Source organism: Maylandia zebra, linkage group LG23 (genome assembly GCF_041146795.1).
Source record: "Maylandia zebra isolate NMK-2024a linkage group LG23, Mzebra_GT3a, whole genome shotgun sequence".
Lineage (NCBI taxonomy): Eukaryota > Metazoa > Chordata > Actinopteri > Cichliformes > Cichlidae > Maylandia > Maylandia zebra.
In genome coordinates this window covers 48,278,145-48,343,140 of record NC_135188.1, presented here as the reverse complement: position 1 = coordinate 48,343,140, position 64,996 = coordinate 48,278,145, and the positions used below count along the sequence as shown (strand labels likewise).

Here is a 64,996-nt window from a genome sequence, read left to right as displayed (position 1 = left end):
GGTGGCTGACTAAATACTTTTTTGCCCCACTGTATGTTTGCTGGGAGCAGTTCTGGTTGTACAGTCTGACAGCTGCAGGGAGGAAGGACCTGCAGAAACGCTCCTTCATGCATCGAGGATGCAGCAGTCTGTCACTGAAGCAGCTCTGCAGTTCAGCAGCATTTACATGCATGGGGTGGGAGACTCTGTCCATCAGAGAAGTTATTTTGGCCAGAGTCCTTCTGTCTCCCACCACCTGCACTGGGTCCAGGGTGCATCCCAGAACAGAGCTGGGCTTCCTGATGAGTTTATCCAACCTCTTCGTCTCAGCTGCTGATAAACTGCTGCTCCAACATACCACACTGTAAAAAATGACAGATGCCACCACAGAGTCATAGAAGGTCTTTAAAAGCGCTCCCTGGACTCCAAATGACCTCAGCCGCCTCAGCAGGTGGAGTCTGCTCTGACCCTTCCTGTAAAGAGCATCAGTGTTGTGGCTCCAGTCCAGTTTATTATTCAGGTGAACACCCAGGTACCTATAAGAGTCCACTATCTCAATGTCCACTCCCTGGATGTTCACCGCTGTCAGTGTGGTGGGTCTGCGTCTCCGGAAGTCCACCACCAACTCCTTGGTTTTCCCGGCGTTTATCAGCAGGTGGTTCTGCTGACACCAGTCTACAAAGTCCAGAGTCCACCGTCTGTACTCGGAGTCGTCCTCACCTGTGATGAGGCGACTATGGCAGAGTCGTCAGAGAACTTCTGTAGGTGGCAGCGTGGGGAGTTGATGGAGAAGTCTGCAGTGTAGAGGGTGAAGAGGAACGGTGCCAGCACAGTTCCCTGTGGGGAGGGAGAGGTGATGAGCTGTATGCCTCCTTGGTGTTGGCATACAATAAGTCCAATGTTTTATTGTCTCTGGTGTAGCAGGTAACATACTGGGTGAAGGTGGGGAGAGTGGAGGACAGGGAGATGTGATTAAATTATGTGTATAATGATGTTCTCATTTGGGCTGCAGGTACCTGTGATAACATTACACATCAACTATTTTTTTGATCAATGCATAACCAATATATATCAAAAAATAAACTGTTTTTTCACACATTTTCTGTATATGAATTTTACTTAAATCTTTCGTTTAAGAGGATGACGTGAATACATGAGAAAGAGATGGCATGTCATGAGAAATGTACCACTACACACCAAAGACAAGAAGGCAATCACTTAAACATCAACCAACATGCTCTGGTTGGACATATATGTATGCATTTGCATGTATGTATTTCTCTTTGTCAGTTTAACAGTTTCTGTTGTGCCCGTCACTGCTCCCTGTCTGTTTTCTTACCTGCTTCTTCCTGACCTTGTACTTTCTCCTCACGTTCCCTCTTTCCTCGCTCCCTTTGGACTGACAATCATACACAAATAGATTGTATGCAATGAGATGAAAAATTACATTAATATGAAAAAAATTCTGTTAAGATCACTAACAAAAAGTCCTCTCAGTGTACTTTCAACCAAAAGGCAAATAACCAAACCACATGAACATCTAATAAAAGATATAAACATTGATACACTGATCCAACATTATTCTTGATTGACGGATCATTTGATCTTACACTTTTACCTGATGTGGCTCCTTTTTTTGAAAAAACGTCCTTATATCCATTATGAACCTGGCTGTCTCTCTGTACACAAACACACACGCACACAACAGTTATAAGGTTAATGGGCATTCAGTCAGTTAGCATCCATTTCAAACAGGACAGTGGTAACAACAGCAGGCTGCGGACAATCTAAAGTTTTAGATTTTAAATAGGCTGTATACATTTCAATGGGAGCAACAGGACGGGTCAAATGTCGCTGAATTTACTACAGAGTAGGACGGATTGTAGGGCAGCAAACATCGTCGGAAAACACGTTTCCAACACTGCAGGTTACCTGGTGTAATGCTTTTCAGCTAAAAAGAAACATGGTCTGACTCCTACCTAACTGTAGAAAGAGTAACTGAAGGTTAAATGCAGCTAACATGCCCTGTTTTAAGCCAGGCACTTACACCTCTGCACCGCTGCGTCTCAGCCACCATCGCTCTGGCAGCCAGAGCGCTAGAGTCAGAGTAGGGGAGAGCTGGAACAAACCATTTTGGGAGGGGGGGTTATCTATACTTTTGTTGTTAAAATATTACGCCTCAAACAAGTACAGTACTGTATGCTTTTTATATTTTTAGTAGTGTGTCACACAAACAGCAAATATTCTCAAAAAAGTAAGAAATCTTTGGGGGTGCTTTGATTAATTTCGCACAATTACACTGTGCTATCAAGTTGCTTGACCATTACACAACTTAAATTTAGTCCCAACTTATCACATATGATTAGGTGGTGTATTTGTGAATCAATACAAGTTTGTGACATGTTCTTTTAAACGACTCAACCTAATAAATTAACAAGACACTGTGCTACATGGAGAAATATAGAAACCAGGTAACCAGGTACTGCTCAACAGTAGCCGGGGGTGGAGCTTAGCAAATGCGTCAGATGCGTTCTGTTCAAATGAATGTTGTCATAGCATTTATGGAAAAAACACATTTTGAAAAATGCTGGCAGAGCTGGTACATGCACTTTGGATTACAGAGGAGAAAAAGAGAGGAGAGGAAAGAAAAAGAGATTATTTTTTAAGGTAAGGACCGCTCGACAAGTGACATTTGCTAAAGTGGAATTATTAAGGGGACATGCAGTGTCCACGTTTATGTTAAACTTTTCTAAACACAGTGTGGAGGGACCTGTACATGTGTTGGTCTTCTAATGCTGGGCAGACACTGTGCGATTTTTTCAGCTCCTGCTCAAACTGTACGGTTGACTCGCAGGGGTCATAGGTCACGATGCAGGGTCTCACACTATACCGCCCGATGCTCTGATGCGACCTGAGTGCTCACACTGTGCCTCCATAAAATGAAGGTTATAACAGAAATTCTGTCGCTCGCTCTCTCTGTCTTTCACTCACACAGACACACCACCACCATCAACTTTGCTAAATTGCTAATGAAAAACATTGATCAGCTGTGATTGAGCAGCAGTGTAGATCCAACTATTTTCACGGTTGTTGTGGTCGTGATCATTTTGTGAGGCCACATCGAAAAGGCTCGGATGAGCTTTCCAAAGTTCTACAAGTTGTTCCTCCATCGCTTGTGTCCAGATCACACGCTGCACTGCTGTGCTGCTCCGTCTTTTTCGCTGACATTTGTGTTTGCGCGTGCGCAGTGTGACAAACTGCGGTGACACCCTCACGACGGTCGCGAGGGTCGCTCACGACCAAGCGATTGATGATCGGGAGCTGGTCGTGAGGGGTTAATCGCGTCTCGTTACCCCACGTATACTATACGATGCATGACGCACGATGAAGGCCAAAATCGGGCCGATCGCCAAAACGGTCGCACGACTCAAAAATCGGCTCAAAATGGGCCAAAAATCGCACAGTGTAAGCCCAGCATAAGGCAGCGGTCCCCAACCTTTTTTGCGCCACGGACCGGTTTATGCCCGACAATATTTTCACGGACTGGCTGTTCTAAGGCAGGGGTCCCCAACCCCCGGGCCTCGGACCGGTAGCGGTCCGTGAGTCGTTTGGTACCGGGCCGCGAGAGTTGAGGCTCAGGTGTGAAATGTCTGGTTTTCAGGGTTTTTATCGGTTTTAAGCGTTATTTTGTTATCGTTTTTATTGTTAACTCGGTTTTCCTGGGTCTTTTCACATGTGTTATGAATAAATCTTCTTTTTTTCGATACTGATACTAGTTTTATTTTGTTGTATTTATCTGAGACACTGGTCCGTGAAAATATTGTCGGGCATAAACCGGTCCGTGGTGCAAAAAAGGTTGGAGACCGCTGTTCAAAGGTACCTTCTTGCTGCATAAATGCTTTAAAGAGTAGAATTTGATATTCGCTGCATGCATGTACATGGGTGCTCACATTTTGTAATTTCTTTAGTGTGATATAACCAAGCAAGTACTATCTTACAGCCTGTTCTTAGACAAATCATGTTTGTGTTCATTTACCTGCCTACCGCTAGACTCTGAGTAACTGCTAAAATCTAAGAGGAATGAAAATGTTTGTATCTTAGGATCTGTTATCTTTTGTTTGGCTACAGAAACTATGTGTGTGTGTGTGTGTGTGTGTGTGTGTGTGTGTGTGTGTGTGTGTGTGTGTGTGCTTCTCTTTCCTAAAAAAAAAAGTGAGATTTGTGCCATAAATCAGGTCGATTATTTTAATTAGAATGTGTTTTGTTCAAATGAATGTAAAGTGGAAATGTTAAGGGGACATGCAGTGTCCACGTTAATGTTGAACTTTTCTAAACTCAGTGTGGAGGGGACCGGAGTGTTTTTGTGGCGTGGGTGTGGTGTGATCCTGTGCGCGTGCAGGAGTAGCTCGGAGTGACATAATCTGGTGCGCGTGCGAGAGGTGGCCCGGATTGAGTGGTGGCTGGGTGTGGCCCCCTCTCGTGCGCGTGTAGGAGGGGCTTGGAAGGGTGTAATCTTGTTGCGAGTGCAAGAGTTTGTCCAGTGTGACACTCTCTTGCGCACGTGCAGGAGTGTGAGGTTCAACGCTGGAACGTTGAGCCTCCTCCCCCCCACTTCCGGACCAGGTTATGGATCGTTCCTCAGTGGGTTTGTGAGAGGTGGCCCAGATTGAGTGGTGGCTGGTTGTGGCGTAATCTTGTGCATGTGCAAGAGGTGTGTAGGAGTAGCTCAGAGTGTGAGGTTCATCTGTAGAACGTTGAACCTCCTGAATCCCTCCTCCCGGACCAGGTTATGGACCTTTCCTAAGTGCACGTGTGAGAGGTGGCCCGGATTGAGTGGTGGCTGGGTGTGGCCCCCTCTCGCACACGTGCAGGAGGAGCTCGGAGTGGTGTAATCTGGTGCGCATGCAAGAGGTGGCCCGGATTGAGTGGTGGCTGGGTGTGGCCAACTCTCGTGTGCGTGCAGGAGGAGGTTGGAGTGTTCAATGTTCCAGCGTTGAACCTCCTGAATACCCCCTCCCGACCAGGTTATGGACCTTTCCTCAGTGCACGTGCGAGAGATGCCCCAGATTGAGTGGTGGCTGGGTGTGGCCAACTCTCGTGTGCGTGCAGGAGGAGCTCCGAGTGGTGTAATCTGGTGCGTGTTTGAGAGGTGGACTGGATTGCGTGGTTGCGTGGGCGTTGCGCACTCTTGCAGGAAGGGCACAGAGTGGGTAATCTTGTGCAGGAGTAGCTCAGAGTGACATAATCTGGTGCGCGTGCGAGAGGTGGCCCGGATTGAGTGGTGGCTGGGTGTGGCCCCCTCTCGTGCGCGTGTAGGAGGGGCTTGGAAGGGTGTAATCTTGTTGCGAGTGCAAGAGTTTGTCCAGTGTGATACTCTCTTGCGCACGTGCAGGAGTGTGAGGTTCAACGCTGGAACGTTGAGCCTCCTCCCCCCCACTTCCGGACCAGGTTATGGATTGTTCCTCAGTGGGTTTGTGAGATGAGCCCAGATTGAGTGGTGGCTGGTTGTGGCGCCATCTTGCAGGACGAGCTCCGAGTGGCGTAATCTTGTGCATGTGCAAGAGGTGTGCAGGAGTAGCTCAGAGTGTGAGGTTCATCTGTAGAACGTTGAACCTCCTGAATCCCTCCTCCCGGACCAGGTTATGGACCTTTCCTAAGTGCACGTGTGAGAGGTGGCCCGGATTGAGTGGTGGCTGGGTGTGGCCCCCTCTCGCACACGTGCAGGAGGAGCTCGGAGTGGTGTAATCTGGTGCGCATGCGAGAGGTGGCCCGGATTGAGTGGTGGCTGGGTGTGGCCAACTCTTGTGTGCGTGCAGGAGGAGGTTGGAGTGTTCAATGTTCCAGCGTTGAACCTCCTGAATACCCCCTCCCGACCAGGTTATGGACCTTTCCTCAGTGCACGTGCGAGAGATGCCCCAGATTGAGTGGTGGCTGGGTGTGGCCAACTCTCGTGTGTGTGCAGGAGGAGCTCCGAGTGGTGTAATCTGGTGCGTGTTTGAGAGGTGGACTGGATTGCGTGGTTGCGTGGGCGTTGCGCACTCTTGCAGGAAGGGCACAGAGTGGGTAATCTTGTGCAGGAGTAGCTCAGAGTGACATAATCTGGTGCGCGTGCGAGAGGTGGCCCGGATTGAGTGGTGGCTGGGTGTGGCCCCCTCTCGTGCGCGTGTAGGAGGGGCTTGGAAGGGTGTAATCTTGTTGCGAGTGCAAGAGGTTGTCCAGTGTGATACTCTCTTGCGCACGTGCAGGAGTGTGAGGTTCAACGCTGGAACGTTGAGCCTCCTCCCCCCCACTTCCGGACCAGGTTATGGATTTTTCCTTAGTGGGTTTGTGAGATGAGCCCAGATTGAGTGGTGGCTGGTTGTGGCGCCATCTTGCAGGACGAGCTCCGAGTGGCGTAATCTTGTGCATGTGCAAGAGGTGTGCAGGAGTAGCTCAGAGTGTGAGGTTCATCTGTAGAACGTTGAACCTCCTGAATCCCTCCTCCCGGACCAGGTTATGGACCTTTCCTAAGTGCATGTGTGAGAGGTGGCCCGGATTGAGTGGTGGCTGGGTGTGGCCCCCTCTCGCACACGTGCAGGAGGAGCTCGGAGTGGTGTAATCTGGTGCGCGTGCGAGAGGTGGCCCGGATTGAGTGGTGGCTGGGTGTGGCCAACTCTTGTGTGCGTGCAGGAGGAGGTTGGAGTGTTCAATGTTCCAGCGTTGAACCTCCTGAATACCCCCTCCCGACCAGGTTATGGACCTTTCCTCAGTGCACGTGCGAGAGATGCCCCAGATTGAGTAGTGGCTGGGTGTGGCCAACTCTCGTGTGCGTGCAGGAGGAGCTCCGAGTGGTGTAATCTGGTGCGTGTTTGAGAGGTGGACTGGATTGTGTGGTGGCGTGGGCGTTGCGCACTCTTGCAGGAAGGGCTCAGAGCGGGTAATCTTGTGCGCCCAGATTTTATGTGGGAGCAGCGCCCTTTCGCACATTAGCGAGAGGGCGCTGCTCCCACGCGTTTTTCCTGTCCCTGCAGGAGCAACAGGAACTGAAGGAGGAGCAGGAGCGGCTGGAGATGCGACAGGAGTAGCAGGACCTGCCGGACGAGCATGAGCAGCATTCTTCACCTGATGGAAGAGACAGGAGCAGCAGCCATCATTAATAAATGCAACATCATATCAAAATAATAAAATCAATCAGTGTCATTCATAAAGTTGAAGTTGTGTCACTTCAGTCTTCAGCACTTCCTCAAAACATGAAGAAATCCTTTCTCCTTACAAATATCTCTGCCTCACATGATTCTTTGATTAAAACTCATTGTTTAAGTTTATTGGTAAATATTGACACTGATACACACTGTGAATGTGTATGCCAGTGTTGGTGGTCATCTCAAGTTCACTGTACAGATAAATATATATATACGTATACATAAATATATGTAAATACGTATAAAGTATGCATTTTTAATGTGCCGTGCTCAGTTATGTTGCAGCGCTGACTCTACAATGTGGAAGGTCGTAAAAAATGAAGAAGAACCATTAAATCAGAAGATGTGTCCAAACTTTTGACTGGTAGTGTAAATAATTATATGATCAACAATGAGATGAGAGACTTTTTGTCATGGCTGGGGCAGCAGACGTGTGGTGGAGTTAAATGAGGACCCAAGATGCAGGAAACGGCTAGATGCAGGTGAGTGTTTGTTTACAAAGGGTGAAATATAAACAGAAACAAGGGTGGCGAGGACTGCACAAAGACACGAACCTAACCTGGGACAATCGGTGGCTGACTAAATACTTTTTTGCCCCACTGTATGTATATGTGTATTTCATGAGGGCATGTGTGTATTTCCAGGGTAATACTGTCATACTGTTTTTGTCCTCTTCATTGCTGAATGTTCACCTCCGTCTCTACACACATCCACACACACACTCGCTCTCCAGGTCAGAACCATGAAAGGCATCCGCAGCCTGCAGCAGTTTGGAAGCGCTCCCATATACTGACAGCAGAATTAGGTCAGAGCGTGAATGTGGCAACAGGGAGATGCAGATGTATGTGCACACGAGTCAATACAGCAGTGCAGTAACACAAAAACAAAAAACATGAAAGAGACTTGATCAAAACTCTTGGCCCTCGGGTTTTCTGTTACACAGAAAGGCAAGATTCTAATAAACATGAAACAGCTTTCTTTTGATTCAGAAATAAAGCAAACCTTCACAATAGTTTGTTTTCTCTGAACATGCCAATGCTTCTTTGGATTTCATCCCGTTTCTATCTGCATGCAGTTGCTGACTTCAGAGATGACGGGAGACACATTCAGACTAGTTAGATGGATGCTGTGTGCTGGCATTTGGACCGGCTCTTCATGATTTCATTTGGCTGAAGATGGAAAGGTTGAAAGTGTTCATTCAGAGGCCCGGCTCTCTCAGTCTGCACACACAGACTTCAGTCTTTGCAGTCGTGTTTCTCTGCTTTTAATGGTTTTACGCGCCTTATACAATATAAATCAGAATACTTTATTAATCCCGAAGGAAATTAGGGACCTTGAGGCAACTGACATTGTGACTTTGTGCTATATAAATAAAACTGAATTAAACTTAGAGCTGACCTTTAGTAACTATGTGTGGCTTTTTAAGGGCAGGTATGTATGTGTCCGAGCAGTAATCGCTGCATAATTGTAGTATTTCTTCAAGATTTGAAGGTACAATATCAGGATGCAGCCCTTGTGAGCCAAAGTAGATCTTTGGATCTTTACTTTGGAATTCTAAGAATATAACATTCCAGTTTCTGGAGAAGTTCCTGAAGAACATCACAGAAAGCTGGTTTCGTTGGACAGACCTTGCCTCGGGAGGCTGGATTAAAATAGGAGGCTTGCAGCAGAGATGAGGAGCAGTCCAACACTGATGAACACAAAACAAAACAGTGTAGCCCAGTGGTGAGACACGGTTCAAGCAGGAGCCTGATGATTATTTGGCAGCCTTTTGTCTGGGATTATAGATTAATGAACTAAATACACAGCTTATCTGATCATCTGTATTAACATTAAATCAATGCCTTACAGCTTATACTCTGAAACTGATGCTTACTTGGTGTTTGCTGCCTGGAACCTTTAAAAAGTACCCAGGATGCTTGGGGACTCTTTCGGTCCGAACACGCTTTAGAGGAAACACAGGTGGGTCACCACAGGCCTCCTGCTCGAACATTTCTGATTATCCCAAATGAAACTTTGTCAAAGCTTCAAAATATTGCTCTGAAATTTTAGCTTTATAAATCAAATATTTAAAACTGGTCCCCTGACCCAGTTCTAGGCCTTTGCTTCACACACTGAAGTCAAATTCAAATTCAAAATTCAAATTTTTATTTGTCACATACACAGTCATACACAGTACGATATGTAGTGAAATGCTTGGACAACTGCTCGTGACCTAAAGAAAACAAAAAAGGAAAAGGCTATGAATAAGATAGGAAATAAATATGCAAAATTAAAAAGGGTAAATTTAACTAGGAGGGAATAAAATATAAATTAAGGTTAAAAATGAAATAACTGTACAACACAAATTAGAATGAAGGGTAAATTTAACTGGGAAGAATAAGATAAAATATATAAATTAAAGTTGAAAATAAAATAACTGTACAACAAAATACACAATATAGAACTATATAAGAATGTATGAAGAAATATAAATAAATATATACACAATAACAGCAGCGTGATTTAAGTAATGAAGTGAAATGAAGTCTGATGTTTGACCATGAATATCTCAAAAACTCTTAAAGCCTGAAATTTTCACTTGCCTTTCTTACCATCAGAATTGATCCAGATCTGTAATTTGGGACCTACATGTCGAAAATATCTGAGTATTAGCTTGCTAATCTATTAAAAAGGGGCAATTTCTGGATGGTACATACTTGTATTTCACAATAAGGCAAAAATAAAGCAGTTCAGGAAGAGACAACCAGGAACTGGTTCTAACTGTGTTGGAAGATTTTGAGTTTCAACGATCCAGCGACGAACAGCAGACACCTCCTGGCTTAAATGCTGATCGTCTTAATGAGACCCAGGTGTCTCATCTCCCGAGGGCGTGGACCGAGGGCGTGAACCCGCAGTGAGCTCCGCCCCGGCGAGAGAGAAGAGGGGAGGGAGAGAGGAAGATAGAGAGAGAAACAGAGGGAGCGTGCTGTGGCACTTTAGATGCCAAGGACTGCTGTGTGACACATTTTGTACATTTGTCAAAAGTATTTGACACTGTAGCTCATAACCTGTTATATCACAGACCTTTCCCTACAGACCAAGCTATTCACTGGTTTTCAAATAATCTTTCTGATCGTAAGCAGTTTGTTACACTCCATGACTGTTCTTCTTAGTCAAACACTTGTTGTAATGACTAACTGCTCCTGACATGTTGGAGATGTTAGCTCTTTATACAGTAAAGTTACAGCGGGATACAAATAACATCAGGCTGATCCTGCCACGATTTGTTCCCTCGGTTCAAATCATGGACTAACAGGATCTCACAGCTGTTTATGTTTTTGAACCTATTTTGCACAGAGAGGCATTTTTTGACAAATGTATTGATGCAATGTTGAATATTATTACACAGGAAAAAAACAACTACAGTAAAATAATCCCACCGTGACGTCTCTGCCTTTGTAAATGGAGGGACAGTAACTGTGTGTAAAACCTGCAGACAGTCAGATTAACAGCATTTCGTCTCTATCATTCTGCAGTTCATCTCCTGTAAATAACGTGGCCACAGCGTGACGTGAAAAAAGGCACATACCTTTGACGTTGTGTGATGAACTCTGCATTCCTCGTCCGCAAAAAAGTAGTTTTAAAAATCTCCGTTCTCGGTGATTCGAAACGCTGTTTCCGTGTGGACGAAACAGCTGCGTTGTCAAAAACACCCGTGTAGGTGCGGACGCAGCGTAAAAGAGTTAGTGGTTTATTTTAATACTGCCTGTCATTTATTGCAGGTTACTTGTATTTGCTTAATTGTTTACTAAATGTTTGAGGTGTGAAATAAACCACAGTGGAGTTTGAAAACATGAAAACATATCGGTGGTTGGAGGATGGGTTTTTTGGTTTTGTTTTTGTTTTTTGTTTTGTTTTTGTTTTTTTGTTTTTTGTTTTTTGTTTTTCTTGGGGGGGGGGGGGGTTTAGGTGGTGGGGTGCGTGAACATTTTTCTTGTGAAACAAAGGGGGGGCCTAGCAAAAAAAGTTTGGGAACCACTGATTTATATGAACACTCCTGTTAGTCTCCAAAAACTGATTCTGTTCATCTGGATGTTTTCAGTGGGAGAAACGTTTCGTCATCATCAGGTGACGTCTTCAGTCTCAGCTGACTGCAGGTTCCAATCTTATAAACAGGACATTTGCATAATGACTGAAACCAGCCCACTGAAGCAACAATGGGCTGGGAGGTCAGTTCCTTCATCATTAATATGCAAATTCTCATGACCATTGATCAACAACCACTGATCAATAACCATGAGTCCCTAATTTCCCTCGGGATGAATAAAGTATTCTGATTCTGATTCTGATTCACAGAGAGTTGGGGAATGGCTGCAATCACAGCATTGTAAGATGGTGACAGATGTACCCTTAGGCCCCTCCTCCATTCAGAGATGGTCTTTCCCTTTTCACGTAAATGGCCTCCTTGACTCCGCCCTCAAACCAGCGTTCCTCCCTGTCCAGGATGTTACATCCTCATCATTGAAAGAGAGTCCACTGGCCTGTAGGTGTAGATAGACTGCAGAGTCCAGGCCTGACGAGGTGGCTCTGCTGTGTTGGTCCATCCTCTCAGCCAGAGCTTGTTTGGTTTCCTCGATGTATAAATCCTGGCACTCCTCCTGCACTTAACAGCGTACACTATGTTACTCTGTTTGTGTCGGGGACCCGATCCTTGGGCTGGACCAGTTTTTGGCGCAGCGTGTTTTGGGGTTTAAAAGCCACAGAGACCCGGTGTTTAGAGAAAATGTGTCTCAGCTGCTCCGATACTCCTGACACGTACGGGATCACTGCAGGTTTACACTTGGGCGGCGATTGTCCTTCTCTCCTGGATCGGCTGGAGCTTTCTTTAGGCGCCTTCCCAGCTTTGACAAAAGTCCAGCTGGGATAACCACATTTACTCAGGGCCTTCTTGTCAGTGGTTGTTGATCAATGGTCATGAGAATTTGCATAATTAAGATTAAGGAGCTGACCTCCCAGCCCATTGTCCCTTCAGTGGGCTGGTTTCAGTCATTATGCAAATGTCCTGTTTATAAGATTTGTGGAAACCTGCAGTCAGCTGAGACTGAAGACGTCACTTGCATGAGTGACGAAACGTTTCTCCCACAAAACGCTACGTAAAAATGAACAGAATGAACTTTTTGGAGATTTACTTTCCTGGATGATTGAGATGCATCAAGACTCCTGTTAGTCCTTTACAGATGCTGGACGCTGTTTATCATGGAGCACTGAGATTCATTCATATAAAGCGCCTTGAGGCGACTTTTGTTGTGATTTGGACAGAGGTTTGAAAGAGGAGTGAAAGAAGCATCTACGTCCACTGTGAGCGACCATCTTTGAACAGAGGCGGGGCTTACGACACCAACTCTCTGCCATCTATAATCCAGTTTTGAGATCCCTCCCCAGACGCCTTAACACCCACTCACATCCTGGAAAATCTGACCTCAGGAATTCGCATGATAAGGTGGGGCCAGGTTTCACAATGAGCTCACCTGAAACTCTGGCTGATTGGGACCCACACCCAGTTTCACACCTTGGCTCAGGCGATTAGAGGATCATCAGGGGTCCTTTTATGTTGTGTGTCTCACTGTGTTGTGTGTCCACATTCTTAGACTTAAGAGCTTAAAAGCTCCTCTCCTCCTCCCGTTCCTCTGCCCTCGTCCTGCTTCTTCTTTTGACTGGTCACTTTTGGATTGCAGATAGCTCTATAAGAAGCTGCATTCCGCTTGGCCTGTCGGTACCTGTCAGCTGCCTCTAAAGTCCCACAGGCTAACCAAGCCCGGTAGGACTCCTCCTTCAGCTTGGTGGCTCCCCTCAACTCAGGTGACCACCATTTGGTAAGGGGGTTACCACCACAACAGGCACCAGCTGACTTGCGGCCGCAGCTCCGTGCAGCAAATTCGGCAACGGTGCTGAACATGGTCCATTCGGCCTCAATGTCCCCAGTTTCCTTTGGAATGCTGTTGAAGCCCTGCCGGAGGTGTGAGTTGAAGATCTCGCGGACTGAGGCCTCTGCTAGACGTTTCCAGCACCCCCTCACTACGTGTTTAGGTGCACCAGGTCTGTCAGGTCCACCAGGTGGTGATCAGTTGACAGCTCAGCCCCTCTCTTTACCCGAGTGTCCAGAACAAATGGTCGCAGGTCTGGTGATACGATTACAAAATTGATCATCGACCTGCGGCCTAGAGTGTCCTGGTGCCACGTGCACTTATATTCACTCTTATGTTCGAACAAGGTGTTCGTTATGGCCAAACTGTGGTTTGCACAGAAGTCCAATAACAAAACACAGCTCGGGATCAGATCCGGGAGGCCGTTCCTCCCAATCATGCCCTTCCAGGTCTCACTGTCATTGCCCACGTGAGCGTTGAAGTCTCCCAGTAGGACAACAGAGTCCCCAGGAGGAGCACCCTCAAGTGCTCCACCCAGGGACTCCAAGAAGGCCGAGTACTCTGAACTGCCCCTCGGCGCATAAGCATAGACAACAGTCAGGACCCGTTCCCTGACCCGAAGGCGAAGGGAACAAACCCTCCACTGGGAGAAACCCCAACATACCAGCAGCAAGCCGAGCGGATACCAAGATACCCACCCCAGCCCGACGCCTCTCACCAGGGGCAACTCCAGATTGAGACAGAGTCCAGCTCCTCTTCAGGAGACTGGTTCCAGAGCCCAAGCCATGCGTTGAGATGAGCCCGACTATATCTAGCCGGTACCTCTCAACCTCACGCAGTAGCACAGGCTCCTTCCTCACCAGAGAGGTGACATTCCATGTCCCAATTGCCAGTCTTGGTAGCCAGGGATCGGTCTGCCAGGGCCTCTGCTCCTGGCCGCCGCCCGACTCACATTGCACCCGACCCCTACGGTGCCTCCTGTGGGTGGTGGGCATGCAGGGAGATGGGCTCCTGTCCCTTTTTCGGGCTGTGCCCAGCCGGGCTTCATGGACTAAGGCCTGGCCACCAAGAAAAAATGGATTCCACGTAAAAAAACAAAAATAGGACTCTAGGGTGGATGGTGGTTATTCAAACAAACAAAAAACAAAGCCAAGGTGAAAACTAGTTGACCCACCAAAGCCTATCTCTGGACAACAGGCAGAATAGTTGTTGCTGTGGTAACAACTAATGTGGATCAACACAAAGAATAAAGAAAGAATAAAAGCCTAACTGCTCTGTTGAGCAAAAGGAAATATATGAAATCCTGCGCTCACTCGCCTTTTTGTTCAAAACTAAAATTACAGACACTTGATCATGCATGTAGGTGTCAGTCACTAGCTCCTGGCTCTACCACTCAGTGTTAGCAGGCAAGGAGCTAGCAGCACTCTGCAGCCCACATCCTATAAATGTGTCAGCAGCCAATCGTCTTTCCAACCTTTCGGAAGAGTGAAGACTGAAGAAATACCAGCCTTCCTTTTTGGTAAATGGTAAATGGACTGGTTCTTATATGGCTGAGCACTCAAAGCACTTTACACAACTTGCCTCATTCATCCATTCAAACAAACACTTTTTTCAAAGTGTCTGGTCTAATTCATGACCTACAGCTTTGAAATAAGATTCTGGACTCATCGCTCACTGTGTGACAACAACAAAAGGCACCAGTCATCCTCCAACCGGTCTTCCTCCAACACCACAGTGTTTGGGATTTTCACATAGCAGTCTAAATCAGCCTTAGAAGACTTAATCTGGTGTTGGGTCTACATGCAGAGGTCTGCTCTCTTTCTCAGTGCTGGATAATTGTGTTGATCCCACAGGACCTGATCTGTGTTGGATCAAACATGTCACACTCAGAATCAGGAAACGTGCTGAACAGCATTTCTTCAAGTCCCCGTCATATGTCAAGTCAAGTCAAGTCAAGTTTATTTATAGAGCACATTTAAAAACAACCAAGGCTGACCAAAGTGCTGTACAGTAAATACAGATAAAAATACAATAGAACACAATTTCGTAATAACACCTCGCTGATAAAAAATAAAATAAAAATATATAAAACAAATAAATTAAACCTTTCTAAAAGCCAATGAAAAGAGGTGAGTTTTAAGAGCGGTTTTAAAAGTTTCTAGGCTTTTGGAGAGTCTGACGTGAGGAGGTAAACTGTTCCACAGTCTGGGTGCAGCCACAGCAAACGCCCTCTCTCCCTTTGTCTTTAATTTATACCTGGGAACATCTAAAAGCATCAGGTCGGCTGACCTCAAAGATCTCCTGGGGCGATAAGTACTAAGGAGTTCTGACAGGTAAGAAGGTGCAGTGCCATATGCATCTTGACAGGATTACAGGAAGCAACTACTTTTTTCAGTAGTGTATTATTGTAAAGCACATTTGGTTTCCCTCCTCGTCACATGTTCTCAACACTCTCTCAGCTATTTTTCACAGTCCATCTGCTCAACACTTAGTGTGGAGGAAACAGCTCATGATGGAATTTATTGTACTTAACTAAGAGCTTTGTTAGATGTTTGGATTTCTACTTTTCTACTTCAGTTTCTAATTCTGTACTTATTCATTCAAGTGTTTGAAACTGGATTAAAGAAATGAAATACTGCAGTGGTGTCGATATCCACTACTTAAACAATGTGAATGTATATAAGGATCAGTTCATCCAGGGTTGCTGTGGTTCAAACTGATGGCCAAAGGCTGCAAAGCTAAAGCTATGCACAGTTCTCTGTCATTGTTGTTCAAGCTCTGCACAAAAGCAGATGCCCTATACCCCAACACCATCACCTGGGCTACATGCAAATAATAATGAGTTTGTCCTCCGGTCACTCAGTTCAGGTTTTCCAGAGCACTGATATATTGATTGGGGTTGAATGCAGACTGACAGAGGTCAGCGCTCATTCACGGTGCATTGCTTTAATCCAACAGCGGCACTGCCAGTACATTTTGATGATCATGGCTGGGCCTCCTTAACCACGAATTGCTGCATAAGTGCAGGTCTGAGATGGCAAAAAGAACCTGCAGGAGAGGGAAAATATAGAAAAAATTAAATAGAAATTAATTTTGAAAAGATGCACTTTACTGATACAACCATGAAATCAAACCATTCTGCACCTCCCAACTGATCAACAATAACAAGCCTAATTCGGCTTTTTTATTTCATCGATTGATAAATGATTTATTTAACTGAACTGGTTTCAGCAGATAAGTATAATGAATTTGCATTTTTCTACCAAAACAAAGTTTCCAATATTAGATGTTATATCCTAGTAATTTATCGAGCACTGCCTCACATCCTGATGAAATCACAATTCTCGCCTGTCATTTCTAAAGTCTTGGATCTCTTTGCTTCACCTCATTCCCACCAAAGTATTCAAATCTGTATCTCACTGTCTCACAAACCATTTAGAAAATATTTAGAAAACAGCTCTCTACAGTCTTTTGTAATGACACCACCGGTGAAGAAAAAAAACTTGGACTCATTAAGACTCACAGTCCTTATGATAAGTATCAATCAGGGTTCAGAACCAATCAGAGCACAGAAAAAGCTCTTACTAACGTCATGACCTGAGGATCATCATGGGGTCAAAACTAATGATGCCATTAACTGTTGGATGTCTCCGAAACTTTTAGGACGGCAAAGAAGCAAGACACAAACAAACACAGTTCATCATACATTTCTCTGAAAGCCTTGGCACGATTAGTGACCCATCTCAAATTGACTCTGAGAAATTGATCCACACATTCGTATCAAGTAGGTGAGATTATTGCCACGCTCTATTTGCAAGGGTCTCCAAATCACAATACCACAACCAGAATCTTTACAGGTACATTTGACCACACTGAAGCACTGAATGTAATACAGAATAACCCTGAAAATTCTTCTTTTAGTTAGCAAAGCTCTCAGTGGTTTGGCCCCCAGTACACCTCGGACATGCTCGCTGTCTACAACCCAGTCAGACCCCTCAGCTCATCAGGTTCAGATCTGTTCCCAGAACCGGATCTCAGTCAGCGGAGGCTGCTTTCACTTATTGTGCTGCTGTTCTTTACAACAAGCTGCCTGCTGACCTGACATCAGTTACATCTGCATTCACACAGGCCTGCACTCAGTAGGTGTTATTGCTGTTTTCATTGGCTTCAGACAAACTTTTTTCTGTGTTAAACACATTGAGTTTTCATGTAATGAAATGTTCAATATGAATAAAATCTGCTCTGATAGCTGTCTTTAGTCTGTGGAGGTTTCTGGGTCCGCTGGTTCTTGTTCTCCTCTTCACAGACTCTCTGTGGGGTCCAAGTCAGGCAAGTTGACTAGACAGTCAAGCAAAGCATTCGGTACCAGTCGTGGCGCTGTGGGGAGGCTCTACGTAGGTCCTGCTGGAAAAGGAAATCAGCGTCTTCACAAAGCTAGTGAGCAGATAGAAGCATGAAGAGGCAGACACCAGCAGAGGGTCACTCCTCCTCCACACTCTAGATTTCTAAATGAAAAGTAAAATTTACTTTGATTTGAAAAGAGGACTTTGGACCAGCTCCTTTTCTCCATAAACTCAACCTCAATCTAGAGGATTAGTTCCTGCTTAGGTCAAAGGTTCCCTTAGACAGCGAGGTTGAAGGAACCTGAAGCTGCTCTTCAGATGTCCCGTGTGTTATGGAGGGGGTGGGACTCATTGTCCATGATTACCAGCAGTCTTGTCCACGTTCTATCACTGATCGCCTCCTCCAGGGTTTCGAGCTCTGTGCCAACAACAGACTGGGCCTTCCTGATGAGTTTGTCTGCGTCCTTTGCTTTGATGACTGCATAACAAAATCAGAGATAATGAGACAGGGGAAGGAAAGCTTACACAAGGCACGAGGACTATCAAAATAAGACAGGAAACACGACAAACAAAGAGACAGAAACCCAAACTCAAGACACACAAACTTGATGCAATAAGCACATGTTCAAGTTCAAGGAGACTGGAGGGAAACGCTAAAGGGAACCTTAAGCAACCTAAAGTCATCTAACATATTACGAGGTAACAACAATACGGGAATCAGAAAAAGTCATAAGCAGAAGGAAGCAAAGCTGCACCAATAGAAACTATAGATAAAAACAATAATGAGTTAACAAGATTCAAAACAGAACTCGTAGTCTTTGGCTACATTCACACTGCAGGCGAAAGCGCATCAAATCCGATTTTTTTGACCCTATGCGACCCATATCCGATCATGCTATGACAGTGTGAACGGCGCAAATCCGATATTTTCAAATCCGATCTGGGTCACTTTCGTATGTGGTACTGAATCCGATACATATCCGATGTTTTAGAAAGCGACTGCTGTTTGAACGGTCAGGTCGCATTAAATCCGTCTTTTACGTCACTGACACAAGACAGACGCCAATTATCAGTGCCAGAGAAGCGCCAGAGAAGACATCGCGAACGCTTCTCTGGCCATCCCGTGTAGATATCAGTGAAACTGTTGGGAAGACAACGTTGGAGAAACGTGAACATTTTATTTGTACTGTGTAATCTGCAGATTCTGACAGAAATCTGCAGCTATCCTTTGAAGCACCGCTCCTCTCTAAAACAGCAATAAGGATCATTATTAGGTTATTTACATTATTATGTAAACAACAAAATAACTTAAAGCAAAAATTGGGAAACATAAAGTCCGAAGTCTTTATATTAAGGGTCATCTATCAAACAATACTGTTTGCTCTGGGTCTAAACAGAGCGCGTTGTGTGTGAAGTCTTCTTTTGCGCATGCGGGCCACTTTGAGCGTTCACACTAGAGCGCGTTTGCTGTCGCATTTTATTTGTAGTGTGAACGAGCAGACAAAAAAAATCGGATTTGATCAAAAAATCGGAATTGAGCATTAAGACCTGCAGTGTGAACGTAGTCTTTGTGTGATCAGTACAACTAAAATCAAAACTGATACCAGTCTCTTTCCATTTATTGAAGGGAAAGTCAGAGGCTCACCCCAACAAACACAGAGTAACACAGCTTGTATAGTTGTTACAGTGATGCACCAACTGACAAACCTGCTGCAAAAACACATCATTAATTTGTGATTATATCTCTCCAGTGTGCTGTGAGCGCTTCTTATCCCACGAAAACTGAATATTTTTCAGAATATTAGAAGGCAGAGGAGCTAGCTTCCTGATGGATTCCTTAACATTTCCCGATGTGATGTGACACATCTGATTAGGGTTATTATTATAACATTATTATAACAGGTTATTATTACATTCACAGTAAATGTTTCTTTAAAACCTTTAATAAGAAGCGTTGAGAACTATCTACATGCTGGCAATGTGACTGCTGTCCTAGAAATGTACATGTGTACTTTATAAGGAGTCTTTATAATGCAGGACTGTCGCAAGCTCAGTGAATCAGATGTAATTATTCTCTTAATAAATGACTGTTTTTATGTCATATTATGAGGTAACGCAGTGATTGTTTATCCCCTCGCCTGCCTCTGAGGTCTCTCTCTGGGATCAGTCATAAGACTCCAGTTTTGCTTATTTCGTGTTTTGTATAACATAACAGACGCTGGAACAGATAAACAGATAAACAGGATGGCAGAGGACGTCAGTAGGCAGCGCACACGCCGTCAAATTATATTTCTATTTCAAGGTCTTCCCACTCATTAAGAGCCAAGAATTCATCATCAAATCTCTTTGTGTTGCTGTGTCCTTGTGCGCAGTTCAGTAAATACAGACACGGTGTTAGCACCAAAGCAGCGCCGCCTGTCATATCATCAGTAAAAGCACGGTGTGTGGAGGGCTGAACTATTGCTTTCCCACATTACGAGCTAGAGCTAGATATTATCATTAATTATGGTTGTCTACACCATCATAAAACACTAAATGAACTGAATGAAAAGACGGAATAAATGTCTCCAACAGATGTGTGCAATCAAAAGGACGCATTTGTAACAAACATATAAGCATAAAACATTTCTGATGCTCCCCACACAGCAGGTTATCATCTCATTCCAGTTCCTTTAAAAACACGCTCCACACGGTCCATTTCAGGGCAAAAATAACGTGTTGCCTTTCATGTTTAACACATCAAAAGTTTCAATTTATTCTTCCTGAACAAGTTCTGTTAACCAAAGCCAATCTCTGTGTTTGAGAGGGAGGGGGGCTCTTCTGAACTCTCACACTGTGCAAGAGATGTTGTGCAAATTCAAAAACGCCCACTGCCATCTCCACTCTCTCTCATGCACAATCACTTACGGTTGCTTCAAGTGAAATACACATTTTCCGTGTAAAGTTTCCACAAACAATATGAAACGCACAAAGTGCACTATGTGTATCACATCGTTTAATGAAGTCAAACTGCTATAACTTCATTCAGTGATACAGTGAAACGTTTTAATGTCCCACAGTACAAATTTGGTGTCATGGAGATTGTCTAATCTGATCCACACAATAATCCAAAAATAATCCACAATGACTCCTAAAATAAGGACTAAGATTATGTTTTCAAGGACAATCTCTTTGTTTGACAGGAAGGAAAGAAACCTTAAGAGGCTAAGACGGGGAGGTGGGGCGAAAAAGAGGAAATCAGTGAAAAGAACGGAGAATGTTTAAGCATCCAAACAGGATCACAAGATACATACAAATGACAACGAGACTGACAAACAGAAATGAGAATGCTGATCTCATACTTCTGCTACCTTTAAGGATAAGCAGACAGAAAGCAATGAACATCTTCCATAACGCTTTGTTGGGAACAGTAGCAGCAAACAAGAAAAACATTGAAAAACAACCACAGAGCAGATCAGGTGTTACGACGCCCTGAAGTCACAAAGCAAACTGCAGGAAAGAGAGAAGAGAGGAGACATAGTGTAGCATGTAACCGACCTGCTGACGTCAAAGTCATCATAGGTGATCATTCCAGTCCTAATCTGTTTTGGAGAAACTGACATTTTTGGAAAGAAATACAAACAATATTACATATTCTGATAGAATTGATTAGAGGCGGGACTAGGGTCGTGGTCGTCACTTCATGTGACTTAATGTGTGTCACTGACCTCCTACATCAGGTGATGCCACAACTGCTGGTCCCAATAGGAAGGTTTCCTATTATTTTATGGTTTGAATGACCTTTCTACTAGTGCATTTAGGCTCAAAGGAGGTCAGGGTCATAAAAATGGTCAAATATAGTATAAAGAAAGCAATGAACTACACTTGTGTAAGTGTTAACATTAGATATTGGAAACATGAACACAAAGCCAGCTGCACAAAGAGACTTTAAAGTGATCGCCACAGTGATTCTGCTTTAAAATCATCAACAGGTGCAAACTGAGGTGCAGCCTGACTGCTTATAATAATAATAATAATAATAATAATAATAATAATAATAATGGATTGCATTTATATAGCGCTTTATATTATCACTGCTCGAAGGTCACTTTGGGTTCCTGGCTAGCTTAGCGTTAGCATGCTATCTGTGCAGCTGCTTGCAGAGAGCAGCATATTGCAGTAGTTTCTGTCTTAGATGCCATATAATAATAATAATAATAATAATAATAATGGATTGGATTTATATAGCGCTTTTCAAGGCACCCAAAGCGCTTTACAATTCCACTATTCATTCACTCTCACATTCACACACTGGTGGAGGCAGCTACGGTTGTAGCCACAGCTGCCCTGGAGCAGACTAACAGAGGCGAGGCTGCCATATCGCACCATCGGCCCCTCTGGCCAACACCAGTAGGCGGCAGGTGAAGTGTCTTGCCCAAGCACACAACGACCGAGACTGTCCGAGCCAGGGCTCGAACCGGCAACCTTCCGGTTACAAGACGAACTCCCAACTCTGGAGCCACGATCGCCCATATTCACACTGTAGACTGCACATCAATTTCCTCCCTTGACACTTGAACTGAAATCAGCTGATTGGAGCTCAAGTGGAGTTGATAAACGTGATGGCAAGCTGACAAGTTCAAGGAACTGAGCTGTTAGGAATCAGTTCGTTACAGATCATTAGTTAAGGTTAAAGGAATAATTGCCTCAACAAAACTCTGACTCTTTGTTCACCTGCCTACAGCGCTGAAGAAAGACCTGTGATTGTTCTTAGTGTCTTCAATCACTGATCAATAGTAAGCTAGCTAGCTTTTATAGAACTTTTTATAGCCTCTGTCCTCTATTCTATTCTATTCTATTCTATTCTATTCTAGAGGGGGGAAAAGTCATTTTCCAGACTAAATAAAGATCTTCTAAATTAGTGAGATGGCATTTCCGTCCAAGCTTATAGGTTATGTGCTTTAAGGTGCACACGTGAGAGTTATACCAGGGAGTCAAGTACTTCGATTTGATGCTTTCTTTTTCAGAGGAGCCACAGTATCCAGAGTCATACAGTGTGAGGATGTTATACAATTACTAAGATAACTGAGTGTACACAGTAGCTGCTCTGGGCTGTGTTGCACATGGTATTGATGAAATTAGCAGTGGAGGAATTATGTCCTTAAATGTAGTTACAGCACTTTCCAAAGACATCTGCTGTAGTGAAAAGTATTCAGCACTGTTGTGTGATCCATTGTTGTAGAGTAGGCCAGTTTATAAGTGCTCAGGCCAATAAGAATCAAATTTTATTCCCAAAAACATTTTCTGTCAGGTTCAAGGTTCAAGGTTCTTTATTTGTCACATGCATAGTTATACAAGTATAACACACAGTGAAATGTAGCCTGACACGCTCCTCGACATGTGCAAAAATTGGGGGGGGGGGGGGGGTGTAGTGGAAGAACATTATATATATATATATATATTTATTATATTATGATTAGATTATATTATGCTGGTAAAATACTTTTTGTTCATCCCCACAATATACATATATATATATATGTATATATATATATATGCCTCCTGTCAGGCATCATATCGGCTAAGATGAACAGGCACATGGGTCAATACATGAGCGGGACACAGAAAGGAATTGGCAAGAATACCAGAGGCGCAAAACACCAGCTACTGGTAGACAGAACAATCAGCCGAGACTGCAAGACCAGACTGACCAACCTGTGCACTGCCTGGATTGATTACAAGAAGGCCTATGACTCAATGCCCCACAGCTGGATACTGGAATGCCTAGAATTGTACCAGATCAATGGGACCCTAAGAGCCTTCATCAGGAACTCAATGGGGATGTGGCGTACAACACTAGAGGCCAACTCCAAGCCCATAGCACAAGTCACCATCAAGTGCGGGATCTACCAAGGAGATGCTCTGTCCCCACTGCTGTTCTGCATAGGCCTGAACCCCCTCAGTGAGATCATTAACAAGACTGGCTACGGATACCGACTACGGAACGGAGCAGTTGTCAGCCGCCTCCTGTACATGGATGACATCAAGCTGTATGCCAAGAGTGAACGAGACATCGATTCACTGATCCACACTACCAGGCTATACAGCAATGACATTGGAATGTCGTTCGGACTGGAGAAGTGTAGTCGGATGGTAACAAACAGAGGGAAGGTAGTCAGAACTGAGGGGATTGAACTACCAGAAGGCAACATTGCAGACATAGAGGACAGTTACAAGTACCTGGGGATCCCGCAGGCAAATGGGAACCATGAAGAGGCCGCTAGAAAGGCTGCAACCACCAAGTACCTGCAGAGGGTCAGGCAAGTCCTGAGGAGTCAGCTGAATGGTAAGAACAAGATCCGGGCCATCAACACGTACGCCCTGCCCGTGATCAGGTACCCTGCTGGGGTAATAGGCTGGCCAAAGGAGGAGATAGAAGCCACTGACATAAAGACAAGAAAGCTCCTTACCATGCATGGAGGGTTTCACCCCAAGTCCAGCACCCTGAGGCTGTACGCTAAGCGGAAGGAAGGGGGCCGGGGACTGGTGAGTGTCAGCACCACAGTCCAGGATGAGACAACGAACATCCAAGAATACATTGGGAAGATGGCCCCAACTGACCGAGTGCTCAGTGAATACCTCAGGCAGCAGAAACCCAAGAAAGAGGAGGGAGACGAGGAACCATCATGGAAGGACAGGCCCCTGCACGGTATGTACCACCGGCAGATAGAGGAGGTGGCTGATATCCAGAAATCCTACCAGTAGCTGGACAAAGCTGGACTGAAAGACAGCACAGAGGCACTAATCATGGCAGCACAAGAACAAGCTCTGAGTACAAGATCCATAGAGGCTGTGTAAAGATGCCCCAGAGACAATCCAGCACATAACAGCAGGGTGCAAGATGCTAGCAGGCAAGGCATACATGGAACGCCATAACCAAGTGGCCGGCATAGTGTACAGGAACATCTGTGTCGAGTATAACCTGGAAGTCCCGAGGTCAAAATGGGAGATGCCCCCAAGGGTGGTGGAGAATGACCGAGCTAAGATCCTGTGGGACTTCCAGATACAGACGGACAAAATGGTGGTGGCTAACCAACCGGACATAGTGGTGGTAGAGAAACAGAAGAAGACGACCGTAGTGATCGATGTAGCGGTTCAAATGACAGCAATATCAGGAAGAAGGAACACGAGAAGCTGGAGAAATACCAAGGGCTCAGAGAAGAGCTCGAGAGGATGTGGAGGGTGAAGGTAAAGGTGGTCCCCGTGGTAATCGGAGCACTAGGTGCGGTGACTCCCAAGCTAGGCGAGTGGCTCCAGCAGATCCCGGGAATAACATCGGAGATCTCTGTCCAGAAGAGCGCAGTCCTGGGAACAGCTAAGATACTGCAGGACCCTCAAGCTCCCAGGCCTCTGGTAGAGGACCCGAGCTTGAAGGATAAACCGCCCGCAGGGGCGTGCTGGGTGTTTTTTTTTTTGTTTTTTTTTTTATATATATATATACACATATAGTATATACACTGGGTGAATGTGCAGTAGTAGCAGCAAGCAGGTGAATTCTGTACATTAATAAGAATAGACATCTGACTATTTTACAGGATAGACAATATAAACATATTTAAAATTAAAGGAATTGAAATGTACATTGTGCCTTGGTTTAGTGTCTGGAAGAGTCCTGACTCAGTCAATTATAGATGATGTGAGAGGGCGGGTGTGTGTGTTTAGGGCACGGATGGCTTGGGGATAGAAGCTCCTCTTGAGTCTCTCTGTCCTTGCCCGGAAGATGCGGAACCTTCTACCAGATTGCAGAAGTTGGAACAGTTTGTTGCCAGGATGGGACGGGTCCTTCAGTATCTGCGCTGCTCTAGTCCGGCATCTCCTGGTGTAGGTGTCCTGAAGCGGGGGGAGAGCAATCCTGCAGCAGCGTTCTGCTGTACAGATCATTCTCTGGAGAGCTTTTTGGTCCTTCACACAGCTGTTCCCAAACCACGATGTCATGTTCTGTGTGAGGATGCTCTCCACAGCGCCTGTATAGAAAATCCTGAGGATCTCTGGAGAGACCCTGAACTTCCTCAGTTGTCGTAGGTGATACAGGCGCTGCCTAGCCTTTTTGGTCTGGACCTGAATGTGGGCAGCCCATGTCAGGTCTGAGGAGATGTGGACACCAAGATACTTGAAGGACTGCACCCTGTCCACTGGAGCTCCATTGATGATAATGGGCTTGTAGTCTCTGTGCTGACCCCTTCTGAAGTCCACCACCAGCTCCTTGGTCTTGCTGACGTTCAGCTGGAGGTGGTTGTCCTGGCACCACGATGCCAGATTCTTCACTTCATCCATGTAGGCCGCCTCATCGTTGTTGGAGATGGCACCCAACACCACTGTGTCGTCAGCAAACTTCACAATGGTGTTGGAGCCGTGGGTGGCCACACAGTCTGAAGCGTAGAGGGAGTAGAGCAGTGGCGAGAGGACACATCCCTGAGGTGCTCCTGTGTTGATGGTGATGCTGTTGGAGAAGCACCTGCCCACCCTCACCACCTGAGTTCTGCCAGTGAGGAAGTCCAACACCCATGCACACAGACTGTTAAGTCCCAGATCCCTCAGCTTTGTGAACAGTCTGCAGGGCACTATTGTGTTAAACGCTGAACTGTAATCAACAAACAGCATTCGCACATAGTTACCCTGTTTCTTGTCCACGTGGCTGAGAGTGGTGTGTAGGACGCGGGCGATGGCATCCTCTGTGGATCTGTTGGATCTGTAGGCGAACTGCAGCGGATCTGTGGTGTCTGGGATGGAGGAGGAGATGATGTTCTTCAGCAGCCTCTCAAACACCTTCATTACTACTGAGGTCAGTGCAACTGGCCGGTAATCGTTCAGGGATGAGGGGTTGCTGTTCTTGGGCACAGGGATGATGGTGGATCTTTTGAAGCATGTGGGGACCACAGACTTCGCCAGGGACTCGTTGAAGATGTAAGTGAACACACCTGCTAGCTGGTCAGCACAGCAGCGCAGCAGACGGCCGGTGATGCCGTCTGGCCCCGCCGCTTTCCTTGTGTTCACTCTCCTCAGTGCCGCTCGGACGTCATGCTCCGCGATGCTGGTCACCGGTCTCTCGCTGATGACGTCACTGTCCTCGGTAGTCAGGTGGTAGATAACATTAGCCGCCTGGCTAACCTCGAAACGGGCGTAGAACCGATTCAGCTCGTTGGTGAATGCAGAGTCGGCGTTGATCGGCGCAGTGTCCCTGGCTTTGTAGTCCGTAATGGTGCGTAGTCCGTGCCACATACTCCGTGTGTCGCCCTGGTGGAAGCGGGACTCCACACGTTCCCGGTACCGGCGTTTGGCATCTCTCACCGCGCGCCGCACGCCGTATGAGGCCGCTTTGTAGGCGCTCATATCGCCAGTGGCGAGACCCGCGTTGTAGGAGGCGGTCCTGGCGTTTACTGCAGTGCGGATCGATCTGTCCATCCACGGTTTCTGGTTTGGGAATGTGGTGACTCTCGCAGTGGGGATAATCTCCTCCGCTAGCATATTGACGAAGCATACTGCTACTTCCGTAAACTCGTTGATGTCGACTGCGCATGCTCTGAACATGTCCCAGTCTACGTCGTTGAGTGCGTCCTGTAGCGTAGCTTCTGATTGGGCAGTCCACCGTTTTACTTCCCTCTTGGTCACGTCTTCCCTCCGTATGCTTTGTTTATACTGTTCAGTGAGTCTGTTCAGTGACAGGTTGCTTCTCCCACAAGAACTAACAGACTTAAAAACTCCTTTGTCCCACACGCCATCAAACTGTTTAACTCCTCTCTGGAGGGGAGAGGGAGGGGAAACAGGAAACAGGAGGACAAAGGAGGGGGGAACAACTAAGCTGTAGTGCCTCTTCACCTCACTGTACAATACCTTGTGCAATACTTTTTGTAAATAGTCAACAGTGCAATAGACTCAATACTTGAAATGTGCAATTCACTTGTATTTTTATTTTTTATTCCTATTTATTCTATTTATCCCCTTTGTATACTTTATTTATATTTGTCTCTGTATTTATATGTGTGTGTGTGTGTGTGTGTGTGTGTGTGTGTGTGTGTGTGTGTGTGTGTGTGTATATATATGTATATATAAAACAATTCTGTAACTGTAACTTCGGTCGTTGCTGTGCTTTTTTTGGAAGTCGAATTTCCCAGAGGAACCCACCCGAGGGATTAATAAAGTTCTATCTTATCTTATCTTATCTTATCTTATACTGGGGGATGAGGAAGATGGCGTTGTGGTCAGACTTCCCAAAAGCCGGGTGTGAGACAGCTTTGTAGCCCTGCTTGTATGGCGTGTAGCAGTGATCCAAAATCCGATCCCCTCTCGTTGGACACGAGACATGCTGGTAAAAGTTTGGCATGACTTGTCTGAGGTTCGCTTTGTTAAAGTCTCCTGCTACAATGAGGGCTGCGCCCGGGTCCTTGTTTTGAAGCGAGCTCAGCACATCATGTAATTCGGACAAAGCCATACCTGTGTCCGCTTGGGGTGGGATGTAGACCGCTGTGGCGATGACCGAGGTGAACTCACGGGGCAGATAGAAAGGGCGGCACTTAATGCTCAGGAACTCCAGATGTGGCGAGCAGCCGCTGGAGAGAGTAGAAATGCTCCTGGCATCACACCACTTTCTGTTTATCATGAAACACACTCCTCCACCTTTGGTTTTGTTCGACTCTGCTGTTCTGTCCGCGCGGAGCACAAAGAATGAATCCGACGGAGTTACGGCCTGGTCTGGCACGGTGGGGTGTCAACAGGAATCCAAGTCCGTTTACAACAGCTGAATGGTTGGAATTAATTAACGATGGAAGAAAATAAATCACTAATTTACCACCGGGTGAGCCACTGTGTCACCCCTGAAACTGTAGCTGTGCACACGCCACACAAGCTGCTAGCTGAACTAAGAAACAATGTCCAGAGCTGACGATAAATGCATTTAATTTAATTCATTTATTATGTATTTATTTTACACATTAACAGGTTTCAGGTTGTATTGACAAAACATATATGCATGTGTAACCAGGCATGTTTTTAACGAGCATCATAAGACACTTCAGTGCTTTTCATGAATATGTTTAACACGTTTTTGTTTTTCACATAAACACATTTGATTCATGTCTGTTATCTTTTACCTGGTAGTTAGTTTTATCATGTAAAATTGTAACAAACTAGGGAAAAAGAATCGCATGTCAGATCATTTCTGTCCTTTCTGCATTATAGTTGTACACAGTGTCCACTGTTGTTTGTTGTTCTGCATGTGGCTGCTCCAATCACTCAGATTAAAGTTCATGTATATAGATTAACGATAAACATGTATATGGATCGAAAGGAGCCCATTGAGGTGGTTCGGGCATCTGACAAGGATGCCTCCTGGGCACCTCCCGGGCGAGGTGTTTTGGGCATGTCCCACTGGGAGGAGGCCCCGGGACAAACCCAGGACACGCTGGAGAGATTATATCTCTCGGCTGGCCTGGGAACGCCTCGGTGTTCCCCCGGATAAGCTGGAGGAGGTGGCTGTGGAGAGAGAGGTCTGGGCTTTGCTGCTTGGGCTGCTGCCCCCGTGACCCGGCCCCGGATAAGCGGAAGAAAATGGATGGATTAACACAACAGCAAATACATACATGTGTACCAGGTTCTCCAAAGGGTGACATGATGGTGACGAGTTGCATCTTTTTTATTGTTTATGGTCTGAACTATGATAAATATTCTTCATAGCCTTAAACTTAAACCAACCTCCTGTGTTCAGTCTTTGTCTCTGCGGCTCTGTTCACTGTGGTAAACGTAAAGGAAACATGCTCTTATCCAAACAGACTCAGTGTCTGTATGCAGCCATCTGTAGCACAACTTCATCATGGAAATAAACTCTATTCGAGGTTTGTTAACATACAGCAGCTCATACTGGCAATGAGACGTTTTACACTTCAAGAACAATAGAACCACATCTGGAGTACAACCGTCTTGGTTTAGTTTCTGTCCACATGAATAAGTCTTGGTTACACTTCTCATGGCTAAATACTGAACCAGGAGTACAGGAAACAAGAAACCTGTACATGGGTGCAGCGCGCTGTATTTGACACGTATCTGTAGTTAAAACCATCTTTGCACAGAGAGGTGAACAAATGTGCGCACACACATGCAACGCAGATGTAACAGTCCAGGCACAAATATACCACAACCAATAAATAGAGACACAAAGTATATACAGCATTTGAAGAGAGAGTGGGAGGAGCTACATGTCATTTATAAAACAACAAATCTTTTTAGAAAATAAGTTGCAAGAGCTCTTAATGGCACCACTCAGTGACACTGACATTAATTTCTATCATTACATGCAATTGTATCAAAACTGTTGATCAGACCTTAGTACACATCAGTAAACTAATCCTGAACTCGAATCCTTAAGATCCAGTTTTTAGGATCCAGTTTACTATCAGTGCTCGTTCGTGGTGTTAATATATCTTTTGCATCTCTGATGTCGTTGTCGACTAAATCCATTTCATGCTTTTATTGTATTTATTTTTTACATATAACTGTAGCAAACAGAAGTAAAAAGAACTGAAAACACAAAGAGAGCTTTTTGTTTATCTTCCTGTTGGTGAAAGTTGTGTCCATACTTTTACTGAAATATGTTGTATACATGCTTACTTGAGGGTCAAGTTTGGTAAAGCTTCGGTCCATTATGGGACACTGCAGGGAGGGATTCACATGTCTGTCAGCTGTCACTTGTTGTCTTGTTGTAACTGACAAGCTGCCATTTGTCAGTTAGCACCGCTGCTCTGTGGCTTCTTCTTTATTGTTTTGGGAGCTCGGGTCATGAGGCCGTCTGGTCTCAGTGTCTGTCAGTGATTGGCTGCTCAGGATGCTTCCTCAGCCTTGATCCTGAATGCAAGCATATATATTTTAATGTTAACATAAAGTTTTGGTTCTGGTTTCAAAAAAGGACACGTAACTTATAATAGAACAACGTTGACAATACAGAACAAGGTGTTGTTTCTCCCCTGCAGCGAAGACTCCCAAAGACTAGTCTGCTCATAGAAAATACAGTTTCAGGCGTTCGTGGATACAAATATTTAACTTGTAAGGCAAATTAAAGCGAGCTTTTTCTAGTCTTGTGCAGGCTGCTGATCAACATCAAAGTGAGGGTCGAGTTTATAACAGTGGTGAGTTATTACTGTCCTGTATGAGCACAGGAAGTGTCAGACAGCTAGCTTGGCTCAGGCTAACTATTAACTGAAGCTCCACTGTTGTGCTTTGTGACTGGATGCTGCTACTAAAGCTTAAACCCCGATGGCAGGCACACTCATTATATCTCTGTTTCTCTGTTATATTCATTTATAAGACACCTTCCTGCAGCTTTGGGCATTTTTATTCAAACTCCAGAGCCTATCAGTAGGAGTGAGGCAAACACCTACAGCTGGTGACTACAGAGGATGAAAATACAGCATAATGAGGGTGTGTTTGGCACTTTAGCCATGACGTTATTCAATCAGGCTTTGCTACTTCCCAGTGACAACATATACACATGGTTGGACTTCCAGATATATCAGGAACCTTGGCTTTGCTTTTATTTTCAACACCATTTTTTTATTTCAAGTATTTTTGCCTTTTTACATTTGTCTTCACTTACTGACCATGTAGGACACTTAAAAGGAAATATGTTGTGCATCACCAGTCAAGCTAAAAATATGATAAAGTATGGTGTGACTTTTTGGCCAATATCAGACATTTGCACTGTGTGATGCAGGCTCAGAATACACTGATTTTAAAATGTAATTGTGCTTTTACCAAAATGTCCAAACAAAAGATTTTTCTATGAGTGTTTTCCTTTTGATTGTTTTAACCTCTTACTGTGCAGTAAGGTGCTTTGGTATCCAGGGGTCTGGAAGGTTCTCCTGGTTGTAGGACCTTCACCCTCCGTTGTGATGGCCTGTACCTCCAGCCTGTACAAACTAGCAGGGCGTAGGCCTGACACCACTAGAACATTACCATCCTGAAAGAGAGGAGACAACAAGTCAAGGAAACGTACGGGACAAAGTGTGAAACACTCATGTTGTGTGAAAGTGCAGGACGACTGAACCAGCTTTCAGCTCAGGGCCCCTGAGATTTGCCCACAGAAGAAAATAATTTTGAACTTGCATTTAAACTAGAAAAGAGACGGATAGAGAAGAACCTGGCATCCCAGTGACAAACTTGCTTCTTTAATTGCTCCTGAAGGAGGCATAGAAAACATCAAAGCTGGCATCCCTTGTCTAACACAGACAAATGGAGGCAGGTGCACAGAACTGAGCTTGCCCCTGCTACCTGGCACTGATGGGTGGGAGGAGCTACAAGATACACAGTAGCTTTTGCTGTTGGAGGTACAGTTTTGCTTCAGCATGGAAGAAGACTTCGGACAGACATTTGGATGTGTGAGGTTACAAAAGTTAGCTTCGAATGCTGGTGGTAGAAGCAGCTGACACCAGGCTACGGTCCAGTTTGAATCCGTAATGGAAGGATATTTGGGAGACCTTTCGGAAGCGCTGGAATGGCACGGCTTCTGAGTCGGGCGGCTTTTCGACTAACTTGCCCGGTCTGTGGGCCTGTTTCAGAGCAACGTGAGTGGAGCTGTGAGCTTTGCTGGTGGGTGATCTTGTTGAATTTCACGGAGGTGGCGAGTGGCCAGAGTTACTTCATAACTGAGGGTATTCGGCATTCGCCATGACGTTGAGAGTGTTTGGGTTTCTTGGATTGCCTGGAGGCTGTTAGATTATAATATTATTTTATGCCATGTTATACCCCTAATTAAAGATTGTGAATTATTATGTAGTTTTAGTTTGCATTATTCTCCTGAATTAGAAGAAGCTGATAACTATTGCATTAGTTAAACTGATTTGCATTACATTAAACTGCTGACTTGTTGTGAATGAATGATATTGTTTTATGATGCATTATACTGCTGAGTTATAAGAAATCTAATTTGTCTGAGTAGAAGAGAACAGAGTGTGCTGGAGTTTTCTGCCCCAACTCAGCAGGAGCAGATAAACAGGGAGCCAAGGTCGTAGCTTAGGCGCTGTGTGAGAGAAAGCATGTGAATGTTTAGACTTTTTATGATAAGGTGGAGGCACCAGAGGCTATAAGAGTTTGAGCAATGCTCCACCATTTTGAGATTTTGAGGCTGTCTGCATCAGTGTCCATCTCCCACGCGTGTGATCATTAAAATCATCGTTTGACTCAACCCGGCTGGACCAGTGTTGTTATTGTGGTTTTTCTCTTGTTTCCATCCCCAATATTTTGAACCTTAACAGCTTGGGGGCTCGTCCTGTGGTATTGGGGTGGAATTTAAAAGTTTGGACGGTCCGAGGTTGTCGAACGGACAGGCACGAGCCAGTGGTCTTATGTGAGTGGGCATAAGCCGGCTTATCTAAAGGTAAGGCACTACCTGTTGAATTATTTCCAAAGTGTGCCAAATTGGATATGACTAAATTAAAGTCTACTCACTGAAATTACTGGTAGAGTGTCTGTTTTGATTTTGATGAGAATCACCGTGTGTTATGCAGTTAAAGTTGCTTAAGAATGTTTAATGAAGTTGAAGAAATATGAAACTGTTCTGGAGGTAACAGATATAATGTTGGGTTTGAGTCCCTGGATATTGAGCTGAAGGCTCAGGTAGTTTGGTAGGGAAATTAGGACAGAAACTGTTCTGGAGGTAACAGATACTGTTTAATTGGCATGGTAAAATTTGTCAAAAATCGGTTAGGTGAAAATTATTATAGGACGGCACTGGAAGATGCTAAGAAGCACATAGCCCGGGGGTTATGCCCCCTCCTGGTCGTGGACGCGCGGTTTTGACCTGTCGGCGAACAGGGTTAGTTCAGTTTGGCTTATCTGTGGGGTACAGGGCATCCTGAAATAAGCTAGGAGTTACCGAGTCTCCTCATCGTTTAAAACGGTGTCATGTGCTTGTTTGGACAAAGTTAAACTGAGTTAGGGACTTTAGAAATCAGGCCATAGGCTGTTCTGGAGGAAACAGATACTGGTTAATTGATTACAAAAAAGTGAAGCTTTCTTCGGTTGGACCCGTTAACTTAAATTTGTCGAAATTTGTTAGGTGCTGAATCTGTCAGGCCTGTCAGTGGTTGTAAATATAAGACGTCTTTGTAATATAAAATAAAAGAGTTTTGTCTGAGCTTTGTGTGACCCTGTGTGTGACGACAGCGCACTGCAGCGCTGCGAGCTATTTTTAGACGGTGTGTGAACATGCAAATGAGCGGTGACGCGCACAGAGGACTTTTGTTGCTGTTTAGCGTGTTTTTGAGTTTTATAATTTTGATTTGCAAACAATGATACATGCCTGTAATTAAAACGCTGATTTTGCTGATTATGATACTACAAATAAGGTTTTGAATGACTAGGGTGTGAATGATGTTGGAGTTTAAAGCTGAAACTCAGAGAGGAGTGTGTTGGGAGACTGGCATGTAGTCTGCAGTGCAAAGGTGGGCGTCTTGCCTGCTAGTCTATTTAACAGTAATGAAAATGATATTAAATAAATCTCTCAGTGTGTTGATACAGGTGGCTACGGGCCTGGACCAACTGCCCCCACAAGCACGGCGGCCGAAGCAAAATTATAGTAATGGAAACCAAACTCAGCAAGAATCAGCAGCTGTGGAAAAGACAGCAGCTAGCAGAGAATTAAAGGAGAAATTAAGAGAAGCTTTAACACATAAAATTGGGGCCAACAGACTTGTGGAGGTTGGGAAGGCGCCTGGAGCATCACAACAAAAAGGTGAAATAAAAACACACACAAGCAGAGTAATGTGAGAGAGAGGCACGTGCTAGAGAAATGCCTCGTTTGAGAAAAAAACGTTAAATTAGCCCATGTACAAACGCACATACACGCAATGAAGAAACAGCTTACACCCATGAACACGTGAAGATTATCCAGCAAGTTGAAAGCAGTGAAACTTAACATACACCCGCCGTTACACAATAAAGTTTATCCACTACTAACAAATAAACCCTCTGGGTTGCAGGACAACAACTTAACTTCAAAAAAAAAAAAAAGGAGTTATGGTAACTGTATGCCTACACAATATTGTGTGTGAAGTTCTGGTTGATTTTTGGGTTTTGTTTGACACTAGGTTGATTCTATCAGTGAGGTTTGGATTGTTCTCTTTCTCTAAGAGAGAGAAAGATGGTTTGATCTTTGGACATGTTTGCAATGGGCCCCAGTATCTGTTATTATATGAGTGTTTTATTGTTTACGTTTGTTTTTGCTTTTGTTACAGTGCACTGAGATAAGAACATCTGAGAGGTGTGACCCACCGGTGGTGATATTTTGGTATTTTGTGAGTTCCTGATTTAACAAATCAGCTCTTTAATCCAGGCCTGAGAGATTGAACTTTAAAGCGCTATAAAATATTCTTATTGAAAACAGTCGCAAAGTATTTTTTCTCCATGATTATAATGAGCTTGGGAGAAAATTCACTTATATGGGACACTGATCCTGAAGCCTAAAAGGATTGCAGCGAGTCGATCCAGTCCAAAGAAGGAAAAACAAACAAGGAGCTGTTTCCTTTAAAATGATGACGTCATCTTGCTGGTGATGGAGGCTCGAATAGGCTGCGCGTGAGACTCCATTATCAGCAACTTTTGGTATGAATGTGTGTGGATGTATGCATATGACTGACGACTAAAAGTCATGGACTGACGACTAAAAGTTTAACTGACTTGATACTGAGACAAAAACGGTGCCGACTTTAGGATTATTAAATGTCCACAGACAATTCACCCAGCCTGTAAAAGAAGGGTGGATGTTTTGTTTTGCTTTGTTTTGTCTGCAAGAACAGAAGAATGACAGAGACTAAAGAGCTGTAGTTTCACAGGAGTGTGAGCTGCAGGCTGAACCCCTTGGTTGCTAATTTTGAGTTACTGATGTTTGCATTAAGGAAATTGTGTTTTAGTAGCTGTGTTTTAATTAAGGTATCACATTATATTGTTGGGAATATTAAATGCTAAAGTGAAGAAAAGGTTTGATCCCACTCATGACTGAGCATGTTATTATTAACCATAGTGGGTCAATGTAGAGAGTCAATTAATTTTAGAGAAATAAAGAAAAAACAAACAAAAAACCCTCCACCGAGGTCTATGAATAAGAGGGGAATGATAGACAGCCACACTCAAAATGGAGATATGTAATGATAAACACTGGTCCCCGTCTTTTGGGCGCTCTCTTGAAGTAGTCAACATTTTAAAAGTAAGATAAAATAACAGGGGCATGTGCTGAGGGGTGGTGCTGCACAAGAACAAGAGTAAAATAAAGAAAATATTGTTTTTAGGTTTGAGAAGTGCAAATTAGAACGTACCATTACACTCAGAGGATCAATATGAAGCTTGATATTTGTTAATTTTGAATGAAGTACATGACTGGTGACTGTTCTGTCCTGAGCTTTTGTTTTTACAGCACCCGCTTGATCACACCAACAGTTTCTCTAAATATAATGTCGTAAACCACATAAGCATGAAGTATTTGATTCAATAAGATGGTGAAGTAACAAGCAGCAAAAGGTTGATCATGTTAATGGTGTTTATTCAAGGGTGCAGAGGAGATTATTATTATTAAAGACAACAAATGAAATAACGAAAAGTAGAAGTGGAAAAATTTGCGTTAACGGTAATAAAATCAAAAAAAGGAATACTAACTAAAACTGTACTGAATGTTCACAAAACTAACTAAAATTAACTGGATTTATAGCAAAATGTGTTTGGTTGCATTGATGTGTGCGTGCCCTGCTGTAGTGAAATTAAGGTAGTACGTTAGTCGAGTCGTCTGGGTTGTTGCTCCGTCCACGCGCAGAATCAGGTCAGGAAAAGTCGGGAGACAGCGCCAGAATAGAATTGAGGATGATTTTAATATGATTGTTTTGTAGACATAACAAGAGTCTTGTAGTGGAGAGGGACGTAATGTCCTCCTGAGACCCAGAGAATAAAAAAAAAACAGGGAGAAAATATTTTCGTTTTTTCTTTTTTCTTTTTTTTTCTTTTTCTTTTAAATAAATCAAGTGTTATTAAAATAACAATCTCATAAGATGAAGATCAGGGACCAACCCAGAAGTCACTGACACTTCACTAGCTGTCAACTATTGGTTTAGGAATAAGTGATGGCACTGAACTGTCTATTTCACAAAAGTCAATTTATTTAGGATATCTGAGTAAGTACTGATTTTATTTGGAGACACAAAGGAACATTTGGCACTTCCCTCATCTCACATCTGTTTCATTGTTGCACCCAACCATTCTACAACTGAAATGCCTTGGACTGCTAACCATTTCAGGCAAGTGGAGTGAACCATATTTTGCTAGACTCTCATCAGATTGGGGCTTCCTTTTATTGATCTTTGGAGAGAAGTCTTCATTACTGGTATTATTCAGGTCTTGTTCACATGTTTGTCCCAGGTTTCTCAGCCAAGAGGAGCTTAAACCCCAGATACTGTGAGTTCCTTTCACACATTGAGATCACTGATAACTCTCAGCAACGACGTGATCTCGTAGAAACAATTAGGTGTTATGGATTCAACTATAATTGCGACTCTTATTTTTTACTTTACTGGAAAAGATTTCTGCATTTTACCCACATTTTATTTTTAACTCAAAATCAAAATTCCAGATTCTACTACATGTTGGTTTTGCACCAGATAGGACGACAGATTTCAGGTGGCCCTGTGTCTTTCTCTATTACATCTGCCACTGCATCTCGATAATCTTTGTGTGGCTTTTAGTGGGTCCTGACCCTCTCATATTTTGAAAAATCTATGTTTGAATCTCCCTTAATAATTGTGTTAAGAATTCTCTCCGCCTTTGTCAAAAGTTGTGTATTAGGAAAAAGTGAAATAAATATAAATATAAAGTCCCAATGTGTAGAGCACACATTAATAAATTAGTCATGTTCCCTGTGAAAGTAAATGAGCCTAATTCTTAAAGACCCCTGAAATTATTTACCAGATGTTTATTTTTTGAATAAAATAAGAATCTGAGTTTAACAAAACATTTTAAATGTAAATATCAAGCTTACCTTTCTTTCTTCCATAAAATGTGCTTGTGGGCACGCCAGCCATTTTGAAAAGGTGGGAAAAACAATTGGCAAGGCCACACCCCCACACATGGGATATAATTTTAAAGGTTCTGTTGTCCTCTCTAAGAAACATCAGGACTTAGAGGAGTGGCAAGTAGAGTATGAGAGCTACAAGCAAAAAACTAAATGTGTACTACAGTGCGCAAAAATGAATTACTGGGTCATCAGGGGGTCATGAGGGACATTGATAAAATTAAAAATCCCACAAACCTTAAAGTGCACTTGAAAAGCTCACACAAGAAGGCTAACCTAGCTTACCTAGAAGACCTCATCAGGGGGAGCACACTCCCCCTCCTTGAAGAGCTCACCCACTCAACCGCATCCCCCGAAAACAGCTAACCCCAGATAAGGCAGCGTGATGTATCCCGAGATAACAGGACTGGGACATCTAAATAAAGGTGTGAAACAATCGCCTTCAAAAGGTTATCAATTAACTTCAACCAAAATTAGGACCACACGGTGCGGCAAGAGTTAATAGTTATTAGTCTCAACACCCAAGGATAACCAGAAGAGCATGATTGATATGATGGAACTGAGATTTTGTTACACTTAATTTTTGCAAAACACAACTAAAACTAAACTGAAAATAAGGATTTTCAGGAAAATAAAAACTAGACTAAACTAGCAAAGAATTGGTAAAAACTAATTACAACTGGCAAAAAATTGAAAATCTGGAGTCGAAACTAAATAAAAAATAAAACCTAATGAAAATGGCAAAACGTTTAAAACCCTGGTGCAGAGATTGGCAAATCTGACCAGGAAAAGTATGAGATGGATTGTCAGGACAGTCAGCGTTAAAGCCACTTTTGACAGTCCATACTAGGATGGCATTGGACATCTTGGGGGTGGGAAGGGGTTGGTGTGACCAAGGTGTGGTTTGGCTTGTTGTATGTATATTTGAGATCATATGGCTCTGGATGGACCAGTTACCAGGGCATGGAAGGAGGACAGACTCATTAAAGGAGGAGAAGGAACTTGCTGGGATTGGAGATCCTCTGGGTGAGTGGTTGATTAAAAGCATGCATAAAATAGAAGTTATCTGTTGTTATTGATTGGTAATAGATTGATAATTGGCCACATTTACAGCTGTATTGACTTGTTGTGGACGTAGTCGACTTCAGGTTTAAACACTCTCATTAACAGGTTGAAAATAGTGACATTAAAGGAAGAGTATGCAGCACCACCCTGTCAGACGCCAGTGATGGTGGAGCTCACTGATGAATCAGGTGAGCTGGATTCATGGCTGATTCAAAACTAAGATCCCCCTGCTGTGGTCAGTAAGGGGAGAACAGGGGGAAATAAAATCAAGAATAAAAGAGGCATTTAGAAACGTTTAGGTGTCAAGTGAAACGGGACAAAAGGGGGTGTTTTACTGTTATTTTCAATGTCAGCATTATTATTGTATGAGAATCATGCAACAAGCATTGCATCGATGATCATTTATTGGAGCTTTTGACCTTATACTAACATCTGTGTTCCTGTGATTGTTATAACCTCTGATGAATCTTCCATTTACAGGTGTTAGGATAATGATATAATTTTTCATTGCAGGTGTAACCATGATCATTTTTATACATATTGCAACTTGTTGCTCATTGTGGAGTTGTGCTCAAGTTAATAAGGGTTAAAAGCTACAGTCAGCGCGAATGTCTGACTGATCTATTGAGGGAAAAGGCTTCGAGCATAGAAGGCCGCACGCGCTTACAAAACACTGATATCATGTTATTCTTTGTGATCTTTTCTTAAATTATGTCTTTAAGGTTAGTTTAAATAGTGGCAGTTAATTAAACGACATTTATTAAAATATTAAATACCTGAGTCAGAACGTTACACGCGGAGCACCTTAAGAGTCTGGGAAACTTTGTAGCTGCCTAACCTTTTCTTTGAATGTTCTAGCTCCGTTGATTTGACACATTGGAATGTGTCAAAAAAAGGGGGGAGTTGAGTTTTAACATCAAACCAGGATTATTTGAACAATTTATAACTTCATTTGTGTCTTTAATAATTTAGGAATGGTAAAGCTTAAGCTAATAGCGGTCCAAGAAGACGGACCTTTTAGAGAATCAGTGAAAAAGCATAAACTATCACTTTCATGTTTAATCATTACTCATTGAAATGAACTGAATAGCGCTTAGAAGATTTGTTAATTTTTTGTCTTTTGTTAAAAAGAGTGGTTTCAATAATGTTCAGACACACCTTGCAAATGTGCTTATAACGAGTTGGCACTCGGCCTTTTGAAGGTCAGAAGCTTCGTTCGGCGTGACTGTCCGGACTGATAAAGTGTAGGAAACGCCTTGAGTGCAGAGGGCTAAATGCAAACACGCTTACACACACATAAGATATGATTAGAATAAGTCCCTGGGACATTCTGAATGTTTTAGACCAATTCTGAATCACTAGAAGGTCAGTAGATGACAACATTAGATTATTAGGGTTAGGAAGAGAGGTGTTTTGGTTTTCTGTCTCTTACAGAGAAAGGAACAGACACCAGACGAGGTCACAGAGATGCGAGGACCCTCCGTAGCAGAGTCAGACACAGTGACTGCCGAGACATCAACTGGGTCCAAGGGTCATGGCGTTTGGGCTCCAGCTAGTCACCACAAAAGGATGGATCCCATAAACACAGCAATAACCATGAAGGGGTTGGCGGAAATCCGGGAACACCAGACCAACGAAGTTCGAGAGGCTTTTGGGCAAAAAGGGGACACCTTCCTGTTCCTTTTTCTGGAGAATACACAGATCGTTGTTTGAAATCGGGGCAGAATAATCCCCTGATCTGTGTCACGACTGAAGGGTTGTCTAACCCCTGAGGTTGAAGAATGAAGAGCAGAGGATCACCCAACTGGACGACACTGGTAGCTGCAGCAATAGAATAAAGGCTGAAAGCAGTGGGAGACAAGGAGAGAGTGTCATCTGGACCTGCTACTGTTGGAATCATAGTTTTTCTTGCATCTGAATTGCGCAAACACAGAGGTCATCCCACATATGGTTCGCCCCTCAGGGGGACAAAGGACCTCAGGAGTGAGAAGAGATGAACCCGGCCACACTGGGCTACAGGGTGTTTGTGAGGTCATTATTCTAATGACCTCATCAGGGGGAATTGTAAAATTATAATATTATTTTATGCCATGTTAGACCCCTAATTAAAGATGGTGAATTATTATGTAGTTTTAGTTTGCATTATTCTCCTGAATTAGAAGAAGCTGATAACTATTGCATTAGTTAAACTGATTTGCATTACATTAAACTGCTGACTTGTTGTGAATGAATGATGTTGTTTTATGATGCATTATACTGCTGAGTTATAAGAAATCTAATTTGTCTGAGTAGAAGAGAACAGAGTGTGCTGGAGTTTTCTGCCCCATCTCAGCAGGAGCAGATAGACGGGGAGCCAAGGTCGTAGCTTAGGCGCTGTGTGAGAGAGAGCATGTGAATGTTTAGGCTTTTATGATAAGGTGGAGGCACCAGAGGCTATAAGAGTTTGAGCAATGCTCCACCATTTTGAGATTTTGAGGCTGTCTGCATCAGTGTCCATCTCCCACGCGTGTGATCATTAAAATCATCGTTTGACTTGACCCGGCCGGACCAGTGTTGTTATTGTGGTTTTTCTCTTGTTTCCATCCCCAATATTTTGAACCTTAACAAGGCAAACCGATGAAGCAGAGCTCTGTAGTTCTTCGTCTGACGTGGTGACGGACAAGAGGGCGACCGTAAGCAAATGGAAGGTGACTGAGGGACTTTTTTTGCCTTTTCCTGCTTCAGTTCCAGCAGTGATGAGTTCCCTTCACTGTGCCTTTTCTCTATTGCTGGTTTAATAGTGAGTAAAGACAGATGTCATTATGCATCTCTCACAGACTTTAGAAAAGCTGGTGACGACCTTTAGGCCCAGTATGAGTTGAGTCACTTTTACAGGTTAAAAACTTAGATGCTCATCGTGGTTCTTTATTTGTACATTTGTACATATAACCAGCAGTCGAGGCACACTGGAACTCTCTCATCTGGAGCATCTCTCAGTCATGCTCAGGGCTTTGATGTTTTGCAATAAGGTGGATTTTGCCATACCAAGCAATGCATGTATTTTAAAAACATCACTTTTCAGATTTAATTTTCCACATTGTATAGTTTAGTAAAGTCACTTCACTGACCGGCGGTAGGATCTGGGACTGGGAGATCAGGGTGCGAGGCAGCTTGACATTGTAGTTGCGGTTAGTTGAGATGACTTCTGCCCAGGTAACCTGGTAACCAGTTAGCTGCTGGTGGGATGAAGTCATAGATATATCCCAGCTAAAGATAGCTGTCACATTGCCACCCAGGACCTCAAAAGATGCGATCAGGTTGGTTGCTTTCACCAGGACTTTCTGAAGATTCATAGCTGAAAAATACACAACCGGACAGTCCAATGAAGTCAGATACTGGAAAGGTTTTCCTCTCCATGAGGAAGCAAGTGGCATAAACTTCCAATCGCTCACCAGAAGAAGTATAAAAACAGACAGACTGGAACATGATTATGTCTCCTCAGGCAGTTTTGAATATTTGTGCATATGATTCCTCTGAAATTACATTTCATGTTTACATCATTGTGTTGTGTATTTATACTGCTTTTGAAATGTGAAGGCTTAAAATGGGAAAAACAATCTGGAACGCTTTCTGGCACCTTCAGGAAATGAGTAGTTAAATCTGACAGATAAATACACAATACTGAGTTAGGTTTTCATGTTGTGCTCCAGCCGACGACATCCCGATATTTGCTCAGTAATAAGAAAAGGTGTCGATGTTGTGCTACCTCAGAAACTACTGAAAAAAGCATACATGCATTTACATTTTAAGGTCATTTGAAGCACATCTTTTCAAACAGCTCAACAAATAACATCAAACAAAAGATTTTAATATGTGTACTTTGTTACTGCATCATTGTAACTAATGTAAAAGTGCTATTTTTACCAGAAGGAAAAAAATATGTTAATGTCATGGTAATGTGATGGACACTCGATGGAGAGGTGTAAGAAAGAGAGGACATGAGAGGAAGTTAAGATTTTATTTTGAAAGGTAAGGATTGCTCAACAAGTGAGATTTGATCATCTGGAAAAGTTCAATTTAATTTATATTATATAATTACACCTATATGTACTGTTGCATTATGTTTTTGTTAACTTTCAAAACTAACTGAAGCGCACAAATCTTTGTGCCATTCGAGGATTGTGTGAAAAACGGGGCAGTTTAATACAGGCTACACTGACTGGTTTGCAGTGTTGCTATTTACAGTTGCATTTGCTGCACTATTTTGCACCATGTTATCATCATAATTCTTTTCTCAGCGTTGCACTACTACACCCAGTCTTAAAGTTGTCTCACTTCCCATTTCCAAGTTTAACCCTGATCATGGGTGTAAAGTTTCAAATTCCTCAAACGATGTACGGAAGGTAGGGGAGGGGCTGGTTGCATCGAGAGATTTGATTGGTCAGTTCAGCGTCAGTAATGTTTTTATACATATGTGTGCTGTGAGTCAGGATTGTTTTGTGTCTAAAGAAAAAAAGGCTTGATTAGAAGCTAACAGAGTTGACCTCGCTGACTCGTGCTGCACTTAGAAAGTGTTGAGGTGTGCAGACACTGATAAGTAAAATGAAATAAACAAGCCATTATGCGTTTGCCTCACCGGTTTCTCTGGGACAGTTGACAGGTGTTGGACTCTTGGCCTGGATGGTGGTGCAGGGAGGCGTATGAAAGCTGGTGCTTTCTGCCAGAGGATGACTCGTTTTGCCGACTGGCTGCAGAAGGACTTTGTACTTACAGGAGAAGAGTAAGCCCTGCAGGCTGATAAAGCTCTCCTAGATTAGACAGACAGGGTGTGAGCATGGCTGACTGGAGACTGATTCCCAATTTCAGATTACTGCAACTCTCATTTCACAGCAGGCAAGGCAAAGACTAAAATCACCTGTTCACAATGCATACGTTGTCTCGTCTTATCAATAACAAGATTAATAAAAGCAGTCCTTTTTATCTGTACCACCCATGTGATGCCTTTCAACTCTGTTTTATTTTGGCTATGGAAATGAAATAATTTCACCTCCATGATCAGAATGATACTCATTTATTTGAATAGGGTTACCTTTGTACTGGTCTCCTCCACAGGGCCGGTCTGGTCGTGTCCACAGTATTCAGGTCCCCACTGGATTCTGTAGAATTCAACCAAAGGATCTGCACACAACAAGCCAGAGAAGAAGCAATGTTTATGTTGAGTCTTGCACTTTGTTCATTAGCTGTATTATACTGCTATGTCCACGCAACCTTTAAAGTGTTTTTCTTCTTTGAACCTGCTTTTTGAAACCTAGTTATGTCATGACACAGATCAGAATTGTTTTGCTCTGTCGCTTTTTCCCTCACGCTTCCTCTGAGTGCTTTTATGGAGGTTGTTAGGATGAGAGTTTATACTGTAAGGATCCACCAGCTGTTATTCACTATAATACCTGACAAGGTGACGAGATTTGAATACTCATTCATGAGATCCAATATGGTGTCTCACTCCCATTTCTGCTTTATCAGATTACATATTCACTTTTTATTTCATGACCTATAACCCTGTTTTCAGGTCCATGGTGGAGATCTAGGATTTTACTGCAGAGATTTAGGTTTTTGATTCCAACCTTGCAGAAACATTAAACCACCAGCCCTGTTGTGATTGGGGCCATTTGTGGTGTCTTCTTGTCATGTGATGACACTTGTCTCCAGTCACCAAGCACTCGCTCGGTGAACGTGTGTGCTTCCAACCACAGCCCTAAAACTTCAAATACATGAATTTATATTCACCCAAATCTCTGCAGCTTCCACTGTGCTGGATGATTCTGTCACCACCTGTCACCAGTCCTCCCAATCCTTTCTGCTATTTCGTTCTTCATCCTTGTTCTTAGGGTAGAGGTTTTAGCAGTGCTGCGCTGTGTCTTCCTTTTTTCCAGATACCTGAGCCATTATTTTTAAATGTCAGCTAACTAGTGAGCTTACTGCCCCATGTACACCAATAAACCTTTACTAAACTGCTGAACTTTTAATCATTACATCTTATTTCTGACCTGTATGTGGGTTAAAGCCCAACAACAGCTTAGCGTATTCCTGCGTTTCCATATCCTGCACAGCCTTCGGGCTGCAGAGAAATAGAGCTGTTTCTAGAAGCGAGAGGTAAGAGCTCACAGTTTGCATCATTGAAAGACGGATTGTCAGTCACATCAGGGAAAGATTACGGGAGCGACTAAATCCCTCACTCCACAGGACATTTTTGCACAGTCCACTGTTTGGCAGGTCAACATAACTCTTTCTTCCCCTGTGTTAACTGTGAGTGTGGTACAGAGCATTTATTTAGTTTTTAACTTTGAGTCTGTGTTCATAAAATTGTGTTTTTGCTCTGTATACTTTAGTTTTGTGCTTGTTTTCTTGCCTTTTATGCAGTTTGGCACTGACTGTTGTGATGCAGTAGTTTCCTAGAGACATTTAGCAGCTCTAACCTAAGCTCGTGTTTCAAGATTCGCTTCAGCCTCTTGCTGATGTTGTGAAACTGGTGGTTAACATTGTGTCTCATGGCAGCAGACCAGCCTCCTTCCATAACATGAATTACTCATCATATTTACACCTTCTGCACAGAAAATACGTTTCTTTTTCAGAATGACGTGTATTGCAATTTTTGCTGAGTAAACCTTGGCACATGTATCTCTGCACGCTGTTTCAAACGGGGTATTTGTCTTTTAACAGCAGTTGTTTGAACGTTTGCAGAGCAGCTGCAGGATAGCTCAGATGTTACGTGTGATATGATTTGTACATACCCACGCTTCTCTGCCAGTAAACATGAACCCTGAGCTGTCCGTCCTGGTAGAACGGTGTCCCCACATCCAGGACGTCACCTGCAGGGCTTCTGGGAGCACTCGTGCCTTCAATACAGACAGAATACAATTAAACATGAACTGCATCACATACAGTGATATCCAAACACATGCCATGACACAGCCGCAGGTACAAAAACCTTTGGTATCAATCATTGGAGGTAATTATTTTCTGTATGACTTGTTGGTGTCTCAAGCTGCTGTGGAGGAATTTGGGCCCCCTCTTGATGCTGGTGGCCTGTGAACAGCTCTTCTAAGGTCCCATCACAGTATTTCATGTGGAGGTTCATGTGGAGGTCGGGACTTTGGGCCACAGCTTTCTGTTATAGATTTTGTCCTGTTGAAGAGTTGCTGTTTTGCAGTCGGTGCACTAGCATGAACTCAATACTAAATATGCTAACTGAGGCCTTTGCAGTCTGACTCTGGATGAATTTGCTCGGCCTCCTGGGATGGGTAACCATCTTTCCACACATGAATAATATTTTTTCCTGTGGTGTACTTCGTTATAACCCTTCCCAGACTGATGATTACATCACTGCTGATGTCGTTCCTCCTCAGTGTGTTAGTACACACCTGAATGCTGCAGACTTTGACTCTCATCTACTGATAACCTCTTAATAAAGTGCAACTGACTGGGAGAAGCTGGACACTACTTACTTTTCCTCCTAATTCGGATGGAAGCAGTAAGGCTGCGCTGCACAACAGCATAACCCTGTAAAACCTTTGTTTTTCACATGACTACCTTTATGTTACCTAATCTCAGTGAATACAGAGCATCACTGTGGAAAGCTGATAGGTCGATCTCATTCAGGGTTTTTTAGAAGATAAAGTTGAAAATGAATATTAACTTATCATCAACTAGATGTACAGTAAAACCCAAAGTAAACAGAAACTGACTGAGGGCCTCCATTGCACATCAGAACGTGTAGGTTTGATGACAGTTTCTTCGTTAGTATTAACTATGACTTTATTTTCCCATCCTCGTGGATTATTCTGTATCTGCATGCAACAGTTATTCCCACCCGTGTCACACGGGGGGCTGTGCACGTGCTGATGCATCTCCAGTCGCTGTTTTCAGCCTGTTGCCTGTGATTTTAATGCTTCACTTTCAAGTTTTTATCATTTCATCACTGCAAGACTTAGAATAAAAAAGCAGTTTCTCCTTTACATTAAAGACAAATCTGTACATTTAATTTTGCCAATTCGATATATACATTTGGAGGCGGGGCTTATCACAACGTGCTTTTGCGAATGAACTCTGGTTTCCAAGCTTGTGAAGGTTTTTCCAAGAACAGAAATCCTTCAGCTTGTGAAAATGCTGAAAAACACACATACTTTGCATTTTAATGTCACGTACAGAAAACGTTGATGTGCTGGTGAACTTTTTCACCTTGAACGTTCACACGCCGCTTTCTGCTCTGCACAAAAGCACAGACGCTGACAGCGACTTCACTTCAATCCTTCTTTCATGAGGCACTCACGCTCACGCTCATTTCTGTAATTGTCAAGAACATTTCTATTTTTTCTTTGTATAATGTCAACCACCTCTTTGAAAGGAACGCCTTGACATTTTGAATTTCAAAGCTAAGAGTTTTCAGCCCCGTCACACTGATAAGTTTGTAGGTGTGGAATGTTAAGGTTGCATCTGGAGTGAAGCTCTGAGATACAGGAGATCAAAGATTGAACATCCCAGCAGGAGAAAACCTTTGAAATATTAAACCCCAACGTGCTTTTTTTAAAAATAAAAAGTGTCACCATAAGAGTGTAAAAGCAGACCTATCGACTATGCAAACGGAGGAAGCTTTCAGTGCGAGCCTAAACATCTGAACACGCTTTTACACTTTGGGGAAATTTTAAGCCGACATGAAGACGTTTTCTGTTCTTCACGACAAAATTTCGAGCTCGAGCTGAAAAAGCCTCGGTGTCGTGTGCGTGTTTCCGTACTTTGCTGCGTGGTGAAGTGGAGGACAGCGCGCGGTCCTTTGAACTGAGTTTGTCCCCAGTAAGACACAGCCTGAACCTCCACACTGTAGCTCCTGTTGGTCCTCATGCTGTCCAGCTCCACCTGGCTCTGTGCACACAGACACACACAGACACACAATTAGGCACACACCACACCACTGATTCCATGTTATATTCAAGTCATATTTGCTTCCAGTTGTGATCACAGATGTAAACATGCTACACACACTCCACTCCACGAGGGTTTCGGAGAACATTACATGCATTATATCTTTCTTGGGTCTTAAAGAGAAGTCATGTTTTTGACGTGCTCCATCTGCAGCTGTGGCATTCTCACCTTTCTGACCGTCTTCCTCCTCTTGGTCAGGGATGAGGCGGAAGAATGTCCAACTGCAGTCCAGCTCCAACTGACCTTGTAGTGGTGGATGGGAACATCCAGGTCAGGAGGCATGCTCCACTCAATCCTGGCTCCCACTGTGCTCCCAGGACCAAAGCTCATATTTGCTACTCTCAGCTCAGTGGGAGCAGGAGGATTGGAGGGATCTGAGGGGCACATGTTGGATGTTATTAATATCTGTTTGCATGCAGAAACAATGACCTTTAGTGCACTGACATGTGCTTAGTTTTTAACCCATCCTGCAAAGTTCACAAAAGGCCGATTCATTCACACGTTACTCTCAAAAGAACCAAAAAATCGATTCCGGAAGACATCTGCCGTATTTACAGGTAGTACTGTGTGGCAGGCTGTGGTTTGTGGCTTGGCTGCAAGGGAGGAGCAGTGGGTTCAGGGCATGGTGTCAGGGGGGCTGACTGCCATCATCTGATCATGTATTTGAGTATATCAGCAGGACCAGAGCAGCGGTCTGTGCGGCGTGAAGCGGAGGAGGGCAGCTGGAAGGCTGCTGCAGAAACAGATTACGGATAAAAACGAACACTCGGCGTGTAACGCTGTGTGCGTGGGTCCTTCACTATCACACACTACCATTGCATTCATTAATAGTGAGGACTGCTGCCTGCCATTAGCATGAACTGGCTGGATGCTGGTATTTATATCCGGTGCTTCCTCGGCCTGATCACGATCAGTGATCAATCAGATGGTAAAACTGTTCTAATAATACATTCCAGCACATGAGGGCACCACCTACACTGCGTCCCTCAGTACCTCAGCACCGTGCAGCAACAGTGGGAGAACGCCATGAACACGTCTGAACTGATTAAGGTTCACATCTTTGCGACTTGCCGAGGCGGCTCCTCTGAGACTGTGGCAGCTACAGAAACCACACAGAGCAAAACAATGAATCCTCTGAGGACTCTCTCCATAACCTCTGCATATATACCACAGTACAACCATTTGCTAAACAGTCTATTTTCCCTTGCATAGCTTCTAACTGTGCCAGTGTTGATATTATGAACTTTTGGCTTCTTGACTTTAAGCTCATTAAAAACACCTCTCTTCTCTATCTCTTCTACTTCGGGTAGTAGAGGCAGGGGTGGGCCTGGTGCTGTGCTCTGTCACTTTGTATTTTCTAAGCTGTTAAAATATATTTTGCTTTCAGCTGATGTCACTGTAGCTGGTCGGTCTGAACTCCTCTTCTGTCACCACCTCTGCCTGTTTGAACGTTGCTGCATCGCCTACTTTCTTCACTGGCCTACAGCCACTCTGAGGATCACCACATCAGCACGGCTACATCAGCGCAGTCACTCTCTGTTGCCAGACTTTGCTTTTGTGTGTCTGCAGCTGGCAGCTTGTCCAAAGTCTGACTGTCACCTGGCTCCAGCCCCCTGACGGTGACTCATTGTGGTTAATGCTGCTGTTTGGCGAATGGGAGGAGCGGACTCTACGAACACACACACACACACAGACATGCAATGTGTGTCTGACCTGTGCTTGAGTGGAAGTGTCTGCTGGGCGTGGTGAAACCTCTGGTCCCGTGAAGGTTAACGGCTGCCACTCTAAACTGGTACCAGCGACCGGGCCGGATGTCTGACAGCCTCGCTCTCTGCTCCGTCGTCTGTTTGGGAGAAAACAGCGTGTTTGGTCAGTGTTTAGGTTTCTGTCTTGGCGATGACGATTTTTAACGTCTAAGAAAATAAGTTGATAGATTTTTAAGCATGTCACAATTCATTGTTGAGTTAAGAGGAATTTACCAAAATGTCTTATGACCCGTAAAACGTTTGCAGAATATTTGAACATGCAGTGATGAATTTTAGCAGATCCAGATCCAGATGCAGGCTTGTCTTTCAGATTTCCACCTCGGACACTTAACCTCACATTAATGCACAGCTGCTAGAAACTGCAGATGAAGTTATTAAACTACAAGCAAAATAATAATCTCATGTCTAACAAAGTTAAAAGTCTGAAAATTTGAAATAAATGTGATAAAATGTGTTGTTGCTGTGCCCGCCGTACATGTGGAAACTGTAACATCTACTTTTACCAGCAGCACTTTATGAAGTTCATGCCGAGCTGAGTTCAGCTTATTATTCGCCTCCACAACAGTCCCAGTGCATCATGTGACGCCTGTGTTGCAGTGCTGCCGCCATCAACAAAGCAAAAACAGAAACAGCAGAGCTGTTCTGTCAGCACTTGGAGACCCAGCACCTTACAAAGAGATTTTATTTGGGCTTTCTTTCCTTTAATTTGTCACGTCTCAGTAACAGTCTATATTGGAGGCAGTTAACTAACCTGTGCAGCCACCTGCCACGACGTGGCCGTGTCCTCGCTCGGCTGGATGCCAAAGTTCCATCTCCTCTGCAGAACGTAGACGACAGGCTCGGCCGAGATGTTGAAGCGCGATGACCAGTGCACCTCCAGCTGGCCAGAAGACACTTCTTCAAAGGCTAGCTCCTTCCTTGGCTTCAGAGGAGCACCTGGACAGACAAAACATCCACCAAAGGTGAAACAGAGTACAACTGAAGGGACAGTGCTGTCCATCATCTGCTGTAGCTCCGCAGTGGGGCTCCTAGTCAGCACCCACCAATGCTGCAGGGATTTGCAGATTTACTCAGGGAGAATTTCCACTTCATTTGTTTGAGTAAAGGCCCAGGGGGGCAGTTTTTAGGTTATCAGGACTGATAACATTAGAGTGCGTGTGCCTGCATGGGTTCTCTCTGGATACTCGGGCTTCCTCTATGTCATCAAGTGTGACTCATTTGTGACCAGTCCAGGCTGTAGCCTCTCACCCTGCGACAGCCGGGATGAGCTCTAGCTGAACTGGATAAGTGGGAGAAATGGACGCATGAAGCTTCTTTATTATTTCCTACAGTCAAATCGTTAAACACATTTATAGTCAGGGCTGCACATAAGTGGTCCGCAGGTGCGAATGTCAAAATAAAAGACCGCACCAGATAAGAAGTTGCAGCGCGCGTTTGCGCACATATCAAAGGCAGTGTTTCTGTCCACTAGAGTGGGATTTTCACGGCACATTCTGCACCACATCTCTGTGCGTTCATCATTTGTTTGAAGCCAGCTCACCTCCTGCAGCCACTTGTCCGAGAATACGCGCTTCTTTTGTGGTTCGGACTCCTCCTGACATTTCTTCAGAGGTGGAGGAACACCTGCTTAAAGGAGCTTCTTCAACATCTCTAAGAGTTCTAAACAAATGTCTGTCCTCCTCCACAAAATCTAATGGACGCAAACGCGCGTTGCAACTTCTTATCTGGTGCGCGTCTTTTATTTTGACAGCGAATGCTCACCTGCTTATGTGCAGCCCTGGTTGTAGTGATGTGATTCTGGCTCAACATACCCTTGTAGATGTCACTGGGAGTCTGGCAGGTGTGGCCACAGCTGTTAGAGCAGCATTTCTTCTGAGCAGAGCATTCTTTGTCGTGGTCACAGCTTTCCACACAGGCAGCAGCAAAACCACTGGCTCTCTGTGGAGGTGGACAGCTGCCCTGCTTCACCATCAGCACAGAGTGCAGGAACTCACAGCTGGTCACACACTCCCAGTGCTTTCTGGGAAACACCCGCTGGATGAATCAAAGGCAAAGTAGTTAGCACAGGTTAACTACTGTTACAGCTACTTCCTGCTCTTTGCTTAGAACATGGTGTAATTCTCACACTTGACATACGACAGTGAAACAATGAACAAACTGTGAAATATGATAATGTCAGGTTTGCATCAATAAGTAGCATCTAGACAAGAAGATTAAGAAAAGCGAGACAAAAAGAACAGCACTGAATATGAATAATATTTCCAGGAACAGGCGGATTCTCCAGGTCTTTACTGGGACTGAGAGTTTAACAGACTCTCCACCTTTATTTCAAACTGTGATTGCACAAACAACCCTCGGCTGTTTTTGTACTGTACTCAGAAAGCATACAGTACGACTGACTCTATGCTGCACCATACCTCACATAACTCTCTGCAGTTGCCTTTCCCCTTCATCTCCCAGGAGTCTCTGCAGGGCTCCAGGCACTGTGGAAGTCAAAGCAGTGTGAGCACGTTTAAGGTTTATGGTCAGAGATGAAGAAATACATTTGGAGGTTATGCACAGTGAAGTGTTCATGTTTTATTGCTGAACACAAGAGTGTGAGACAGTTTAATGTCTCTGTGAAACTGCAGGTAACCACAGATTACAGCCTGTCACATCTCGCTTTAGTTAAGTATAAATAATTGTAAAAATTATACAAACATGTACAGGGATGGTGTGTGTGTGTGTGTGTGTGTGTGTGTGTGTGTGTGTGTGTGTGTGTGTGTGTGTGTGTGTGTGTGTGTGGGCATTCAACTGATTGTACCCATAATATTAACTTCAATAAAATGAAGAATAATTGGTGCTTTTTTCATGAATGTTATTAATTCATAATGATGCTGTTGTTTCCAGGGGAAGTGGACATGAAAGTGTGGTGACATCAGACTAGCTGCACAGTGAGGACATCAGTGCCTCCTTCTGTCTCGTCCTTTTTAAATATGATCATATTTCTCTGTCATGTCTGTAAGCAAACACACAAGGTGACACAACTCTGTGTAGGTGCACACCTGTGTGAGGGGATTTATGTTACACTCGGGGGGTTTCTGGAGCATGTCAAGCGTTAACAGTGTAGTGCTCTGCACCACAAAGCCCAATCCTGCACCAGTAAGCAGAGGCAGCCCAGGGGAGCAAGTGTGCACTGGTTCTAATTTCATGCTGTAGCGAGAAGCAGTGGGGGAAAGTGAAAAGCACGACAGCCTCACGAGGGCATAGCAAGTCATCTGAAAGTTGGAGGAGTGCTCCAAATGCTCAGCAGATAAGGCACACGCTGCACAGGAAGTGACGCTTCACTAACTCACAACACTTTTGTCTGACCTGGAAAAACCGTTTGTTGCACTGTAAATTCAGACAAAACACAAAGTTATTGTACTCAAATCTTCCAAATATGGTATCTACTGCCATACTTACTCTGGCATTACGTTGACCTCCAGTAACACTGCTGGGAATCAGGATGTGTACATCGATCCACATATAAACAAACATCTAGGACTGATTTCTTCCTTTTGTGCAACATCTCTAAAATTAGAAATGTCCTGTCTCAGAGTGAAAACGAGCTCATGCATTTGTTTGCTTTCACAGAAAGAGCGAGCATGTCTGCTGTACTGTTACATCCAGAATCACATTTAAAATCTTTCTCCACAAATACTTCGGGCCCGTCTTACACTCATAGTCTCTCATTGTGTCTCAGACTGTGGGCTTGCTTGTGTTTCACTGGATATTAGATGACTCTATCACTCATACCCTCCTAATCCAAGCTGTAGATCTTTAATGTCAATAATATGTTTGCAACAAGCAAGTCGTAAAAGATCTACCCATGAATGATTTTTCTCGCCATGCTGAAGCCTGGTGTCGCTCTGATTTGGTAGGACAGAGCACCCTGAGTAAAGATCCGGCTCAGCTGGCCTCAGGCTGCTTCCCAGTTCTCATGTGCACAAACTAAACTCAGTCTAATGTTGTATTAAATGGACATAAAGCTGCAAGACAAGGTTCCATTAATTGTTTCTGCATTATTTCATACAATAACATGAGTTGTGCATAATCATGAGCATCATCCTGGTCTCCCGCTCAGACAAATGGTTCGATCCACTTTGCAACACTGGGAGATGCAGTTGCTTCAAGTAATGACACCGATTCCTTTGATTCAGGTACGCAGCACAATAGACTGCCGCAGAGGAAGAAGAAATGAAACGACACAAATTGGGCTTTAAACATCTTTCTTGGTTAAGCTCATAGTCCAGGCTGCGGCTCAGGAGACACAGCGGGGTCATTTACCAACCAAACGTCAGTGGCTCGATCCTCACAGTGTAACTGTGGTTTACAGTCACACATGTTTACTTCTGTGTATTTTCTGTAAAGCTTACAGATTTGTCATCGCTGCTTACAGGGGGGACAATAAGCTTTTGGGTTAATATGAAGCCACAAACGCCCTCCGATGAAAACAAGCCACACATGCCGGGTTGTAGACGTGCTGAATGAAGCAGGTGTCGGTGCTCTTAGTGCTCCACGAGGAAGAGTTCAGCAGCACAAGCAAGATGAAGAATACGTTAAAGATTGTACACGAGTCCACAAGACAGGAGAAGCAGCATGTTGTGTGTGAGCGTCGGAGCTGCTGCAGAGCCAAGCAACAACACCGATGACAGACTCGCTTTGTGCCTGATGTTCCAACTAGTTTGGGTCATTTGCAACCTGACGGAAATATCTGTGCACAGAACAACAACGAGCGACAACAAATTCCAGCCACTCAGTCGGCGGCTTTATCTGTTTGTTCTTCCAGCATCACAGATCAACCCTTAATGATTATGTACAACTCTGAGTTTGCTGTCACAGCGTGAGAGGCAGTTACACCCTGGTCAGGTCGCCCTGCAGGGCTGACAAGGGAGAGCTGCACAATTATGTGACATGATGTACTGTTTTAGAGCCCCGTGCTGAGGCAACCACATCTTTTAATCAACAAAAGGGTTGTGAAAGTTAAAAAAGGGCAAAACTCACAGTCAGTGATGTGCACTAAGATAAGGGAAGATACAGGGAAGAAGAAGTTGCTGCAAAGTAGAGTGTGGCCCACACTGTGCTGCTCCGCAGTGGAGTGTCTGATTGCCCTGTTCCAGGCCTGTCATCTCCCATCTCCTGTCCACGCTCTCCACAACAGGACGCTTCCACTAACGCACACTGACATTCCCACTCTCGTGTCATTCCCTTTGTAGCTCAGCATCACTGAGTTTTCTGCCCCATTTCAAGCTTAAATCATTTTTGTTTCACTACTCTGAAGATAAAGCAGCCCATGAAATGTATTTCTTACTAAAACCTGAGCCGTGCTGTTCTTATTTACCTACAACGCACAGCAGTGTGTGTGTCATTACACTGTTATTATTGTAGTGCAGTAATTCTGTTTATGTGGTCATGTTGTGTGTCTTGGTTTAATGTTGGGGTTAAAGTGAGGCCAGGTGCAGGTTTGGGCTGGTTGGTGTTGGGGTGAGTTTCAGCTATGGTCCATATGTCAGCATGATGCCTTCTAAACTAATGGAGACATTATTGTGCTGTTGGGTTATTTTGGCAGTGGATGTTCCTTATTCCTCCATGACCAAACGGAGATAATGGAGCAGCATCTTCTCTGCTGACCGTGTAAAATGCCGTTCCTTTGGTTCCTGACACGGTTCGATTCTCTGCCCAGACGAACCCCACAGAGACCAAACAGGCCGTGTTTGTGTCTTGTTTCCTGTTTGACATTGTCTCTGAAAATGTTCCAGATTTTTGAACATCCACAGGCGAACTTTAACTTTTCCTAGAAAATTATTTCGCAGGTACTTGAAAATATGAGTTGAAGGAATGAAAGAAAAGATTTTCTGGTTCTTAATCAAACATCACATCAAGGCTGTTGTGTATTGAAGGACACTAATTACTGCTGAGAGGAAGAAGGTCATTACACTGCGCTCGATGCCAGTTTGTGTATGTTTCGCTCAGGACACTGGTGTCAGCACGTGACTATGATGCTCGCTCATTGTTCCAGTGCCACAGTGCCATCTTAAGCCTTTTTTAAGAGCTGAATCGAACTAGACTGTGTGGGAGTGTCTTGTTAATCAACTCTGGCATTTGCAAATGGCTGTATGCCTGCAGGAAATAGTGATAGAAGGATTAACAAGCTCTCATTACCACCAGAGCCCATGAGGATGACATGAGGCCAAAGTGATAGGCTGTCTCACAGCAACAAGGATCAGCAAGCTTATCATCAGACCTCTCTAAGATTAAGAGCTGGGCAGGGGTATGTTGGAACTGGGACTGTCATGTTAGCCACACTCACAAGTCTGACATGAGTAATATTTTATAACACGGAGGAATATTAAATCTCTAAAGTTGTCACTACGGAGATGTTTTATCTTTTACTGTGGTTCATATTTAAAGTGCTGTTTGTCTGTAAGTATAAAACTGTCTAGATGCAGGCTCATAATCCAGGTGTGGAAATCTGGAGTGAGGCCCACATCCAGCCTCGGTGTTATTACTGCTGAGGTTCGATGGCATCCGTGATGTCAGACAGCTGACAGGTGAATGTGGGCAGACATGAGTGGAGGATTTCGTACTTTAATAAAGATCTGCATCGTCATTTAAGTTTCAGACGTTCGTTGAAGTTCTTAAATCAGTCTGATATTTTAAATGTGCATGTTTGTTATAAATGTAAGTAGGTATTATATATTTAAGCTGTTAATCAGCCTATCACAGCGGCCCCCAACCTTCTTTGTGCCACGGAGCAGTTTAACGTCAGACGATGTTTTCACGGCTTTAAGGTGTCGCAGATAAATACGACAAAATTAAAGACACGACCGAGACAGAAACTGGTATTTTGTAAATATAATAATAGACGTGAATTCACTGTGTAACTGTGTAACGTTGTTAGCAGCGTCCTCCTGAAATGCACCAACAACATTGAGAGTAACATCCTCCTCTCTGCCCCTTAATGCTCTCTGGTCGCTATGGTAACTCTTAAATATTTCTTTCAAAATAAGACGCACGACTACAACACGGGAAAAGACCCAGGAAACCGAGTTAACGATGAAAACCCTGAAAATCATAAATTTCACAGCTGAAAGTGTGAAAAGCCTCAACTCCCTCTCCACATCCAGCCTCGGTGTTATTACTGCTGAGGTTAGATGGCATCCGTGATGTCAGACAGCTGACAGGTCAACTCTCGCAGCGCGGTAACGACTGTACCTGCTGATTCCAGGTCTTTCTGCAGCTCAAGTTGGCTCTGGGACAACTCTTCTGATAACTTTTTTCACTCCACTGTCTGAAATCTTGTGGGGAACAACTGTCTATAGTGACATGCCTTCCCCTGATAAATGTGCATACAGTTCAATTCAGATTAATTTACACAGCACCAAATCACAACTACAATCACCTCAAGGTGCTTTATATTGTAAGACTGAACAATAATACAGAGAAAGCCCAACGATCAGATGACCCCTGAGAGCAAGCATGTGGACACAGTGGAATCATTAGAATCAGTTTTTATGATCCATAAAGCCTGGTGGCATAAATCAATCAATGAAACTACAGGCTTATATTAAAGACATAACGCTGTGGACGACCTCCAATTTCCTTCTAAACTCAGACAAAAAAAGGTTTATATTTACGGCTAAAAATCTCAGAAAGATGGTGTCTGACCGGATTCTTGGGGCATTACCTTCATTAACATATTTCCAGGCTGGACGACTGTAACTCATTATTATCAGGAAGTCCTAAAAACTCCCTGAAAAGCCTTCAGCTGATCCAAAATGCTGCAGCAAGAGTCCTGACAGGGACTAGAAAGAGAGAGCAGATTTCTCCTGTTTTGGCTTCCTGTTAAATCCAGAATTCAAAATCCTGCTGCTCACATACAAGGTCTTAAATAATCAGGCCCCATCTTATCTTAATGACCTTGTAGTACCATATCACCCTATTAGAGCACTTCGCTCTCGCTCTGCAGGCCTACTTGTTGTTCCTAGAGTATTTAAAAGTAGAATGGGAGGCAGAGCCTTCAGTTTTCAGGCCCCTCTTCTGTGGAACCAGCTTCCAGTTTGGATTCAGGAGACAGACACTATCTCTACTTTCAAGATTAGGCTTCAAACTTTCCTTTTTGCTAAAGCATATAGTTAGAGCTGGACCAGGTGGAGTTGAACCATCTGTTATACAATTATAAGCTCAGACTATTGCAGTACTTTGTGTGATGAGCGGCTCTTCTTCTTCATTCATCTCTTTTCACCCCCACATGTTTATAGACCACTGCATCGTGTCATGTTTGTCTTCTCTGTTCCTTGTTGTGTCCTGTTACATTAAAATTAAAAAAATATTTATGCCCAAAATGGTGACTTTAAGTAAATTCATTACATGTAAATTTTCCATGTATAAATGTTACATTTAATGGAATCTGATATACAGTCAGTTCATACAAAGGATGTTTTCATTAATGTTTAATTATTTAGATAAATAACCATTTTATTTTGTATAAGTTACATTATCACATTATTACATTATCTTATCAAAATGATTGCTTGATGTTGCGTGTTAGAGTATCTCACATTGATAAGCTCTGATTTGGGTTTATTTTGCAGCAATGGGACATGGGCACCTTGCACAGGACGATGATCTCAGCAGCAAATCTACAGCACGAAGGCTGAAAAAGAAAAGACTCAAAGTGCTGCAGTGGCCCATCACAGAGCAGAACTCCGCCTGGCTGAAAGGACAGAGAAAAGCCCACAAACGTCAATGAACTGACGTAACACTAAAAAGCGGCTGGCCAACATTCCCCACATGAGTGTCAGATACTAATAAGTCATATAGAAAAGGATTGTTTCTAATTATTGCTGCTAAAGATGGTTGTTCACGCTGCTGAATCATGGATAAGCTACTTTGTTTTTCACATGAGTGGATTTAAAAACACCAGGACTACCTGAGCATCATTTCACAAACAATGTTCAGATTATCAAAAAGATAGCCATCCATCTTTTACTGTCTGCCTCTTTCATGACTCCTGATGTATTAACAGGGAAACTGCTTTGACATATAGGATGTCACAGTATAAAGAGCCACAACTGGTGATGAATGGCAGACTTAAGAAATGGGTAATAACCACTACAATCCACCAGCACGTCCCAGTACATACAGATGTACACCTGTGCACAGAGCATGCTGTCAGGTTGCATGTGGCCTGATTTATTGCTGCAAAAGCAAGGAGCATAAAACTACACACACATGAGGAGAGCGAGAAAGAGTGATTTATTACTCTGAAAGGCTCCAGCAGTCCCACATGACTTCCTATTTTTACACTCACAGCTAACTGAAACTCTTCGGTTCTTGTCCGTGATGTAAACGTGTATATGAGAACAGTGTGTGCCAATAATTCTATCATTTACGTTTTAATCTGCATCTTTTCATTCATGCTGCAAAACAAGGGGGAATTTACATGATATACATTTATAGATTTTTTTTCCAGGCAATTCCAGGATTTTTAAAAATGTACTAAGGGAGAGCAAGTCAGAGGGGCCCGTGGGAAATAAGAAAATCTATTGGAAATAAATATAGAGTTGAGAAACGAGGGAAGTTGTTTTGGATTCAAAACTGCATGTTAATGGAAATACTTGCATCCTTACAAAGGTACAAAAATACTTCAATAAAGTGCTTCAGATTGAATGAGGAGCACATTCACGTTACATGCATTCATGAGCGCATCACTTTATAAACTTCTGTCTTATACTGTATGAAAATAGCACAATGTAAAACACTTTAGACTACAAGCCACATTTAAATCATTTAGTGCACTTCATCCATCGTGCATCCACACTTACAACAATTAACTTAAACTGCATGTAGTGGGGAAACCCACACAGGGAGGAAGAACATGTAGTGTGGCCCAGTTAACCAGGAGATTTATCCAGGAGGTGAGAGTGTTGTTATTTTCTATGGACAATCAGAACACTTCATGCAAATGAGGTTCAGGAACAACCCACTGTCTCAGGTTTGTGTGACGAATGGAAAATCAGAAGGACGTACTTTTAAAAATGTCTCCTACCTTTGCACACTGTTTATGATTATGACACCAGCCCAAGGATCCGTTATTCTGAAGACGAGACTAAAAGGAGGAAGACAAGGACACAAGCATAAACAAACGGGTCTGTCTGAGTTAAGCACCAATGAATCCAGTTTAAAGCTGAGTGATGTCACTTTCAGAGGAACGTGAGAAACCAACAGGTGTCTAACTTTGCAGACTGTTAAAGTATTGAATAGGAACATCTAGTGCCAACCCTGTTCATTTAAATAAAGCATGCAGACCTCATAGCTCAGATACTTTATGCACGACGATCTTTTCCAGCAATATTCAAACTTCCAAACATGTTGCTGTTGTCGGAGCAGCTCCTGTCTTTGGGATCAGACAGCAAAGACTGGTTGCAGGCCTGTTACTCTGATGTTTTTATACAATACAACCTCCAAAAAAACCTTATGACCTGGTTTTAAAACACAAACATCCAAAGTGCTCAGTTGGAGACAAGACAGGATGCCACTGACCAGTAAGTAGTGGTGGCTAGATCCATTTTTGAATGAACGCTGAGAGTCTCCTGCTCTTCTGGAGTTAAACCTGCTGACTTGGCTGGTGAATAAAATGACAGTAACAAGAAATGTTTGTTTCTTTTTAATCTATGAGCAGCTGGGGGATTGTTCACTGTTCTCCTTTTTTCTTCTTTTTTTCCATTTCAAAGCCGTTGAAAATGTTGGCAGCAAACAGTGAGATTGAAATATCGAACAGTGATTGTCTAACAGCGCTGTTTGCTCTGTCTGTAGATAAATGGAATATGAACGATCGAGAGCGGAGACAAACTGTCTTGTTTGGTTTTATTGAAGCCAAGGTCATTATGTCAATCAACAGTTTTACTTATTTTGTTATTGGCTGTTTACAACTGAGCTCGCATCAATTTCCTGAAAAAGACTCCTTCTACAGAATCACAGGAATCAGATAATGAAAAAGTATTCATTGACTTTTTCCATGCAATCTTTGCCCATTCTTCTTTGCAAAATAGCTCCAGTTTAGTCATCTGTGAATCCCAATTTTCAAGCCTCGCCACAGAACAACAGGATCTAGGTGTGGACTTTAATTCTAGCACTGTCCACACCACTGCAGTGTAGCTCTGGCCGTTACCAGTTTAAGCTGGCCAGTGAGCCTCACATGTGGGTGGCTGTAGCTCAGGCAGTAGTGCAGGTCATCTACTTATTGGAAGGTTGGTGGTTCGATTCCTGGCTTCCCCTAGTCTGCATGCCAAATATCCATGAGCAAGATACTGACCCCAAATTGTTCTCTGATGTGTGTGAATGTTAGTTAGAAAATGTGCTTGTGTCAATGGGTGAATGCACAAGTTGTGTAGTGCTCAGAAGAGCAGAGAAGCGTTATATAAGAACCAGTCTGTTTGCAGTGCAGTGGGGAACTACTGCATCAGGTCGATAACTGGAAACATCACCAGCGTTAACAAATGAATCATTTCTAAATTTTGTGAAAGTAGAAATAATAATAAATCATAACAGAGGTGCTGGATTAGACAGTGGTGAAACATAAAACGTATACTATGGCCCTACAGGACAAGTCGTGCTTCTAATTGTGACTTTCACAGGAGCTTTGTGAGGAATGGAGCCCAAGAATAATTAGTGTGAAAAACCTGAGGATGGACGTTAACTATAGTCTAAATCTAAAACAGGGTACAAAGAATAGCCCTAAAATAAAGTGACACGCAGATTCACAAAGTCAATGTGAGCATGTTTCACACTTCAATAGTTAATGAATTGACATGAGTGCTGTGGGAATACTGGCTACTGCAAAACTAGGAATGGCAAATGATGTATCAGTGATACATGTCTGAGGGGCAGCTTTGGAGAGCTGGAACTGAAGCAGGGACACAGTACAGTAGTCTGCTTCTTGGCATGTTTGACGAGCACCACAGCACACATTACAGGCTGGACCGTCATTCTGTGCAGTTTCATTGGACTAAGTGAGGCACACTCGAAAGCCTGAACCAAAGAGTCACACTGCAAGTGTGTGCACGTGTCAGTGTGTGTGTGCACGTGTCAGTGTGCGTGTGCACGTGTCAGTGTGCGTGTGCACGTGTCAGTGTGTGTGTGCACGTGTCAGTGTGTGTGTGTGTGTGTGTGAGTGAGAGAGAGAGAGAGAATGGCAGAGGAAGAATCTGTTTGAATCCCTATAATGAGCCGTATGGTCTATTCTGGCCTTTCAGTTGAACAGTGAACATCAAGCATGACTGAACTTATTTTTATCATGTTGTCAACTCCATGATGTCACTGTTTTAGATGGTTTCAGACTCTTAGAATTTTATGATATTTAGATATCATTTCTAAAGTAAAGTTTTTTTTGTTTTTCTTGTTGAGTCAGTGTCTCTGGAGTATACTCACCATCATCCTGAGACCTTGTTTTGTAGTGTAAACGTGACTTTCCATTACCTTGTGCACTGGTTTCCCTCAGCTTTCCCTAAAGTGCCCATATCTGACTGCATATGTTTCATTTTATAGCAGTATATATAATAAGAAATATATTTACTTATATTAAAAGTTATTTTATTAACGTAATGTAACTTTACATAAACATTATTGCACAGATCTATTGTTTGAAACTCTTTTTCAGAACTCATGTAAGGGTCATGGATATTTTCTTTCAAACCAATAAAAAAAGCATTTGCTGATTAAAAAAAGTTAAATAAGTGAAATTTAAGGACTGGTTATGTATAAACAGCCGTTGTCAAAGGTGTCCTGACCTGCAGAATCGAGAGCGCCGCTACACTGTGCAAGCTGAGGCATCGCGACGCACACCTGGCCCTGGAAACGCTCTCCGACCAGGACTCATCAGCATCGGCGCGCTGCCTCCTGGCACAGACACCTGAGCTGCAGAGGAAAATAATCCACAGGCTGGTCCTGACAGCGCTGTTTGTGGTCAGCATCTCCGTTCCGAGGTGGGATGCTGAAACAAAAGATGCGGAGTAATGTGATGGAAGCCCAGCTTTACTAGCTATTATATAGCCAAGGGTGGAGCTATGAGATCTAGGCGTACACAGCTCGGGTCATGAGGCTGAGGGATGCTCATGAGCCGGTGTTTTCATTCCAGTCGGTCAATGTGCGCACAGCCAGGAGTATTGGGTCAACAATTCAATACTTTATTGTCCCACAAGGGGGGATTAGTTTAGCAGCAAGGGCAACATTAAGAACAAACAAAACAATGATAAAAAGCCACAAGACCGTTATTTACTTATCATTAGATGTAGCCAGAATAATATGATGCTCACAAAAACGCACGGAGACGAACAATGACGAATAAATGAGCAGTGGCGTCATAATTGATCGTGACTAGTTCAATGGCTGATTTGCAGTAAGGTACAGTAGTCAGGCAAATTGAAGGCTAGCTATGAATGTATTAATGAATGACCACATTCTTCACACTCTTTATTACCGGTTCCTATTTTACCCTCTCACGGCTGCAGCCTTCCAGCTCCCAGCCGAACACACACCACCAACACCAACAGTCACGGCCCACTTCAGTCCTTTAAAGAGGCTTGTTGAGCCGATGCAGCTCCGGTGCGTCCGCCCCCGCGCTCCCGCGCCACCGACCCACGCCCTGCCACAGAACCAAAATACAAACTTAAATTTGCTTTCATGAGCACTGGTCGTGATAAATGTCAAGCTCGAACATCTAATTACACCATCGTGGTTTGTGTGTCTGATACCAGCTTCATTGATGTTCGTTGTTTCTGTATTTTATTGATCTGCTTCTGAATCACGGGCTGCACTCCTGTGAAGACTTCCTGTTTTATGAGCCAGGGGGATTTTACGTCTATTTTCAGACTTTCGTGGAGCTGAACTTAAAAGGTTTTGCATGTGTGGCGCTGTTAATTCAGGTTTGGATGTGCACATTTGTAAAATAGTTTTACATGCAGTCAGATTGCTTTGTATTTTTGTGTGGACTGGAGTATGCATTTGTGAGCCCTTTAAAGTTACGCACAAATCACTGTACACGATTGTAAATCTTACTTTATGCTCGTGGATCATATCATAAGCAATTGTGACCTTTTTTGATGCAAATTTCTGTCCATATATAAACAATGACCAGCTAACCTAACCCCATTAACGTCTGTGGGAGGAAGCCAGGGTACTCGGGGAGAACCCCACGCAGAAACGGCCCAGGCTGGATTTGAACTCAGGGCCCTCTTGCTTTGCTGACCACCACACCATCCTATTTTGAATTTTTTTCATGTAAATCGGGCCTTTATTTCACAGAATTTTAGTCAATGAAATATTTTACTGTTACTCTAGCTTGTGTTTCCTTGGTGTGTTTTCTGAGTGAATGAAAAAGGAGTCTACCTACTCTGTGCTTGTATGTGCTGCTTGATGCCAGCACAGGTTGCTACTCCATTAGTAGAAAGGAAACATTTATGTTCCTGAATCAGTGATTTTACACACTGGAGACATTTTTTCCGAGGATGAGAGCTTTTTCCTCAACATGACCAGGGCATAGCAGGGAATGTATTTGTCAGGGAATTCTAGCTGGTATGTTTAGTGGTAGCTGCAAACACCATTTTTATAGACTCCTCTATTAAAGTAACCACAAGCATATCTCTCATAAGTAAGCGGTTCACTGCTGGTTTCCTTGCCCAAGGAAAGGAGAAAAATGACGTTTTGGAAATTCTGAAGAGATCCTCCTTGGATTGTCAGTTCCCTCATGCCTGGCGTAAGGGCCCCCCTTGCACTGCTAGAGCATCCTGCAGTGTTAATAGGCGCTTTTTTCTCCGCTGCACTAGATTTCCAAACAGTCACTCATGCCTCCCCGCTCCCTCTCAGGTTTTATAGTACTGTCTTTGACCTAATGAGCCTTTACAGCTGAGATTTTTTACCTCTCAGAGGTTCAAAACGAGAGGCAGAGCAGGTTCATTACGCCTCTACATATACATTCAAACACAAGGCGATGAAATGCTCCGAGTGTTTTAACTAACAGTGGCTCCTCAGTGTACTCACTGGAGAAAATGACATGAAGCCTACAAGCAATCCTCTGAATTGTTTTCCGATTTGTTTTGCATCTGCCAGGGATAGTCCTAAAATAGGCTGTTAATGAAGTGAGTGTCTCCAAAGAAGTGGTGAGCTGCTGCTGCTGTGGTGGCCCACCCACTACAGGATGGAGAAAATCCCTCTGAGCCCCCCGGTGAGGGGTTTGGCTTACTCACAAATAAAAACAACATACTATGACAGCGTAGACTCACTATGTGTGTGTTGTGTCTGCCAGTGTTCTGGGGCTTTTTTCCCTCTTTTCCCAAAATGTCCTATACACTTCGACTGGGAAGAACAACAGCATGAAAGCAGACTTTTGATAGAGCCTGTGATCCAGTGCATATGGACAGAGCCTTATCAGTTCTATCTCCCCACACGAAAGCCATTATTTTGGCCTTAATGCTGGTGGAGTCTTGGAGAACAAAAAGAACTACGTGCTTTGACCTTTACTCACAAAGTTCATCATTCATGGGAGATTTAGAAGTAATGCAATACTGAGTCTTCATCAAATTATTACAATTTCATTGTGAAACATTGCAAACATTCCCAGACAATAACGAGAGGTTTTGGATGCGTTTTAGCACGTCCTTACCTGCGATCATTCGAAGCACCGTGAAACTGGGGATTCCAATCA

General features: G+C 43.6%; 1 protein-coding gene and 2 long non-coding RNA genes across 4 annotated transcripts; 1 reads left to right on the top strand and 2 right to left on the bottom strand.

The window, feature by feature from the left end:
• Window positions 1-25: 25 nt before the first annotated feature.
• On the bottom strand, window positions 26-1,797 carry LOC143415164 (uncharacterized). 2 transcript variants are annotated; one of them, XR_013095793.1, is made up of 3 exons: window positions 1,598-1,797; window positions 1,319-1,378; window positions 26-911 (listed from the first exon to the last, which is right to left on the bottom strand). It is a non-coding gene; the product is annotated as an uncharacterized LOC143415164 (long non-coding RNA). The 2 variants fall into 2 exon arrangements; XR_013095792.1 differs by having other exon boundaries at window positions 26-816.
• Window positions 1,798-2,360: 563 nt separating this feature from the next.
• On the top strand, window positions 2,361-7,166 carry LOC112430339 (uncharacterized). Its single transcript, XR_003022006.2, has 2 exons — window positions 2,361-2,646; window positions 6,990-7,166. It is a non-coding gene; the product is annotated as an uncharacterized LOC112430339 (long non-coding RNA).
• Window positions 7,167-28,348: 21,182 nt separating this feature from the next.
• anos1a (anosmin 1a) lies at window positions 28,349-62,293 on the bottom strand. The gene is made up of 14 exons (XM_004564111.3): window positions 62,085-62,293; window positions 59,345-59,404; window positions 51,690-51,755; window positions 51,084-51,306; window positions 50,024-50,208; window positions 49,220-49,349; window positions 47,675-47,880; window positions 47,320-47,446; window positions 45,319-45,423; window positions 43,617-43,705; window positions 43,164-43,335; window positions 41,656-41,882; window positions 31,252-31,393; window positions 28,349-30,282 (listed from the first exon to the last, which is right to left on the bottom strand). The coding sequence occupies exons 1-14, from the start codon at window positions 62,265-62,267 to the stop codon at window positions 30,233-30,235; spliced, it is 1,965 nt and encodes a 654-aa protein (XP_004564168.3). The 5' UTR covers window positions 62,268-62,293; the 3' UTR covers window positions 28,349-30,232.
• Between the last annotated feature and the right edge of the window lie 2,703 nt (window positions 62,294-64,996).

Coding starts and splice junctions, on each gene's coding strand:
- anos1a (XM_004564111.3), bottom strand. CDS start 62,267: ATGCTGACCACAAACAGCGCTGTCAGGACCAGCCTGTGGATTATTTTC. Junction 49,350..50,023: donor CGTGGCAGGTGGCTGCACAG/GTTAGTTAACTG, acceptor TCTCCCAAACAG/ACGACGGAGCAGAGAGCGAG. Junction 45,424..47,319: donor CCACTTCACCACGCAGCAAA/GTACGGAAACAC, acceptor TCTGTATTGAAG/GCACGAGTGCTCCCAGAAGC.